Here is a 72,089-nt window from a genome sequence, read left to right on the forward strand (position 1 = left end):
AATGGCATTGTTTCCATCAGCTCTCTCATGGTTGTGAACTTCTCTATCCATGTTGAGATCTAGAGCTTCCTCAAAATTGTCCTCAGATTCTCCTTCAGATTCCTCTTCTCCCACTACTCTCTTCCCTCTTGCTTCCCTTCTAAGTCTATGAAGGGTCCTTTCCGGTTCGGTATATGGAGGAGTTGATGTCTCTCCTCTCCTACCTGTCATACAAGAACACAGCTCAAACACAAACAGGTAAAATACTCTTGGTTAATGGAAGAGTATGGTCAGCTCAATTGAGGAATTAATTCAAACAGTTAGTGAGTCAGTGAGTTAGTTGCATGAATTTAAAGGCATAAAGAAGGAAAGCATGTAACCAAGTGCAGAAATTAAAATTCAACAAGTATTTAGAACAGAATTAACAAAGCAAGAGAAAATTGCTCAATCTAGTTAGCTTCCAATTTGAGAATTGTCAATCGAAAACCAATCCCCGGCAACGGCGCCATAAACTTGATGCGCATAAACGTGTTATGCTACGATTTAGGAAATTGCACGATCGGCAAAATTCCTTCCGGCAAGTGCACCGGTTATCGTCGTCAAGTAAAAACTCACAATAGAGTGAGGTCGAATCCCACAAGGATTGGTTGAGTGAGCAATTCGGATTAGAAGTGTGTTCTAGTTGAGCGGAATCAAGATTTGAGATGAGAATTGCGGAATGTAAAATTGGCGGGAAAGGTAAATGACAAGAAAATTAAATGGCTGAATCTTAAATTGCATGAATTAAAGAGCAAAATGTAAATTGCTGAAATTAAAAGGGAATGGGGATGATTGCAAGAATTGAATTGCAGAATGTAAAGAGAAAGTGGAAATCAGAAATGGGGAATTCATTGGGTTTAGGAGATATTGAAATCTCCGAATCAAAACATGTAAATCTCTTCCTCAACCAATGCATTCATTGAATTTTGCTTGGCAATCTTATATGATTGGATCCCAATTCCTTGGCTCACCAATGCTCTCTAAAAACAAACAAATTCCCAATCCCTTGGTTTAAATGTTCATAAGAAGAGATGATACTTGATCACTGATTATACCACACAATTTCATGAACCACAATTTGGTAGGATTACATGTCACAATATCCATCCAAACCCCAATCCAATCCACTGTGAGAAAGCTTCTCTAGCATGAATCCTCCATTCCTTTCCCAAGGCTCCGAAGGATTCCAAGTATGAGTAGTCTCTTTCCCAAGACAACTACTCAATGGAATTAAATCGAGAAGCTTTCTAACAAAATTCAAGAGAAAAGATTGAAGAAGAAGATAAACTATTATTGATTCATTGAATTACAATAGAGCTCCCTAACCCAATGAAAGGGGGTTTAGTGAATCATAGCTCTGAATTCAATTACAAAGAAAAAGAAACTAGCTAAAAATGAATGTAAAAGTCCCTTCTAACTTAACTTCTATCCTATTTATACACTTTCTATATTGAGCTTCAGTTGTGCTTCTTGGGCTTTGAGGCCTCTCCTTGCTTTCCTTTTGTCTTGGGTTTATGATCCATAATCTTGATGAGGTTGTTGATCCAAATCCTGTAACATTTATTGAGCCAACTTAGTGATAATCAAATAATGGCACATGACTCAATAAATGAGATTTCAAACTCATCAATCCCTCAGGCCCAATCCCATAAACCATGATATTCAATTGGGTTTCATACCAAAGTAAGTTTAAGTTAATAATTGTGCTCAAAGACTAACTTAAATCACAATATTTTTGGCCCAGAAACCTTTTTTCAAGAGTGGCGTTTAAGTTGTAGTTTAAGCTTAAACTGCAACTTAAACGCCAGACACTTCCAGTGATGCCATTTGTAGAAGCACGTTTAAGCTTCAGTTAAGGTTAAACTGAAGCTTAAACGTGGAAATGGAAGAAGGTAGCCCTGGAGAGTCATGTAGTCGAACACGTTTAAGCTTCAGTTTAAGGTTAAACTGAAGCTTAAACGTGGAGATAGGAAGGGCAGCCCTGGAGGTCGAACACGTTTAACCTCCAGTTTGAGGTCAAACTGGAGGTTAAACGTGGAAGCTTGGAATGGTGGCCCTGGAGGTGTCGAACACGTTTAACCTCCAGTTTGGGGTCAAACTGGAGGTTAAACGTGGAGATGGAGAGAGCAACCCTGGAGTGAAAAAACTATCGAACACGTTTAAGCTCCAGTTTGAGTCAAACTGGAGCTTAAACGTGGAATGGCCCCTGGTACTCTTCCTGGTTCTGGCGTTTAACCTCCAGTTTGAGGTCAAACTGGAGGTTAAACGTGGAACTCCTCCCTGGGTGGCATACTCATTCTGGCGTTTAACCTCCAGTTTGAGGTCAAACTGGAGGTTAAACGTGGAATGCTCCTTAAGTGAGGCTTTTCATTCTGGCGTTTAACCTCCAGTTTGAGGTCAAACTGGAGGTTAAACTTCAATCCCAGCATTTCTTATCCTTCATGATTTTGGCGTTTAAGCTCCAGTTTAGGCTTAAACTGGAACTTAAACTCCACATGTGATATTCAAGCTTCCTTTATTGATTTTGTTGCTTCCTTGCTTAGCCTCTTCTTCCCTAAAATCATCCAAACAATTGCATCAAAGTCTTGCAAAATTTCATGAGAAATCTTTCATTCATAGCATTTAAGTAATATAACTAAAACTCATGGAATTTGCATCGAAATCATATTGTTTGGATGGTTCATTACTTTGTTCTTCATTTAACCATTTTTAGTTACTTTAAGCTCAAGAAAATGCATAAAACAACTAAAACTAACAGAAAAATGCTAGTGAAACTAGCCTATGATGCCTTGGCATCAGCATGCCATGAAGTTGTTAGGATCTCATATAGACTTTATATATATATATATATATATATATATATATACGAAATTGAAACTGAAACGTGGTTATATATACATGAAACGTGGCATGTATGCATGTATATGTATATAATACAAATGACACCTAATGATGCTTTGATAACCACAAAGCTTCAATTAATATTATCAATCCATACTCATCTTCCTTTTTCTTTCATTAATCACCAATTGAACTAAAAAGAAAAAGAGAGAGTAAGCCGTGAGTGAGAAGAATGAAAAACCTTCGAAACCCAATTTTTTGAGTCCGATTTTTTTGAGATCCGTAACTCTAATAAAAAATCTAATTCGATAAAAGTATTTGTATTCTCCTCCTCTACACGTTAGTATTATTTTTGTTCGATAAAAGTTGACAATAACGTGGCTCTCATTTTTATTGAGTTCGGCTAATTGGAGTTTTAGTAAAAACAGACGATTAATGACGTTTTTTTCTTCAGCAGCTCGATCAGAAAGCTTTCCCAAAATTTTTATTAATTTTGATTTCGTATAGAGGTAGGGAATTTTATTTTAAAATTAACTGTTTTAAACTGTGAATGCCATAGAAGTCTAGTAGGTATTTGTAAATAATTTATGATTGTTTTGTATGACTGAATAATGAGTTTGAGTTGTGTTTGTGACTAAATTTGATGAATATGTATTTGATTTCTTGATTGATTAAGAGTGCTGAAAATTCTAATTATTGAGTTAGAAAGTCGGTTTGATTAAATACTATGTAAAATGACTTTTCTTGGTTTTGGCATTAATTTGATATTGAAATAAATTCGCATTTGAATCGATTTGAGATATTGAGAATGAGTTTTATTGATTTATCGAAAATGATTCTGAGGGTCGGTAAAGATTTTGACATTGGAATTGGTTCGATTCATTGGTATTGAACTGAGATTTGAAAATGGTTCAGTTGGGACCCGAAAAGGGTACCTAAGCCTGAATTTTAAGGGAAGTGCTGCCGAAATTTTATAAAATCTGAAGTTTTATTTGAAAAGTTATTTTAAAAGATTTGGTTTTGGAAAATTAAATTACTTGAGATTTATTTAGTTGAGAAAAGGTGTATTCTATTTTTAAACTCGATTTATTCAGAAAAACATAATGTTTTAAATCTAATTTTGTAAGGAGAAAATTTATTTTAAGTGTTGTTTTGAGCTCGATTTTTTAAGAAAAGGAATCTCTGCCACAGGAGAGTAGAGAACAAGGATTTAAAGAATATATTAACTTAAAGGGATTGTCTGCCACAGGAGAGCAGATGTGACATTGTTTGGGTCTTAGTGCCAAATGTAAAGTGGGGACGCCCACACACTGAGAACTGTTTTCCAGATGTACGCTTATTGATTTGGAAAGTCACACTGTATGCGGCCTAGCCGTACGACTTATAAGCACACTGTATGCATCTGGAAAGCCATATGTGGGACTTGTACCCGGGAAATATCGGGAGCGAATAGGCAACTGACACATGAGCTCATGGCCTGCGTTAGGGATAGACATGCATCATGTTGTTTGCACATTTGTATTTGATTGAGCTTGCTTGTCTTATTTCTTTGTGATTGTGCCATTTGTCTTGTTGTAACTTGCTTGTACATTGAATTAAATCTCTGGTTTGTACTATTTGTTTGTGAATGTATTAAAGTGATTACGAATTGACATTTGACTGAGGATTAACTATGTGGCTGAGAGACGGGTAATGTGACTAGTTTTATATTTAAAATTTGTTTTGAGTTTAGAGATTTTAAAAAGAGGTAATTAGTTAGCTAATGTATAACCAAGAGTATTTTCAAAGGGTTTGATAAAAATATAGTTTTATTGAGGAAAATTAATTATTTGCACTTTATTTCATTACTTTTACGGCACTTCCATTCCCTAATGAGATTGCGTGGTTTGTTCTCACCCCAAAATTTTTCACCCTTTCAGTGACACAGGTTCAAAGACTCAGTTTGAAGCTGCGGGCGATTATTAGTTTTATTTGAATTAAGTTATGAGTTGCGTTGTTTTCAAAGAAATCTCTCGCCTTTGTTATTTTAGATTTTATTTTATACAGAGGGATAGGAATTATCTTCAAGTTTTATATTGAATTTATTTATATAGCGCTTATTATTATTAGTGATTTTGTGAATGTTAGTATTTGAGGATCTTTGATTTTAATTACATATAACAATTTTCTAGAATTTTCTATAAAACTGAAATGCAACATCAAACTAAAGGCTCAATATTAAATAGTTAAAAAGGAAAACGAGTTAGTAATGCGTTACTTTTGGTACGATCATGACGTGCTAAAAGTTATGGTGTTACAATTATCAGTTATCTTTTTCCCACATAATTTCATTCATGAGATGATTCGAAACATTGCTGAATTATATTCATTTATGGATTTAAAATCCTGTAGACGCAAGTGGGTCCATTAATATCGGGCTTGAGGAAGTATCACTGTCTTTTGATGATTATACCTTTCTTCAAGGTCTTTCCACAGATCTGCAGGATCTTTCAATATGAGATATTCATTTTTCAATCCTTCGTCAAGATGACGACGAATGAAAATCATGGCTTTGGCTTTATCCTTCTGCAATATATTATTTTCAGCTTTAATGGTATTTCCAAGATTCATTGAATCAAGATGGATTTTAGCATCTAGTATCCATGATAAATAGTTGTTCTCAGGTATAACAGGAGCATTAAATTCAAGATGAGAGAGTTTCGACATAATGAAAATTTGTTACCTGAGTCTTCCTAAAATTTTATCAGAGTCTCGTGTTGATAACGTGTTGTAAAATAAATAAAGAAGATATAATAAATATAAAATAAAATATAAATAGAATACTCTAATACTAGCTAATATAATAATCTCAATATAATATATATGATTTATATATTTATTTAATATAATATAAAGAGAAAAAGGAGTATTCGCAATGTATAAAGAAAAGGGTATTATAAAAGAAAGAGAAAAAAATGTTTATTTGTAAGACCCAGAACTTTTAGAAAGTCTTATTATGATCAAGTCTCAAATCATATAGTTATTTATAACCTTAATTTCGGAAATCATTTTATTAAAGAGAATTAAGGTGAGTTTTGATTTATTGAATTTGAGATAAGTTATGATTATTATCCAATTTTATAATTATTGGATTATTTTCTATATTTAAAATATAAAGTTGACAATTACGAAATGATAAGGATTTTATATGATTTGAATTAAATAATTAATATTTTAAATATAATACTGCTATTTTGAAAAAATGAAGAAATTAAGTATATTATTTCTAATTTTTAGATTTGAGAATTTTATTGAAAATAATTGGTAAAATTGATGAGCAAATAGTATTTTTCCATATACAATTAGTGTTGGATTTACATTGGGTTTCAATTACTATATTATTCCCAATTTTATGTGAAATTACCATAATACCCTTAACCCTAATTTTCAAAATGAAACCCTTCCCTAACTTAACTCCTTCAGCCGCTGAGTTCCCTTTCTCCTTCACAAGTTCAACACACGCAGTTTCCTTTGTTATCCCTGAAAGAAAGAAGCAAAGAAAACGAAAGGGGGAATGAGGGAAAAGGAGATCTGGAGGAAGAAAGAGCACCGGGAAAATAGCAGCTCGCCGGCCAGCCGCGTTCTGCCACCACGTCTAGCTCGCCGCCGATCGAGCTCCCGTTTGCGCCGTCGCTAGGGAGAACAGAACTGAGAAGGGGTTGGTTCGCGAATGTGGGTGGTCACGGGCTCGAAGCCGCCGCGCCTTCATCACCACCGCGTCCACGCTGTGCCACCGCCACTGCTAGGGTTTGCCGTCGCCACCTTATCACTGCCAGCAGGCACAGAGGGAGAGAGAAATCGGAGATTTGCATAGAAGAGAGAGAGGGAGAGCGCGATAAGGGAAGCCATCTCCGCCTGTGTCACCGTCGCCGAACCTCCTTGCCGTCGCCGAACCTCCTTGCCGTCGCCACAAAAGCTGCCTTCGTCGGTGTCGTTGGAGGCACGAATGGGAGAAGAACGCGCATGATGGATCTTACAGAGAGGGTTATTCTGCCGCCCTTGCTACCGTTAGAAGCTGTCGCCACGACCGCCGGCCTCCTAGCCGCCGCTGTGGTTGGAGTCTGCTGTGGTTGGAGAAGTCGTTGTGGCTGCTGAAACCACCGCCAAAGCTCCGGACTGAGCTTCTGCCACTTGAGACCTTGCTGCCGTCGCTGGAAAAGTATGCCGGTAAGGGTTTTATTTGAGGTTTCTGCCTTTTTGGATTTCGAGAAGGTTATAACGCTGCGCAGTTTTTATAATTGATCCACCGGAGCTTCTGGCCGCCGCCGGAGCTGTTGCCGGGCCTGTTCGAAATCGCAGCTGCTTCGTTTTCATATTACAGTAAGTATCTTATGTTTCGAAAAAGCCTTGCGTTAGTATTTTGTTGTGTTCGGTTAATGAATATGAGTTTTGATAACGTGGGGTCGAGTCCTGATTATTGTATGTTGCGATTAGTGTTGCTATGGTTATTGTGAACGTGACTGGGAGCTGAGGTTTTGGTTGCCGTCAGTTCGGGTTGAGGCGGAAAGGACTTGATGAGGCATTTGGGTTATTGATTTGTGTTGAGGTAGGGGCACTTTCCAAAAATTATATTTTGTATATTGGAATTATTACATATGGGTACTGATGTGAGGATGTGTATTTGGTGATTGTATCAGTCCTATGCATTGTTTGGTTGTTTTGTATGAATTATGGGTGTTTGTTCGACTCGACTGTTGTGTGGCTTTGTAAAACGAAATGCTTTTGAAATTGATTCTTTTAAAGCTTTGAGATCGAGTTGAATCCGTTGGAAATTGATTTGAATTGAATGAATTTTCTTGAGAATGTGTAAAATAGAATACACTCTTGATTTCAGTCTGGCTGGCTTTAAATGATCTGGTTTTTGATAAATGATTGTTGTTGAACCGTTTCTTTAAAGCTTTAGAAATGAGTTTATTCGGCTGATAATGATTTGATGTTGAAACAGTTTCCTTGAAATATGGAATTGAGATGACTGTTGGATTTTGGCTTGCCTTGGACTGATTTTGGAATTTGGGTTGTTGAAAAGGATTGTGAAACGGTTTAGTTAGGACCCGGACCGGGTGGCAAAGTCCAAGTTTTAGGGGAGGTGCTGCCGAAATTTCTATAAAATCTGAGTCTTTATTGAAATGTTGTCTGGCAAATGATGAGTTAAAGACTTCTACTATTTTATTTGAATTATCAAGAAAAGGATGATTCATGCTTTCGAAATGAGTTAGTAAAGAGGAAATTGTGATTTAATCTTGCTTCTTAAGAAAGGCATTGTATATCTTTCAGGAGGAAGTTATTTAGATGAAACTTGTGTTTTAAAGCTGTTTGAATGTGAAAAGGTTTTATGCCTTTGAATTTGACTTGGGGGTTTCAATTAAAGAAGTTTTAATGATTTTGAAAGGACCTGAATGTCTATCGACAAGTTTCATTTTGAAATGTTTTGAGAAAGGTTTTACGTACTCTTTGAATTCTGAATTCTTGCAAGACTAAGGCAATTTTGAACAGTTGAAACGCTTTAGAATTTATCATGGGAGTTGAAGTTGGTTTTGCCTAAGTAAAGGAAACGGCTTTGAAAGAAGTAAATGATTACGTGACTCGGTTTGGCTTAGATCCTATTTTATTACTCAAATCGGAAAGCCAATGTTTTAATGATTTTAAATGAATTTGGCGAAATGAGATATGTTATTCTCCCTAAAGACTTGGGACTCTGCCGAGAAACTTTTCTTATAAAATCCCATTGTTGGATGGGTGATTTTGAATATCTCAAAGAGATTTTTAACTTGCCATGATTATGAAAGTTTTGGAAAGAGGGTGCCGAGAGTGGCATTGTTTTTAAAAGGGGAATTTACCTTGAGTAAAAGTGGCTTATGAGCCTAAGATGATTTGAGAAATGAGATCTTTAAAGCCAAGGCTGAAAAGAGTTGCAATTTGATTTCAAAGTGAAATGACTTGAGAAAAGTGATTTATGGCCTAAAAGCCGGTTTTATGAATTTGATGATTTTAAATGGTGGAAGTGCTGTTTTTATTATGGGCCGGAATGGCTGTGTACGATTATGAATATTGGCTGGTTCTGGATCGAACCGTGAGCCGGAATGGCTATGTATGATTATCAATATTGGCTGGTTCTGGATTGAACCGTGAGCCGGATGGCTGAGATGGATGTTGATCCATGGCTGAGAATGAATGCATATATGCTGAGATATTGATAATTGTGAATGTTTGCACTTCTACTATCGGAGACGAGGGTTTCCCTGGGAGGAAGCAGTGGCTAGCCACCACGTGCTCCAGGTTGAGACTCGAAGCTCTTTTGACCCTATGTCGTAAGTGTGGCCGGGCACTGTGAAAGCCCGGATGAGCTCGCCCCCGTGAATATACACCAGTGAGGGTGTTGGATATGGATCATGATTATGATCAAGTTTATATTGAGTATAACTCGAGTTGGGGATGCGCGACAGAGGGACAGTCCAATGGTTAGCTACTAGGACTTGTCGGGTTGGCTCTATAACCGACAGATGATATCATCAGCCACTAGGGACAGGCATGCATCATATGCATCTATGTGACATTGTTTGGGTGTGCATATTATACTTGGTTTGCCTATGTGAATAATTGCTAATTGTTCTACTTGCAATAACTATTTGTTTGTGCTTGCATCTTCCTATTTGTGTTTGCTACTAGGACTCTGTTGGACTGTGGTGATTGGTTGATGGTTGGATTGTTTGGGCCTAGGGCCGTGGTTGAAATGAGATGAACCGATGGTTGCTTTCGGTTTTGTGTTTCTGGTTTGGAATAAAATATGAAAGGTTGTTTTGGTTCAGCATAGATAAACTGTTTTGAAAGGCTCTTGAGTTTTTGAGAATTGAACGGTTCTTCCTTCAGAAAAGATTTTTAGACTTTACTTTTACTGTAAACCGTTGTTTTTGAAAAGGAGGCATAAGACGGTTATTAATCACTAGTACGATTTATCTTCACGTATCCTATTACAGTAATTCCCAAAAACCCTCTATTGAGAACCCTTTCGAGGATAATGTTCTCACCCCCTTACATTTTTTCCCTTTCAGGATATGGGCGCAGAAGTCACGAAGAGTTTATTTAGTTGTTGAAATGCTCTGTATTGCTTTAGATTATTACTTATTATACCCTCGCCTTTATCTTGATATATTCTGTAAGAGGGATAGAAATTGTATTGGTTAATTCTTGTAATGTTATTTATATATATATATATATATATATATATATATATATATATATGGATGTACTCTTTATGAGTTTTAGTAAGTTGTATGGTATCTATGGATGTATGTTATCGGATGAAAGTATTTTTGGGAGCGGTTTCACGGTTTAAAGTTTTAAACAGGCTCATATTTTAATATTAAATAGTATAAGTGTCATCGTAATGTTCGAGCTATCAGAGTTGCGCAGCCGGAAGCGTGAGCTTTGGTAGTTAGGGTGTTACATTATTACTGTTGTTGTGTAATCAAGGAGGCTTAACCTCCTATTTATATATGTACAAAAGATTACTTTTCAAACTCTTATTAAATATATTCTTTTTTGAGAATTGTGGACTGTCCATCATAAATGAGCATCCACCTTGCTATCCATATCACAACAGTGTCAACTCGATTTGTTAATTACTTATCTCCTTACTTTGAAGGTTTTATTATTGGTGGAGAGGATAAATATTGTCCACGTAAACAGTAATTTTTTGAGTGAATTACAATTTTTATTAATAAAGTTTAAAATATTAATTGTACTGGATGCCTCCGGTACGGGTTGAGAGATGGATCGAAAACTTGCAGATCGAGGCGGATGCCGGATTATTTGACTGGAGCAATGGGGGTGGTACCTGCAAAGGCACTTTGATGCTCAAGTCAGAATGGTTCTAAGAGGTAGAAGGTGTGAGGAATGAATGAATACCTAGAGGGACCTAGGTCCTCTATTTATAGGTGATGGTAGGTATCTTATCTTATCTTGTTTAGCTAAGATAAGGGAGACGTTTGAATTCGAAAGTTAGTTAGGAGCTCTAGTGGGCTGGTTCCGGGCCTTCTGGGTAACCGGGTTCAGGGACCATTCCGAGCGTAGGATCTGTGGGCTGGATCCGTAACAGTTCCCCCAGAGCGACAGAGTAAGGGTGCTCGGTCTCATCACTGGAGGAACCTTTTCTTCGCTGTTTGTGGTTTGGCAAGGAGATCGTTATTTGGTTTTTCCAATCAAGGTCGAGGATTTGGGGAGTTCCTGGCCATTTCATGGTCAGGCGAGGAGCACGTTGTTTGGGCATCTCATCACATGCCGGGTTTGATGACCGTTCCGAAGAAGGGCCCGGAGATCGAGTCTGGAATAGTTGCCCCCGGAGCATGAGAGTATGCTTTCTTGGTCTCAATGCTAAGTCGTTGGGGAGTCCGATTCTCTGTAGTTTGGGAGACTGTGAGGGGCCTGGAAAGGACGTGACGTCATCCTGCATCAATTGGTAGGATGTTGGTCAGTCTGGCTTTCCGCAAGTTGGAAGACCGTCAGCTCATGCTTGTTTTGTGTGGCTTTTTTGGACCGTTATTGTGAACTTATTTTAGGCCTCTTGGTGGGCCGATTTCAAGACTTTGTTTATTTAGCTTATTTGGATTTCTGTTTTGTTGGCTTTGCGGGTGATCGATTCACGAGTCACTATTTTTGTTATTTGGATATCCATTTTGTTATTTGGATATCCGTTTTATTGGCTTCAGGGTGATCGATTCCTGGGTAGCCATTCACTTATTTGGATATCCATTTTTTTATTTGGATATCCGTTTTGTTGTCCTCGGGGTAATCGATTCCCGTTAGCCGTTTACTTATTTGGATATGCGTTTTCTTATTTGGATATCCGTTTTATTGGCTTCGGGGTGATCGATTCCCCAGTAGCCGTTTACCTATTTGGATATCCGTTTTGTTATTTGGATATCCGTTTTGTTAGCCTCGGGGTGATCGATTCCCGTGTAGCCATTTACTTATTTGGATATTCGTTTTGTTATTTGGATATCCGCTTTATTGGCTTCGAGGTGATCGATTCCTGGGTAGCCGTTCACTTATTTGGATATTCGTTTTGTTGTTTAGATATCCGTTTTATTGGCTTTGAGGTGATCGATTCCTGGGTAGCTGTTTACTTATTTGGATATCTGATGAGCAGATAATTTATACGCTTTTTGGCATTATTTTTAGTATGTTTTTAGTATATTTTAATTAGTTTTTATTATATTTTTATTTAAAATTCACTTTTCTGGACTTTACTATGAGTTTGTGTGTTTTTCTATGATTTCAGGTATTTTCTGGCTGAAATTGAGGGACCTGAGCAAAAATCTGATTCAGAGGCTGAAAAAGGACTGCAGATGCTGTTGGATTCTGACCTCCCTACACTCAAAGTGGATTTTCTGGAGCTACAGAAGCTCAATTGATGCATTCTCAATTGCGTTGGAAAGTAAACATTCTGGGCTTTCTAGCAATATATAATAGTCTATACTTTGCCCGAGATTTGATGGCCCAAACAGGCGTTCCAAGTCAGCTCAAGAATTCTGGCGTTTAACGCCAGAAGTGGCATAAAAACTGGAGTTAAACGCCCAAACTGGCACAAAAGCTGGCGTTTAACTCCAAGAAAAGTCTCTACACATGAAAGCTCAGCCCAAGCACACACCAAGTGGGCCTCGGAAGTGGATTTTTACACTAAACACCCTAGCTTACTCATTTTTTGTAACCCTAGGTCACTAGTTTACTATAAAAACTACTTTTAGTGATTTGTACCTCATGACACTTTACACGTTTCCTATTATATTTTCTACGGCATGAGTCTCTAAACCCCATTGTTGGGGGTGAGGAGCTCTGCTGTTCTTCATGAATTAATGCTATTACTACTGTTTTCCATTCTATCACGCTTGCTTCTACTCTAAGATATTCATTCGCACTTCAACTTGATGAATGTGATGATCCGTGACAATCATCATCATTCTCACCTATGAACGAGTGCCTGACAACCACCTCCATTTTACATGCAATCAAGCTTGAATGTGTATCTCTTGGGTTTCTAATCTAAGATTGGAACCTTCGTGGTATAGGCTAGAATTATTGGCGGCCATTCCTGAGATCCGGAACGTCTAAACATTGTCTGTGGTATTCTGAGTAGGATCTGGGAAGGGATGGCTGTGACGAGCTTCAAACTCGCGAGTGTTGGGCGTAGTGACAGACGCAAAAGGATCAATGGATCCTATTCCAACATGATCGAGAACCAACAACTGATTAGCCGTGCGGTGACAGCGCATTTGAAACATTTTCACTGAGAGGACGGGAAGTAGTCATTGAGAACGGTGATGCCCAACATAAAGCTTGCCATGGAAGGAGCCTTGCGTGCATGAAGAAGAAGATAGTAGGAAAGCAGAGATTCAGAAGACAAAGCATCTCCAAAGCCTCAACCTGTTCTTCATTACTGCATAACAAGTATTTATTTCATGTTCTTTTAATTTTTACAATTAAATCTGAGAATTATTGATATCCTGACTAAGAGTTACAAGATAACCATAGCTTGCTTCAAGCCGACAATCTCCGTGGGATCGACCCTTACTCACGTAAGGTATTACTTGGACGACCCAGTGCACTTGCTGGTTAGTAGTGCGGAGTTGCAAAAGTGTGATTGTAATTTCGTGCACCAAGTTTTTGGCGCCGTTGCCGGGGATTGTTCGAGTTTGGACAACTGACGGTTTATCTTGTTGCTTAGATTAGGAATATTTTATTTTTGTTGGTTTAGAGTCTTTTATTTGAGTTTAGTTTCATATTTTAAGTTTGGTGTCAATTGCATGCTTTTATTTTCTTTTAATTTTTCGAAATTGCATGTCCTTAGTTCTTTCTTGATTTTTAAAAATTCTAAGTTTGGTGTCTTCTTTGTGTTTTCCTTTAATTTTTCGAAAATTTGTATTTGATTCTCTAAAAATTTTAAGTTTGGTGTGTTTTTGTGCTTGTATTTACTTAAAAAATTTTCAAAAATTTGTTCTTGGTGTTCATCTTGATCTTCAAAGTGTTCTTGGTGTTCATCTTGACATTCAAAGTTTTCTTATTTGTTCTCTGTGTTTTGATCTAAAATTTCTAAGTTTAGTGTCATTTTGTTGTTTTTCTCTTTCCGCATTAAAATTCAAAAATAAAAAAATATCCTTTCCTTATTTTACTCATAAATTTCGAAATTTTGCATTAATTTAGTCAAAGATTTTCAAAATCATATCTTTTTTTAGTCAAGTCAAAATTCTAATTTCAAAAATTGATCTTTTCAAATCTTTTTCAAAAATCAAATCTTTTTAATTTCTTCAATCATATCTTTTCAATCATATCTTTTTTTTTATTGCAATCATATCTTCTAAATCATATCTTTTTCAAAATAATTTTCAATCATATATTTTTTATTGCTAATTTCAAAATCTTTTTAATTAATTAATTAATTTAGTTTTTAATTTGCTTTTATTTTATTTTCTTTTTGTTTTAGAAATTTTATTTTATTTTATTTTCCATTTATTTTACTTATTATTTTCGGTTACTTTTAATTAAAAAAATAATAAATATATAATTGCAATTCATATCAATTCTCTTTTCTCCATCATGGACATAAGTGGAAATGAACAGTCCAGAAGGACTCTGGGGTCATATGCTAACCCCATTACAGCTGCATATGGGAGTAGCATCTGTATACCTCCCATCAAAGTAAGCAGCTTTGAGCTAAATCCTCAGCTCATTATCATGGTGCAGCAAAATTGTCAGTATTCCGGTCTTCCACAGGAAGAACCTACTGAGTTTCTGGCACAGTTCTTACAAATTACTGACACAGTACGTGATAAAGAAGTGGATTAAGATGTCTACAGATTATTATTATTTCCATTTGCTGTAAAAGATCAAGCTAAGAGGTGGTTAAATAACCAACCCACAGCAAGCATAAAAACATGGAGACAATTAACAGACAAATTCCTGAATCAATTTTACCCTCCAAAAAGGATGACATAGCTAAGGCTGGACATCCAAGACTTTAAACAAGAGGATCATGAATCTCTTTACAATGCTTGGGAAAGGTACAGAGGGATGCTAAGAAAATGCCCCTCTGAAATGTTTTCAGAGTGGGTATAGTTAGACATCTTCTACTATGGACTTATAGAAAAAGCTCAGATGTCTCTAGACCACTCAGCTGGTGGATCTATACACATGAGAAAAATAATTGAAGAGGCTCAAGAACTCATAGATACAGTTGCTAGAAATCAACATCTGTACTCAAACAGTGAGTCCTCCATAAAAGAAGAGGCTATGGCAGTAACTACTGATCCTAATCCTCAAGAACAGATTGTTGAACTTAATCAGCAATTACTCCTTATGACAAAATAATTAGCAAAATTTAAAGAGATGCTCCAAGACACTAAAAATCCTAACAAGAATATAGAAGCACAATTGAATCAGACAAGACAGCAGCTATCTAAACAGATAACAGAAGAATGCCAAGCTGTCCAACTAAGGAGCGGGAAGACATTGAATAACTCAGCTCAAAATAGCAAAAAGTAAAGAAAGGAACAAATGACAGAGGATGACCAAACCACTACCCAAGATCCCTCTGAGGACATCAAGAGCCCAGAGAGGAATAACTCTGGCGTTCAAACACCAGAAAAGGGGGAAAAGTTGGCGTTAAACGCCCATTCCTTGCCCAGTTCCGGCGTTCAAACGCCAGAAAAGGGTGGGAAGCTGGCGTTAAACGCCCATCCAGCACCCAATCCTGGCGTTCAAACGCCAATGAGGAATCAGACACCTGCAAGTGCTGATAGTAACCCCTCTAAGAAGGCTTCTCCAACCACTTCTGTAGGGAATAAACCTGCAGCAACTAAGGTTGAAGAATATAAAGCCAAGATGCCTTATCCTCAGAAGCTCCGCCAAGCGGAACAGGATAAACAATTTGCCTATTTTGCAGACTATCTCAGGACTCTTGAAATAAAGATCCCGTTTGCAGAGGCACTTGAGCAAATATCCTCTTATGCTAAGTTTATGAAAGAGATCTTAAGTCATAAGAAGAATTGGAGAGAAACTGAAAGAGTGTTTCTCACTGAAGAATGCAGTACAATCATTCTAAAAAGCTTACCAGAAAAGCTTCAAGATCCAGGAAGCTTTATGATACCATGCACACTAGAGGGTGCTTGCACCAAGACAGCTCTATGTGACCTTGGAACAAGTATCAACCTAATACCTGCATCCACTATCAGAAAGCTTGGGTTGACTGAAGAAGTCAAACCAATCCGGATATGTCTTCAACTTGCTGATGGCTCCATTAAATATTCATCAGGCATCATTGAGGACATGATTGTCAAGGTTGGGCCATTTTCCTTTCCCACTGACTTTGTAGTACTGGAAATGAAGGAGCACAAGAGTGCAACTCTCATTCTAGGAAGACCTTTCCTAGTAACTGGACGAACTCTTATTGATGTACAAAAAGGGGAAGTGACCCTGAGAGTCAATGAGGATGAGTTCAAGTTAAATGCTGTCAAAGCTATGCAGCATCCAGACACAGCAAATGACTGCATGAGCACTGATATTATTGACTCTTTGGTGGAAGAGATCAATATGACTGAGAGTCTTGAGTCAGAGCTAGAGGACATCTTTAAAGATGTTCAGCCTAATTTGGAGGAACCAGAGGAAATAAAAGAACCTCTAAAAATCCCTCAGGAAGAGGAAAAACCTCCTAAACCAAAGCTCAAACCACTACCACCATCCCTGAAATATGCATTTCTGGGAGAGGGTGACACTTTTCCAGTGATCATAAGCTCTGCTTTAAATCCACAGGAAGAGAAAGCACTAATTCAAGTGCTAAGGACACACAAGACAGCTCTTGGGTGGTCCATAAGTGACCTTAAGGGCATTAGCCCAGCAAGATGCATGCACAAAATCCTATTAGAGGATGATGCCAAGCCAGTGATTCAACCACAGAGGCGGCTAAATCTAGCCATGAAGGAAGTGGTGCCGAAAGAGGTCACTAAGTTACTAGTGGTTGGGATTATTTATCCTATTTCTAATAGCCCCTGGGTGATCCCTGTCCAAGTTGTCCCCAAGAAAGGAGGCATGACAGTGGTTCATAATGAAAAGAATGAACTGGTTCCCACAAGAATAATTACAGGGTGGCGTATGTGTATTGACTACAGAAGGCTCAATACAGCCACCAGAAAGGATCATTTTCCTTTACCATTCATAGACCAGATGCTAGAGAGACTAGCAGGACATGAATACTACTACTTTTTGGATGGCTATTCAGGCTACAACCAAATTGTAGTGGATCCTCAAGACCAAGAGAAAACAGCATTCACATGACCATCTGGAGTATTTGCTTACAGAAGAATGCCTTTTGGTCTGTGCAATGCACCTGCAACCTTTCAGAGGTGCATGCTCTCTATCTTCTCTGATATGGTAGAGAAGTTCCTGAAAGTCTTCATGGATGACTTCTCAGTATTTGGAGACTCATTCAGCTCCTGTCTTGATCATCTAGCACTTGTCTTGAAAATGTGCCAAGAGACTAACTTGGTCTTAAACTGGGAAAAATGTCACTTTATGGTGACTAAAGAAATTGTCCTTGGGCAAAAAATTTCAAGCAATGGAATAGATGTGGATCAAGCCAAGGTAGAGGTAATTGAGAAATTACCACCACCTGCCAATGTTAAGGCAATCAGAAGCTTTCTGGGGCATGCAGGATTCTATAGGAGGTTCATAAAAGATTTTTCAAAAATTGCAAAACCTCTAAGCAACCTGCTAGCTGCTGACACTCCATTTGTGTTTGACACAGAGTGTCTGCAGGCGTTTGAGACCCTGAAAGCCAAGCTGGTCACAGCACCAGTCATCTCTGCACCAGACTGGATATTACCATTCGAATTAATGTGTGATGCCAGTGACCATGCCATTGGTGCAGTGTTGGGACAAAGGCACAACAAGCTTTTGCACGTCATTTACTATGCCAGTCGTGTTCTAAATGATGCACAAAAGAATTACACAACCACAGAAAAGGAGTTCAGTGGTTTATGCCATTGACAAATTTAGATCCTATTTAGTAGGATCAAAAGTGATTGTGTACACTGACCATGCTGCTCTTAAATATCTACTCACAAAGCAGGATTCAAAACCCAGGCTCATAAGATGGGTGTTGCTTCTGCAAGAGTTTGATATAAAAATAAGAGACAGAAAAGGGACAGAGAACCAGGTAGCTGATCACCTGTCCCGGATAGAACCAGTAGCTGGGGCGTCCCTCCCTTCTACTGAGATCTCTGAAACCTTTCCGAATGAGCAACTCTTTGCCATCCAGGAAGCACCATGGTTTGCAGACATTGCAAATTATAAAGCTGTGAGGTTCATACCCCAGGAGTACAGCAGGGTGCAAAAGAAAAAACTAATTTCTGATGCAAAGTACTACTTATGGGATGAACCATATCTCTTTAAGAGATGCGTAGACAGAATGATCCACAGATGCGTTCCTAGAGAGGAGGCACAGAAGATTCTGTGACATTCCCATGGATCACAATATGGAGGACATTTCGGAAGTGAGCGAACAACCACTAAAGTCCTCCAATGTGGCTTCTATTGGCCTATTCTCTATAGAGATGCCCGAGAGTTTGCACGTACCTGTGACAGTTGCCAAAGAGCTGGTAACTTGCCTCATGGTTATGTCATGCCTCAACAAGGGATCTTAGAGATTGAGTTGTTTGATGTATGGGGTATTGACTTCATGGGTCCTTTCCCACCATCATACTCAAACACTTACATTCTGGTGGTAGTAGACTACATATCTAAATGGGTGGAGGCAATTGCCACACCCACTAATGATACCAAGACTGTGCTGAAGTTCCTCCAGAAACATATTTTCAGCAGATTTGGTGTTCCCAGAGTACTAACCAGTGATGGGGGCACCCATTTCTGCAATAAACAACTTTACTCTGCTATGGTTCGATATGGAATTAGCCACAAAGTAGTAACTCCGTATCATCCACAGATAAATGGGCAGGCTGAAGTCTCTAACAGAGAACTAAAGAGAATCCTGGAACGGACTGTAATTGCTCGTAGAAAGGATTGGGCAAAGAGCTTGGATGATGCTCTGTGGGCATACAGAACAGCATTCAAGACTCCTATAGGAACCTCTCCATACCAGCTTGTGTATGGCAAGGCCTGTCATCTGCCCGTGGAACTGGAACATAAAGCCTACTGGGCAACCAGATTCCTAAACATGGATGCTAAGTTAGCTGGTGAGAAAAGATTGCTCCAGCTAAATGAGATAGAGGAGTTCAGACTCAATGCTTTTGAAAATGCAAAAATTTATAAGGAAAAAGCAAAAAAGTGGCATGACAAGAAATTGTCATCCAGAGTCTTTGAGCCAGGACAAAAAGTTTTGCTGTTCAACTCTAGGCTCATATTATTCCCTGGGAAATTAAAATCCCGGTGGAGGGGACCATATGTGATCACAGGAGTGTCACCATATGGTTATGTTGAGCTTCAAGATATTGATTCTGACAAAAAGTTCATTGTTAATGGACAAAGAATCAAACATTATCTTGAAAGCAATTTTGAGCAAGAATGCTCAAAACTGAGGCTTGAATGAAGCTCAGTAAAGGTCCAGCTAAAGACAATAAAGAAGCGCTTGCTGGGAGGCAACCCAGCCATTAGCAAGTTATTTGTTTTAATTAATACTTGTAGAAGTTTGATATACATTTTTCTTCAAAGGTTAATCACCAAAACTGAAGGAATTCACAGAGTTACAGAAGGATTCAGTGCAAAAAGCAGAGAAAATGAGCTTGCTGACAAGAAAATGCCAGTAAAGGGCATTTTGGGCGTTAAACACCAGAATGGGTACCATTTTGGGCGTTTAACGCCAGAATTGCAGCATCCTGGGCGTTCAGCAAAACGCCCAGTGATAAAGGGATTTCTGGCATTTAACGCCAGGTAGGGTACCTGGCTGGGCGTTAAACGCCCATAATGGCCAACAATTGGGCGTTAAACGCCAGAAAGGCAGGGGGAGGAGATTTTGTTTCCAACTTCAAATTTTTTCAAATTTTCATGTTTTGATTCATACTTTTCTGCATAAACATGTTTCAAACTTTCATCATTCACCCTCAATTTTCAAAAATTCAAACATTTTCTAAATCTCTTTTCAATTTTCTTTCAAATCCTTCCCAAATCTTCTTCAAAAACTCAATTATCTTCTTAATTTCTTTCCAAATCTTTTTCAACTCATCATATCATCTCTTAATTCTTAGATGCATAACCAAATTTTCAGATTTAACATCTTTATATCTTTTTCAATTACAAATCTCATATTTTTCATATCATGATTTTATTTTCTTCCATCAATCATATCTCTATGTCATATCTCTTTCAAATTTTTCGAAATCCCTCCCCTCCTCCTATAAATATACATTCGGCCATCCCCTCCTCTCCACTATTCGAATTTGCCTCTTCTCCTCTCTCTCCCATTTCCTTTCTTTTGCTTGAGGGCAAGCAAACCTCTAAGTTTGGTGTGTTTTTTCGTGATCACTAAGCTAAGACTCATCAAGATCATGGCACCTAAGGGAAAATAAACCAAATCAAGAGACAAGAAAAAGAATACTCCAAAGAGTCTTTGGAATCAAGAGAGGTTCCTAACCAAAGAACATGCAGACCATTACCACAAAATAATGGGTCTGAGGTCAGTGATCCCGGAAGTTAAATTCAATCTAAAAGAAGATGAATATCCGGAGATCCAAGAGCAAATTCGAAACAGAGGATGGAAAATTCTAGCTAATCCTAAAACAAAGGTTGGAAGAAACATGGTTCAGAAATTCTACTCATATCTGTGGCTAACGGATAAGCAGAGAATAACTGGAACCGCCTTTCATACCTACCAAACCATGGTCAGAGGGAGGCTCATTTACTTCCATCTGGACAAAATAAGAGAGGTCTTCAAATTGTCTCAACTACAAGATGACCCAGAATCCTTTAATAGGAGAATGGTGAGAGTAGATAGGGGGTTGGATCAAGTTTTAGAGGACATGTGCCTCCCTGGAACTAAGTGGATAACCAATTCAAAAGGTGTCCCAAACCAACTCAAGCGGGGAGATCTCAAACCAGTTGCAAGAGGCTGGTTGGACTTCATTGGGCGTTCTATATTGCCTACTAGCAACCGCTCTGAGGTCACTGTTAAAAGAGCAGTGATGATTCATTGTATTATGCTTGAAAAAGAAGTGGAGATTCATCATCTGATTTCTTGTGAGATTTACACAATTACAAATAAGAACTCCACTAAAGCCAAACTGGCCTACCCAAGCTTAATTTCTCTGCTATGTAAAGATGTTGGGGTAAGGATGGGAGTAGATGAATTCATCCCAATCGAACACCCAATCACCAAGAAGTCAATGGAAGGACAAGTTCAAGACAACTCCATAAAAAGGAGGGCGCAGGAGTTCCTCCCAGAAATTTCCGAAATTGACTACTGGACCCGCCTAGAAGCATCTGTTACCAAGCTGCAAGAAGCTATGGAACAACTTAAGGAAGAACAGCAGAATCAAAACTGCATGCTCTGCAAACTGCTGAAGGAACAGGAGAAGTAGGGGCATGAGCTAAAGAAACTGAAGCGCCAGAAGCTCTCCCTTGAAGGACCAAGCACCCCACAGATTGAGGGAGCATCCACTTCTCAAAATCAAGGTTGTTGAATCCTAACTCTGTGATAACCTTTATTATTAAGAGTCTATTTTAAGAGTCATTTATTTTTTTGTATTTTTGTTTTCTGCCTTCTATTATTATTGGTTTGCTCCTATATTTATTTTTGAGTCTTATTGTCATTCCATGATTAATAAAATTTAAAGTTTATGTCTTAAAGCTATGAATGTCCCATGAATCCATCACCTTCTTAAATAAAAAGTGTTTTTAATTGAAAAAAGAAAAAGAAGTACATGAATTTCAAATTTTAAAACAGTTTAATTATTTTGATGTGGTGGCAATACTCATATTTTCTGAATGAATGCTTGAACAGTGCATATGTTTGAATTTGATGTTTATGAATGTTAAAATTATTGGCTCTTGAAAGAATGATGGAAAAGGAGAAATGTTATTGATAATCTGAAAAATCATAAAATTGATTCTTGAAGCAAGAAAAAGCAGTGAATAGAAAAAAAGAGAGGATGATATGCAAAAAAAAAAAAAGCAAGCAGAAAAAGCCAATAGCCCTTTAAACCAAAAGGCAAGGGTAATAAAAAGGCTTTGAGCATCAGTGGATAGGAGGGCCCACAGGAATAAAATCCTGGCCTAAGCGGCTAAACCCAGCTGTCCCTAACCATGTGCTTGTGGCGTGAAGGTGTCAAGTGAAGACTTGAGACTGAGCGGTTAAAGTCGTGGTCCAAAAGCAAAAAGACTATACTTAAGAGCTCTGGACACCTCTAATTGGGGACTCTAGCAAAGCTGAGTCACAATCTGAAAAGGTTCACCCAGTTATGTGTCTGTGGCATTTATGTATCCGGCGGTAATACTGGAAAACAAAATGCTTTGGGTCACGGCCAAGACTCATAAAGTAGCTGTGTTCAAGAATCAACACACTTAACTAGGAGAATCAATAACACTATCTGGATTCTGAGTTCCTATAGAAGCCAATCATTCTGAACTTCAAAGGATAAAGGGGGATGCCAAAACTGTTCAGAAGCAAAAAGCTAAAAGCCCCACTCATCTAATTAATACTGATTTTCATATATGTTTTTGGAATTCATTGTATATTATATTCTTTTTATCCTATATGATTTTCAGTTGCTTGGGGACAAGCAACAATTTAAGTTTGGTGTTGTGATGAGCGGATAATTTATACGCTTTTTGGCATTATTTTTAGTATGTTTTTAGTATATTTTAATTAGTTTTTATTATATTTTTATTAGTTTTTATTTAAAATTCACTTTTCTGAACTTTACTATGATTTTGTGTATTTTTCTGGGATTTCATGTATTTTCTGGCTGAAATTGAGGGGCCTGAGCAAAAATCTTATTCAAAGGCTGAAAAAGGACTGCAGATGCTGTTGGATTCTGACCATCCTGCACTCAAAGTGGATTTTCTGGAGCTACAGAAGCCCAATTGACGCGCTCTCAATTGCGTTGGAAAGTATACATCCTGGTCTTTCCAGCAATATATAATAGTTTATAATTTGCTCGATATTTGATGGCCCAAACAGGGGTTCCAAGTCAGCTTAAGAATTCTGGCGTTTAACGCCAGAACTAGCATAAAAACTGGAGTTAAACGCCCAAACTGGCACAAAAGCTGGCGTTTAACTCCAAGAAAAGTCTCTACACATAAAAGCTTCAATGCTCAGCCCAAGCACACACCAAGTGGGCCCAGGAAGTGGATTTTTATACTAAACACCCTAGCTTACTCATTTTCTGTAACCCTAGGTCACTAGTTTACTATAAAAACTACTTTTAGTGATTCATTTTGTACCTCATGACACTTTACACGTTTCCTATTGTATTTTCTACGGCATGAGTCTCTAAACCCCATTGTTGGGGGTGAGGAGCTCTGCTGTTCTTCATGAATTAATGCAATTACTACTGTTTTCCATTCTATCATGCTTGCTTCTACTCTAAGATATTCATTCGCACTTCAACCTGATGAATGTGATGATTCGTGACAATCATCATCATTCTTACCTATGAACATGTGCCTGACAACCACCTCTGTTCTACATGCAATCAAGCTTGAATGTGTATCTCTTGGATTTCTAATATAAGATTGGAACCTTCGTGGTATAGACTAGAATTATTGGCGGCCATTCCTGAGATCCGGAACGTCTAAACCTTGTCTGTGGTATTCTGAGTAGGATCCAGGAAGGGATGACTGTGACGAGCTTCAAACTCGCGAGTGTTGGGCGTAGTGACAGACGCAAAAGGATCAATGGATCCTATTCCAACATGATCGAGAACCAACAGCTGATTAGCCGTGCGGTGACAGCGCATTTGGAACATTTTCACTGAGAGGACGGGAAGTAGCCATTGACAATGGTGATGCCCAACATAAAGCTTGCCATGGAAGGAGCCTTGCATGCATGAAGAAGAATATAGTAGGAAGCAGAGATTCAGAAGACAAAGCATCTCCAAAGCCTCAACCTGTTCTTCATTACTGCATTACAAGATAACCATAGCTTGCTTCAAGCCGACAATCTCCGTGGGATCGACCCTTACTCACGTAAGGTATTACTTGGACGACCCAGTGCACTTGCTGGTTAGTAGTGCAGAGTTGCAAAAGTGTGATTGTAATTTCGTGCACCAATATCCATTTTCTTATTTGGATATCCATTTTGTTGGCCTCGGGGTAATTGATTCCCGTGTAGATAAACCATTATTTTATGATTTATATTGTGTTTAATTAAGCGGTTTTATCAAGTCTTTACCTACTTATTCATATAGATTGCATGAATTTTATAATTCCTTCCTAGTATTGTTTATGGTTGAAAACTTGCTTCCTAGAAACCTTTAATTAGTACATTTTAACTATTCTTTATACCACACGATACCGTGATCCGTGTGTTAAGTGTTTCAGACTTCATAGGGCAGGAATGGCTTGGAGAATGGAGAGGAAGCTTGCAAAAATGGAAGGAACACAAGAAACTAAGGGGATGACCAGCGAACACTGACGCGATCGCATGGCTCACGCGAGCGCGCGAAATAAAGAAACCGCAGCGATGCGAACGCGTGCCTGATGCAAACGCGTGGAGTGGAGTCTGCACGAATGACGCGAACGCGTGGATGACGCGAACGCGTGACAAGGAAAATTGCCGAATGACACGAACGCGTAAATGACGCGTACGCGTGACCTGCGCGCTCTGTAGATATAACAGAATACGCTGGGGGCGATTTTGGGCCGCGTTTTGACCTAGTTTTCGGCCTAAAAACACAGATTAAAGCTAGGGAACATGAAGAGACTCAATACGCATCCATATACATTCAGATATATCGATATTAGGATTACTTTCAGTTTCAGATCTGAATCTAGATTAGCTTTTCATTAGTAGTTTATGATTTTCTTTGTATTTTGGATGCTGAAGAGTCATTACCTCCGTGAAGACATTACTTTAGTTTGTTTCCTTATTCCTTTACTCTTATTAGTTGCTCATTGACCCTATTCAATTAAGTATGTTGCATTTTGAATTTATTAATATACAGAGTTACTTTTATTTTTAATTAATTATTAATTCTATATTTTATTTTTTTTAATTTATTATGTCTTCTTATATTTTTATGAGTATTAATTCCATGTCAATGGAGTAGATTTCCTACTTGACATGGGGGTTGATTAAGAGGAGACACTTGAGTTGGAATGCTCAAGTGCTTAGTTAAATTGGACGTTGGCTAATTCTGTACCTACTAACGCTAGACCTTCCCAAGGAAGAGGACTAGGATTTACGGGTAAGAGTTAGCTCAATCACTTGACTTTCCTTTATTTAGTAAGGGTTAACTAAGTGAAAACAATAACCTCTTTACACTACACTTGAGAAGATTCCAACAAGGATAGAACTTCCAATTAATCGTTCCCCCAGTCAAGACCTTTTAATATTAATAATAATTCTTAGTTCTATTGCTTTAATTTACAATTATCTTTACTCATTATCAAAACTCAACTTTTCTGGAAAACTTCTAGTTAATAAAATAGCACCCTTTCCTGCAACTCGTTGGGAGACGACCTGGGACTCATACTCCCAGTATTTTTATTTCTAGAATTTGTGACAACCCCTTTTTAAATTGGTGAGGCAGACTTTAGCTGGTTGAGAGCTATACTTGCAACGTATCTCTCTTATTAAGACTCTCTTAATTGGTTTAACCTCTGCCCTCGCACCAATTTTTGGCGCCATTGCCGGAGAGTTACAATAGTGTGCTAGATTATTAATTAGTCTACATATTTTATTTTATTTGCATATTTTATTTTTATTTCTGTTACCATGAGCTATATGTCTTTCTCATTGAATGACGCGTTCATTGCCTGATCCGAGCTTAGCCGCTTTTGATCCTGAAATTGAAAGAACTCTTTCACGTATTAGGCGAGCACGACATCGGTTAGCCTCTGAGGGTGGTGAAGTGATTGTTATCAATTCACCAGTCTCATCTGAGGGCGAATCTGAACCGCCATCTGAGGACGAGACAAGCTCCTTTACTACTGATCCAGTTGATTCACATGCAGGTGACATGGCAGAACCTAGGAGAATTACTCTCCAGGAAGTTGGAGCCCCAGATTTTACACTGCAACCTTATCAAGTGCATCATCCAAATCTGGTTGCAGATTTTGAATTGAAGACTGCACTAATCAACTTGATGCCCAAGTTTCATGGCTTACCTGCTCAAGAGCCTATTAAGTACCTTAGGGATTTCCAGACAGCCTGTTCTACTGTTAGGCATAATGGTACAGATGAAACTTCTATTCTGTTAACTGTCTTCCCATTTTCTCTTGAGGGAAAGGCAAGGGAGTGGTACTACTCCCAACCTGAAGCAACTGTTACCAACTGGGATACACTCAGGATAGAATTTTTGGAAAAATACTTTCCAGTAGAAGTCACAGATAGACTGAAAAAAGAGATCTCCTGCATTGTTCAAGCTGACTCAGAGACTCTCTATGAGTACTAGGAGTGTTTTAAGAACCTTCTAGACGCATGCCCCCATCACATGATTGACAGACTAGTGTTGATCAACTACTTCACTCAAGGCATGAATTCCCAGGATAAGACTACACTGGATGGTGCGAGTAATGGTTCTATGAAAAAGTATAGAACCGCAGATGAAGCATGGCAACTGATCAGCGACTTAGCTGAGTCCACTAGGAATCACAGGCCGAGGTGTAGCCACTCAAAAGCTATTGCAGAGGTTTCCTCTAGCATTGAGACTACTGCTCTTACACAGAGTATATGTGAAATGACTAACCTACTGAAACAGATGCAATTGAACGAACAACAACAAGCTCAGCCTCACCCACCACAACAGAGCCAACAGTTAGTTCCCCAAAGAGTATGTGGAATCTATGCTGATTATAGTCATTACACTGATGAATGTCAGCAGCTCCAACAGGAAGACAATACTGTGGCAGCTACTCATAACTTCTATGACCGCCCGAATTAAGGATACAACCAACAAGGTAGTAATTACAACCAAGGTGGAAACCATAACCAAGGATGGCAGGATAACTCCAACCAAGGTTGGAGAGATAATTCTAACCATAATTAGAGGGACAACTATAACAGGGGAGGCAGAGATAACAATGGAAATCACAGGTGGAATAACAACATTAACAACAGATAGCAGAATCAGAACCAGCCTTACAGAGCACCTCACCTAAGACAATCTCAAGGATTCCAGCAAAACCAACAGCAGGTTCCTCATATCACTTACTCTAATTCTTCATCAAATGACGAGATGCTCCGTTCTCTTGCACAAGGGCAACAAGACATGCAGACGTAGCTGAACTCTACTTTAAATGGTATGACTGCCATTTTACAAGCTCTCGTCTCCCGGTTAGATTCATCAACTAATCCCACAAATCAACCTTCAAGCTCCAGTGGAATTCCTTCTCAACCCCTACCTAATCCCAAAGGTGGCATCAATGCTATCACTTTAAGGTCTGGAACTACATTTCAGGAGAGGAATCAGGATGAGCCAAGCCTACCAGAACATGCCCCAACTGAGGATGTAGTAGAAGTGGAAGATGCTGAAGAGGAAGAGGACGTACAAGACATAGTTTAAGAAGAAGCAGCTCAACCACAGAACGAAACCCCAAAGGATGCAGAGGCTGTACAGGACGCCATTCCTATCCTATTTTCACACCTGGCAAAGAAATCCAGGAAGCAGATGGAACTTGATCCCAAAATGGTAGAAATATTCAAAAAGGTTGAGGTAACTGTTCCCCTTTTTGATGTTATTTAGCAGGTACCTAAATACGCAAAGTTTCTAAAAGATTTATGCATACATAAGGATAAGATTAATGAATTAGAAACTATTCCTTTAGGTAGTTCTATATCTGCTTTAATGGGAGGTATACCTGAAAAATGTAGTGACCCAGGTCCATGTATGGTTAACTGTACCATTGGAGGTGTAATTTTTTCTGACTGCATGTGTGATTTAGGAGCATGTGTTAGTATAATGCCATTGTCTATATATGATACCTTGAGGCTTCCTCCCTTAAAAAGGTCGGCAGCTCGTTTTGTGTTAGCAGATAAAAGCATTTTTACAGTAGTTGGAATTGCTGAAGATGTAAGTGAGCATTAAGGGGCTCACATTTCCTATTAACTTTTATATCCTGGAAATGTCCCCTAATGACTCAGGAAGACCATCATCAATCCTTCTTGGAAGACCATTCCTGAAGACTTCAAAGTTCAAGCTGGATGCATTCTTAGGAACTTACTCCTTTGAGATAGATGGCAGAATAGTGAAATTCAGTTTAAATGAAGCTATGAAGCACCCTTCAAAAGATCATTCTATCTTCCAGTGCGACATTATTGATGAAACTGTAGCTGAAGTTCACCAAGAAGAAATGGAAGAGAAGCACATGGAGCAAGGTCCAAGTGTGGGGACACTTTCTGAAAACAATAAAGACCCTTTACCATTATCACCAGTCCCATATGATCCAGAGCCTAGCTACGAGCAGAAATCAGAATTAAAGCCTCTTCCTCCACACCTCAAGTATGCTTACCTTAAGGATAAGCAGAAGTTTCCAGTTATCATTGCAAGGGAACTCACTTCTCAACAAGAAGAGCAACTGCTTAATGTGCTGAGAAAGCATAAGAAAGCAATTGGATGGAGCTTGGCGGATATAGTAGGCATCAGTCCCCAAGTTTGTGAACACAGAATATTCTTAGAAGAGGGAGCAAAGCCTGTCCGTCAACCTCAAAGAAGATTGAATCCTACCATCTTAGAAGTTGTCAAGAAAGAAGTAACTAGACTACTTGAAGCAGATATCATTTACCCCATCTCAGATAATGAATGGGTAAGTCCAGTACAAGTGGTGCCCAAGAAGTCTAGAGTCACAACAATAAGAAATGAGCATGGAGAGCTCCTGACAACTAGAGTACAGAATTCATGGAGAGTTTACATTGACTATAGGCGTCTCAACTAAGCCACTTGCAAGGATCATTACCCCTTGCAATTCATTGATCAAATGCTTGATCGCCTGTCAGGTAAATCTCATTATTGTTTTTTAGATGGTTATACAGGATATTTTCAGATTCATATAGCTCCTGAAGATCAGGAAAAGACTACTTTTACATGTCCCTTTGGAACATATGCTTATAAAAGAATGCCTTTTGGTTTATGCAATGCACTAGCTACTTTCCAAAGATGCATGATGAGTCTTTTCTCTGATCTCATTGAGAACTGTATGGAGGTTTTTATGAATGATTTTAGTGTATATGGTGATTCATTTAGCCTTTTTCTTGGATAGTTTATCTAAAGTATTAGACAGGTGTCTTAGTACCAACCTTGTATTAAATTTTAAAAAATGTCACTTTATGGTAAAACAAGAAATTGTACTAGGACATGTTGTGTCCAATACTGGCATTTCTATAGATCTAGTAAAGGTGGATGTTATTTCTAGTTTACCTTACCCCTCCTCCGTGAGGGAAGTCCGTTCGTTCCTTGGCCACGCAGGTTTTTACAGGAGATTCATTAAGGACTTCAGTAAGGTAGCGCTACCTTTATCCAGATTGCTGCACAAAGATATTGAGTTTGAGTTCAGTGAGGATTGTATGCGAGCGTTTGATTAGCTGAAGATCACCCTGACTCAAGCCCCAATTATGAGAGGACCATACTGGAGCCAGTCATTTGAAATTATGTATGATGCTTCCAATCATGCAGTAGGAGCAGCGCTGGCTCAGCGCGAAGGTAAAAATCCTTTTGTAATTGCTCATGCATCTAAGACTTTAGATGCTGCTCAATCTAATTATACTACTACTGAAAAAGAGCTTCTAGCTATTGTTTTTGCTCTGGATAAATTTCGAGCCTATTTACTTGGTACTAAGGTAGTAATGTACTCGGACCATGCAGCTCTAAAATATTTATTAGCAAAAAAGGAGTCCAAACCAAGGCTAATACGTTGGATACTACTGCTGCAAGAATTTAATTTAGAAATTAAGGATAGGAGTGGTAACTAAAATTTACTTGAGTCGCCTTAAGCACATTAAGGATAACTCCACTCCTATAAATGATAATTTTCCTTTTGATAGCTACATGCAGTATTTGAAGTAGCTCCTTGGTATGCACCTGTAGCTAATTATCTAGTTGGCCACACTTTTTCTCCAAATTTTACTAAGCATCAAAGAGACAAGCTAAAAAGTGAGTCTAAATATTTTATAGGGGATGATCCATATTTATGGAGGTGTGGTGCTGACCAGGTAATTAGACAGTGTGTGCCTCAATCAGAATTACAGTCCATTTTAGAGGCCTGCCACTCATCTGAGAGTGGAGGACATTTTGGCCCTCAAAGAACAGCTAGAAAAATTCTAGACTGTGGATTCTGGTGGCCTACTCTTTTTAAAGACGCTGCTGAATTTTGTAAATCCTGTTCCCCATGCCAAAGGTTTGGTAATATATCTAAGAGGGATGAGATGCCTCAACAGATTATGCTTTTCTGTGAAATTTTTTATGTTTGGGGCATTGACTTCATGGGTCCCTTTCCAAATTCTAATGGTTACTTTTATATACTGTTAGCCGTAGATTATGTTTCTAAATGGGTGGAAGCAATTCCCACCCATACTGATGATGCTAACACGGTTGTTTCCTTTTTTAGAAACCATATTATTTGTCGCTTTGGATCACCACGAGCAATCGTGAGCAATCAAGGCACTCACTTTTGTAACAGGAGACTAATAGGATTACTGAAAAGGCATGGGATAGTTCATAAAGTATCAACAGCTTACCATCCCCAGACCAATGGGCAAGCAGAAGTCTCTAACAGAGAAATAAAGCGTATTCTAGAAAAGAAAGTAAAACCTCATAGGAAGGACTGGAGTGCCAGGCTACAAGATGCACTCTGGGCATATAGAACAGCGTACAAGACACCCATTGGGATGAGCCCCTTTCGCTTGGTATACGGAAAGGCTTGCCACCTCCCAGTAGAGGTGGAACACAAGGCTTTCTGGGCTGTGAGGGAGTGCAACATGAACTATGAAGAAGCTGGTGCTGAAAGGAAGCTGCAACTAGCAGAACTGGAGAACCTTCGCCTAGAAGCATATGACAACTCCAGAAGATACAAAGAAAAGATGAAGGCCGTCCATGACAAGCACATAAAAAGGAGAGAATTCAGACCAGGGGAGTTAGTTCTTCTTTATAACTCCAGACTGAGGCTTATGTCAGGTAAACTGAGATCAAGATGGGAAGGTCCATACAGAGTAGAAAAGGCAGAGCCATATGGAGTTTTCCACCTGCGTCATCCTTCTAGCTCCAAATTTCTAAAGGTGAATGGACATCGCCTGAAGCTTTATCATGGTGAAAAGACAAAGGATCAAAAGGAACTAGAGGTCTTCCTTTTGGAAGACCCACCAACAGAAGCAGAATGAGTCTGAAGAGCGTCCAACTTAAGGACGTAAAAGCAAAGTGCTAGGTGAGAGACAACCCACCATGGTATGATCGTTCCGTTTCAGTCTTATATTTATCTTACTTTATTTTTATTTTTATTTTTATGGTGTTAAGGACTCTTCTTATAATTTCTGCATATAGCATGCATTTACATTTGCATATTGCATATATTAAAAAAAAAAACACGCACGCGACGCGTCAGCGTTGCTGAGGCGCCCGTGTCATATGTGCATTCTGAAGAAAAGATAATTAAACAGAAAGTCACGCGAAAGCGTGGCTGGAGGCGTGCCTTAGGCACAAACATGCCCACGCGACCTCGTCATCCACGCGTCCGCGTCATTTTTAGAAATAGCCTTCCACGCGAACGCGTGCCCCTAAAAATCGACGTAAAAGAGGTGTATGGCAGCAAGTCACGCGTCTGCGTCACTTGACAAAAATCACACACCACGCGACCGTGTGACCCACGCGTCTGCGTCACATACGACGCACATATTCCACATCAGCCAAAATATCTTATCTTTTCTTCCCCAAATCCTAATTTTTCTTTTTCATTCTTATTTCTTTCTTCTCCCTTCTTCCTTCTCTATTCATTCTCATTTTTTTACCTTCTCCTCCCTTATTTTTCACATCCATTATCAAGGTTCTTTTCTTTCTTTCTTTACTTTTTACTTTTCCTTTATTATTTTTATTTATGTTTTCTTTTTCTTCTCACTTTTACTATCTATATTTTCTTTTCTTTCTTTTTATTCCTTTGATTGGTGTTAGAAATTTAATTAGGTGATTATTTACTCCTATAGTTTGCTTGTGAGTTATTGTGGAATTGTTTGATAATTATATATTACTTTTCATAAGGGTTTCTTGCATGTTCGATTTCCTACTTCCAGTAACATATTTACCATGCATGCTATGTGTTTGTGAAAAAGCCCGTATGGCATTACGCATTATTTTACATCTTTCTATTCTACTTTTTTTTCTAATGCCTGTTTTCACAAAACCCCTTTTATATTTTATTAATTAAATATAATTGTCAATACAAAGAGATTATTAGTTTGAAAGGCTTGGTAATCTAACTTGGACACTGAATGCTTGATCTATGCTACTCATGCCTTTGCCGGCATGCCAATAAACATCTTGCATTTAATTGCCATCACATGCACTTGCTATATTACCTTTGATGAACTTTTCACATGTAGTCTAGACCATGTGTTAATGACATCCTTCTTTATCGTGCACTGATTATCACCCTTACTGTTCGCTCCCTTGCTCGAACCCTTAGCTTTACATATTACTTTCTTTATTCTTTTTCAGGATGGCCACCAAGAAAAGTAAAGAGAAAGCTACTCCCAAACCACCAGCAAGGAGAGGAACAAAAAGAACATTAATGGCAGAACCATCTTCAACAGCGGTGAAACCTTCAACAAAACGAATCAAGAGGATCCTCAAGGTCGATGATAAAGAAAAAGCCTTCCCAGCAAAGGACACTGCGCGGTTCACTAACCGCTACTGTGAGCATATGTTCCCCATCCTGGCAGCAAGGAGCTATAACAATGAGCACCTTCTCATCCTCCCAACCATCATTGCCGAAATTGTTGAGCCCCGCATTGAGCGAAGACAATGGGGATTCCTACGGAGACAGCCATGGCAGGTTAATCTATCATAGGTAGTTGAATTCTACTCCAATTTTCACATGCCAACCATGTAGTCTGTCTATGTCCGTCAGAAGCAAGTTCCCATAACTGAAGAGGCCATTCAACAAGCTTTAGATCTTCCCCCTGCTCCAGAGGAATTGGACGCATTCCAAGAAGCCTCGTTCAAGCGCCAGACATACCAATTTGACTGGGACGCCGTTCTTAGAGTTATCGCACAACCTGGCAGCAGATGGATCTACGGATACCATCGTTCCCGACCTAAGGGCATATTGGCTTCCGCACTCACCTTAGAGGCTCGAGTATGGGCACAGATCATGTCCCATTACGTCTTTCCGAGCACTTATGAGTCCTCCTTCACTACAGACATGGCTGTTTTACTCTGGTGTATCCTTACTGACCAGCACCTCAATTTACCAAGACACATTCGGCATGCTATGGGACACGTACAAATTGCGGGCAACATACCTTTCCCCGCCTTGGTTTCAGATCTAGTCTCAGCAGTCGGAGTCTCCTACAGAGCTGGGGACACCAAGGCCATGATTCCACGAGATGATCAATGCGTCCCTAACGGGAAGTATATCAGACCTCCAGCAGCAACTATCAACCGGAGCACGGAACCAGCAGAAGATATTCCTTCTTCTTCCACACCACAAGCACCTTCTACAAACCAACTGCTCAATCAGATACTTGAGAGGCTAGAACGGCTTGAACAGAAAGGAAAGCAAAGAGAGCACCGTAACAAGCACATATTTACATACCTCAAAGAGCTACTTGTTGGTAACCACCCACCTAGAGAAGACCCAGACACCCTGGACTCTACCTCATTTACCAGCACAGGGAGCCATGACAGTCTTGATGATGGAGATGTTGCTACCAGCCTCCCTTTGTTTCTGACAGATGGCACCGAGGACGATGCAAAGCTTTAAGTGTGGGGAGGTCGGTCAGTACCTGACTTCCGGAGGTAATTTCTTTTTCCTTAAACACCAATCAATAGGATATTTTGTTAGTTTTTCTTTTATTCAGAATAGGATAAATTGCATAGTAATAGGTTAATTGCATGCATGTTCTAGTTGATTGAAAAATAATGAGTTTCTTTTTAAGACCCTATTTTTGAAAAATTTCACTAATTTAAATCAAAACTTTTGTGTTAAATTTGTTTGAAGTTGTAATTGGAACATAGTTAAAAAGCTAAGAACACACAACCCGTGAGATTTTGAGCCTAATTACATGGTTACATTATTTAACCATAAATTTTATTCTTGTGTGTTTACTTCTTTATGATTGTAATCTTTATTTTGTTTCATCCTGTATGTCCAATGTTTAATGTATCTATATGCATGTATATGATTGAGGCCATTACTTGTTTAGCTCACGTATCCCAATTAAGCCTACCCTTTAAATCACCCTTGTCAACCACTTTGAGCCTTTTAAATCCCATTTGTTCTATACTTTACCACATCACTAGCCTTAAGAAGAAAAATAATTAAATATCCCAAAATGAATCTTTGGTTAGCTTAAGATAGAAAGTGTGTTAATTGAGTATGGGAAAATTGAGGAAACATGGGTTAATAAGGGAATGTATCATGATGGAAATTTGGATACCTACTCATGTAAAATAGAAAAAATTAAAATTCCATGTGCATTGGTATGTTATTTCTAAAAAAAAATCCAAAAATATTCAATAAATATTTAAATAAATAAGGGGACAAAATTACCCCAATTCTAAGTTAAGTAAAGCTCCAATGCATATGTGATAAGAAAATTAAAAGAAAAAGTTAATGCATGAGTATGTAAGGTAAAAGTGGGAAATTATGGGTAGCTAGGCATAAATTAGAATTATATAGAGTATATGTATGTTAGATAAGAGCTTAGGTTAGTCAAAGATTCATATTCTAGCTCACTTAGCCATATATATACCCTTACCCTTACCTTAGCCCCATTACAACTTTGAAAAGACCTCATGATGTTTGCATTAGTACATTAAATATTGTTGATTGGTTAGGTGAAGAACAAAATTTAGAAAGCATGATTAGAGAAGAATAGAGTGATAACCCTATACACTTGAGAGATTAGAGTGCATATACAACATCAGTGACGGTTCAATGCTTGACTCTATGTTCCCTGCTTTCATGAGCTATCTTCTTACATGTTACCTGTTTTTACTATATAAATTGAATTAGTGGAATTTTATTTACATTTGTCTTGAAGAGCTTATTTAATTTTTAACCAAGTAAACAAGAATCATATAGTTGCATTCATATATATAGGTTGCATTGCATTGCATGAGTCTTTATATTTTTCTACTCATTTATTTTATCTCCTTAAGCTAAGCATGAGGACATGCTAATGTTTAAGTATGGGGAGGTTGATAAAACATTATTTTATGATTTATATTGTGTTTAATTGAGTGGTTTATCAAGTCTTTACCTACTTATTCATATAGATTGCATGAATTTTATAATTCCTTCCTAGTATTGTTTATGGTTGAAAACTTGCTTCCTAGAAACCTTTAATTAGTACATTTTAACTATTCTTTATACCACTCGATGCCGTGATCCGTGTGTTAAGTGTTTCAGACTTCATAGGGCAGGAATGGCTTGGAGAATGGAGAGGAAGCTTGCAAAAATGGAAGGAACACAAGAAACTAAGGAGATGACCAGCGAACACTGACGCGATCGCATGGCTCACGCGAGCGCGCGAAATAAAGAAACCGCAGCGACGCGAACGCGTGCCTGATGCAAACGCGTGGAGTGGAGTCTGCACGAATGACGCGAATGCATGGATGACGCGAACGCGTGACAAGGAAAATTGCCGAATGACGCGAACGCGTAAATGACGCGTACGCGTGACCTGCGCGCTCTGTAGATATAACAGAATACGCTGGGGGCGATTTTGGGCCGCGTTTTGACCTAGTTTTCGGCCTAGAAACACAGATTAAAGCTAGGGAACATGAAGAGACTCAATACGCATCCATATACATTCAGATATATCGATATTAGGATTGCTTTCAGTTTCAGATCTGAATCTAGATTAGCTTCACATTAGTAGTTTATGATTTGCTTTGTATTTTGGATGCTGAAGAGTCATTACCTCCGTGAAGACATTACTTTAGTTTGTTTCCTTATTCCTTTACTCTTATTAGTTGCTCATTGACCCTATTCAATTAAGTATGTTGCATTTTGAATTTATTAATATACAGAGTTACTTTTATTTTTAATTAATTATTAATTCTCTATTTTATTTTGTTTTAATTTATTATGTCTTCTTATATTTTTATGAGTATTAATTCCATGTCAATGGAGTAGATTTCCTACTTGACATGGGGGTTGATTAAGAGGAGACACTTGAGTTGGAATGCTCAAGTGCTTAGTTAAATTGGACGTTGTTGGCTGATTCTGTACCTACTAACGCTAGACCTTCCCAAGGGAGAGGACTAGGATTTGCGGGTAAGAGTTAGCTCAATCACTTGACTTTCCTTTATTTAGTAAGGGTTAACTAAGTGAAAACAATAACCTCTTTACACTACACTTGAGAAGATTCCAACAAGGATAGAACTTCCAATTAATCATTCTCCCAGTCAAGACCTTTTAATATTAATAATAATTCTTAGTTCTATTGCTTTAATTTACAATTATCTTTACTCATATCAAAACTCAACTTTTCTGGAAAACTTCTAGTTAATAAAATAGCACCCTTTCCTGCAACTCGTTGGGAGACGACCTGGGGCTCATACTCCTAGTATTTTTATTTCTAGAATTTGTGACAAACCCTTTTTAAATTGGTGAGGCAGACTTTAGCTGGTTGAGAGATATACTTGCAACACATCTCTCTTATTAAGACTCTCTTAATTGGTCTAACATCTGCCCTCGCACCAGTCGGCGAGGAAGATGCATGTGGCGTCTTGGGATCTCTTGCGGAGGGCCGAGCCAGTGTTCTCACACTCTACTGCGACTTCCCGGTCCCCGTGTATTGTTTCGATAGTGCCATTATCGGCCTGAGACTTCATGATTAGGATCTTGGTGAAGATAACGGCGGATAGGTTGTTGATCATCTTTTTTCCGAGGATGATGTTGTAGGCAATGAAATCGTTGAGGACCATAGACTCGGAGAGGATGGTCTTCCTCTGGCTTCTGGTTCCGATGTTTAGTGGTAACACTATGGAATCATCCGGTTTGAGAAACTTGTCTCCGAGTCCGGTAACCCGGTTGTGGTGGGTTTGCAAATTTTCGTTTCAGAGACCCACCTTGTCGAAGGCTACTCTAAAGAGGATGTTGGAATCAGCTTTGGTGTCGACCAGTATTCTTTTCACAAGTCTGGTTCTGACTTTTGCCGAGATGACGAATGGGGTGTCTTTCGCCGAAGTGCCGTGTTGGCAGTCATCGGGAAAAAATGTGATTGCTGCTAGAACGAAGGAGATTGGTGCTTGGTTTCTTACGGCTAGGACTTTGAGATCCTTTTTTATTGCTAATTTTGACTTTTTCAGTGCGTCCTTTCCAATGATGACATTTACGATTATGGTGGGGTCGGTTTTCGGACTTTCTTGGGATGCCTATCGTATCGTCTTCGAGTTGCGTCCTTCACGTTCTTGTGATCTTTCTCTTTCAGTTCTCCGAGGTTCTCAAATAATTTTGACAAACTCAGGGAGTTTGCCGTTCGATTTTCTTATTCGAGGGTGTCTTTTAGGTTGAAGCAATCTTAGATTTTATGCACATATTATCAGTGGTAGTTGCAGCTTGTTGCCACCTGTCCGTTACTTTAGCTGTCGCACTTTTGTAAGGATGCCTCGTTCTGCTATTTGGTGGCAAATGTCAGTGATGGGCGCGGGTAGGGGGTGTAGTTCAAGAACTTTCCAACCCTGGGTGATCGGTTGGTGTTCACGGGTTTGAGGTGCTCTTTTGGTGTATCTCTTGGTGGTGGGTTACTACGAGGTGCTGTGTTATCATGCTGCCATTTGTTGGCGGCCACGACTTGGCTTACGTCTTCGTCATTTATGTATTCCCTTGTGATGCTTTGAATTTCGTGCGTGGTCCAAACTGATTTGGTGGTGAGGTATTTCTGGAAGTCTTCATTTATGAGGCCGTTGGTTAGACAGAGACTGACGACTGAGTCCATGAGTTTGTCGGCCGTTAGGCACTCATCGTTAAACCTATCGAGGTATTTTCTTGTGGATTCCACTTCTGTTTGGGTGATTTCGAGCAACATGATGGGGTGTTTTTCTTTGGTGATCCTGGTGGTGCACTAGGCCATGAATTTTCTGGAGATGTCATGAAAGCTGGCTATGGAGCCGTTTAGAAGGGCATTGAACCATTTGATTGTGGGGCTGGCTAAGGTTATCGAGAAGGCCTTACACCGAACCATGTCGGTGGCTCCTTCCAAGGTCATCCTGCCCTCGAAGGCCGTTAGGTGTTCTTGGGGATCTTAGGTCCCGTTGTATTTTATGTCAGTGGGCTTGTTGAAGTCCTTCAAGAGTTTGGCTCCCAAGGATTTTTCTGTGAACGGGATGGCTTCCATTATCACGTGCATGTTTCCTGCTTGTTTGGCCTCCCGATGGTGCCGTCGGTCATCTTCTCTGCGTCGGTGTTTCGGGTCTAGAAAAACACTGCGGTCGTGCTGTTTGCTGTGTCGTTGCTCAAGCGGCCTGGTGTTCTTGGTATTGCAGTGAGATCAGGTCCTGGAGGTCGCTTGGCTTGCGTGCTCCGGGTGGTACCATTCTTTGGGTGTAACTCGGCCTTTGAGGTTTTGCACCCTAAGGTACAGCTCTTAGATTATCTAGATCGCCTTCTCTCCCAGGCCGTCGGGTGGCCAGGCTTTAGTGGGAGAACGGTTGTCTTCTCTTGGTTATTGCTAGGTTGGGGTTGGTTGGCGATGTGCCCCGCTTGTTATCCTCCCGTGGGTGGGAGGAGTGTTATCTTGGAGTTCGAAAGTTGGGCTTCATGGGTTTGAGTTGGGGTGTTGGCTAGAGGATTGCTCCTCAAGGTTCTCCGTCATGCCGCAACGATTTGGCAATCCCCCGCATCTCTGCAAGAACCTTGAGAACTTTCTTGATCTCTTGGCTCCTGAGAGGTCTGAGCTTGGCCACGGTGGTGGCGTTAAGGAGGTCGTTCACAATGAGCTTCCTTATGAATTTTCAGCAAGGTCCGATGGGGGGATCATGGCGACAGAGTTGTCAAAGGTGAGGTGGCGGATGGCACAGGTTTGGAACCTGGTGTTGAAGGAGGTGACCTCGTGGGTTTGGAGGGAGAGCTTGAAGAGTTCAAAAGAAGAAGCAACCATGGTGGGCATGGAGTCGAAGTAGAGGAAAAAAATGGGGCCATGACGCTTGGAGAGACGGATGAGGGAGTGGTGAATGAGAGGGTCCAAGAGGTGGAGGTGTCCCACTAAAGGGAGGCGAGACTTTGGGCTCAGAGGATTTGGAATTTCACCGTTGGAGAAGGGCGAAGGTGCATAAAGAGTGTTATCACTAAGAAGGTGATTGCAAGTAACATTGTTCCTTTGGGATTTCACCGTTGGAATAGGGCGAAGGTGTGTTATCACTGCAAAGGTGATGAAACATTATTCTTTTTGCTCTCAGTTACAAACAAGAAATCAAGTGAGTGAATTTGAGGATTGCTCTTTTAGGTTATCCGCCATGCCGCCACGACGTTGCAAATTTCCCACAGACGGTGCCAATATACTGGATGCCACCGATACAGGTTGAGAGATGGATCGCGAACTTGCAGGTCGAGGCGGATGCCGAATTATTTGACTGGAGCAATGGGGGTGGTACCTGCAAAGACACTCCGACGCTCAAGTCAGAATGGATCTAAGAGGTAGAAGGTGTGAGGAATGAATGAATACCTGGAGGGATCTGGGTCTTCTATTTATAGGTGATGGTAGCTATCTTATCTTATCTCGTTTCGCTAAGATAAGAGAGACGTTTGAATTCGAAAGTTGGTTAGGAGTTCTAATAGGCCGGTTCCGGACTTTCTAGAAGGGCGAAGCGGGTCGGAGCCGAGTAACCAGGTTCGGGGACCATTCCAGGCGTAAGATCCGTAACATTAATGAATAAAAATAATTTTCACTTACGAAAAGTAGCTCTAGTGGCTAGTGCGAAAGAAATATATCCAAATATTAATTTTACGGATAATAATTTATTCATTTTTATTGTATACAAACTAATTTCATTTATTTATAAATAAATTTATGAGTATTATTTTTCAAAAATATTTAGTAAGCAAAGAAAATCAACTAAAAATAACCATAACTTATCTTATTTAACATTTATTAATTATTACGATAATTAATTAATGCTAAATAAAATAAGTTTTTTTTTTTTTTTTTTTTTTTTTGCATTACCCATTATTTTTACCGTAAAATCACGTGAAGACAAACCTCGGAGAGGGGGAAGCGTGGTCGACTGGTCGTTGCATTGTCCTGTCTTTTTTTCTTGCTTGCTGTCCCTCTCACTCCATCTCTTCCTATCCAGTCGCAACAACGAGTCACAACCAGTTCACCTCCACCATGCAATGCTCTTCCTTCTCTCTCCTCAACCCCAAAACCCACATTAGCTCTTCGATTTGACCATGGACGACTCAGCTAGAAAGAGGCTCGCCATCTTGTGCTCCCATCTTAGCCCCTCCCCCTTTTCTCCCGATCCCACTCTGACCGCCGTTTCGGGCTTGGTCTGTGCTTTTTCTTCTTCTGATGCCGAGACGCAAGTGGCTCATACCGAAAATCAGAATTTGCAAAATGATTGCGTTTTCTGCAAGATTGTCCATGGGGAATCACCTGCTTGGAAGGTATGCATGCTTCTCATCAGTTAGGGATATTAATGAATAAAAGAATATTATTATATAGAGGATATTAGTTGTCATATGATTACTATGTTTTAAACTGGGGACTTAAGAATAGAATGTTCTAGAGTCTTTTATATTCCTATATAATATAATGAAATAGAGAATGAAAGTACTTCGAGCTAGTAGTTCGTATGGTTTTAGAGCAATTTTAGTTCAAGGAAGTACCTTCCTTGGAAGATGGATTGTTCATAATTTTTTTTGTAACAACTTCTTTTCTTTGGCTTTTGTTACTGAATTTGTGATGTTTATTAGTTGTTGAAGGGTGATTTATATCTATTTGTCCTGTTTCAAACTGAAATTTTTCCAAAAAGTTGAAGCATGGAGAAACTGATGTAGTTTGATAGAACTTGCTGGGTCATTTGGTTTTAAGGGTAAACTCTTGAATATTGAAGCCAAGACCAAATGTTGAACTTGAACTTGAGGAAAACTGCTTAATGTTGAGCAGTTAGTCAGTCATACAACTTATCGGTCAGCAATTGCCGTTACATGTCCTGGTTCATCAAACTATCATTGCCCAACTGCCCGTGATTCTGATAGCTTTTGTTCATTTTACCTTTGGAATTCTCCCCTAATTTGCAAAATAATGGAGCTTTTAACAAGAATTCTCCTCTAATTCTCCCGATTTTACCTCGTCTCACTAAGTTGGTTGACATACATTAACAGTCACTAAATGAGTGTGCAGGTTGATTTGGTTGTCAAAAGACTCAAGTTAAATAGTTTCTGCTATATCTTGCTGGACTAGGTAATAATGACTTCTGGATAAAGTAAGCCTATAAAGTAATAATTAAGAATCGACCTGTTTGATGGGGTCGGCTACATAGTTAAAATAGATGCTGAGAAATCAGACTGTGCTGCTCCCATGAAATGAAATAGTCTGCTTCTAAATTGGAAGAATGTGTATTTAATTATTTATATAGAAGGGGGTTATTGAAAATGTTCTTTGGTTTGAACTGATCATTCTACCCAGGACTATATTTAGGATTAGTTTTGAGTAGGGAAATTATTGAAGTGTAGGTGGTTAGGTGTGAGGGATAAAAGCAGTTGTGTGGGACAACTTCACTGGAATCTAATAAATTCACGAATTTTGATCTCTCAACTTTTATTCTCAATATACTATATTACATTGACTTAAATAAAAGTCTGGAACCATAATTACAATATTATTTAATATGAAAACCATAACCATTAGCAGTTCTAGACTTCTAGACCTTAGCAATTTATTTATGTGCATTGTTGAAGTTTCACCATGGATATAACAATAGAGCATTTATTAAAATGTTTTGCTAAGGTAAGTTATTAAGGTTTCAAAAGTGATAAGTTTTCATGGGAGAAAGTACACTTTGGAAACTCTCGATGCTTTCAATAAACTGAAAATTTATCACTTTGGATGGAACTTATTCGAAATTTAGAGATGGAATGGGTGAGTGAATGAGTTAGGAGATGATTTAGAGGTGGAACTTTTTATTTGTAAACTACAAACAGGCACAATATTGATGTTCAGGTATGTATTTTACTATTTTATGAATTGTGAGCACTAAATATTCAACTAGATTTTCCCGTTGTTAGCTTTGTTGGTTTTATGTGAGCTTCTCATGCCACCATGTGATCCATCCACAGGGTTGAGTAGTGGAATTGGTCTCATGCAAATGCAAACTAAGGTTGCTTCCTATAGATTTGAATAATGAGTCCAAGTGTCCAACCATTCTGCAGTGATAGTAGATCTTAGCACTAAATTGCCCTTAATAACATTTAGAGTTTAGACATAAGGTAGTTTCTGAAATTGTGAATCATGTCCTTTGAAATTCTTCCAAATATTTGTATATTTTCAATCATTAGATGTAACAACTGTTTTTATCATTTCCAACTTTTTATATATAGTCTAATCATGTTCTCTCATTACCCTATCGTGACTTTCGTTTTTGTTTTTTTACCCTTTTTTTGGTGTCAATTAACAGCTATATGAAGATGACATGTGCCTTTGCATATTGGATATATATCCATTGAGTCATGGGTAAGGTATCATATGTCCATGGTGCAATTTTATATTTTTCATAGGTATATAGTTGTGAGGTGCAGCTGTGTTTTGCGTTATTTCATACCTTTATGCACATTCACATATTGTCATAAGTATATTAAAATTGAAGAATTTTTTTAAGCACCTAATTAAAGTGGAGAACCACACCTTAAAAGTTAGCTATTAAGGGGAAGAATCACTTTTCCTAAATATAACATCAAGCATTCCATACTACTCTTTTTGGGACTTTGGGCACCACATAATACCCAAGTTCCTTACACATTCTATGCAGTTTTGTATATCGTGATCCTGAAATTGTACCCTTCGTGATGATAAAATATGATTGCTTCCCCTTTTACTTCCTTCGAGACAAGATGTTCTCAAAGTTTATTCGTAATAGTTAAAATGCTAATTTGGATGTGAACAGAAAAGAAAGTGATGAGAATTTTGTTCCGAGAAGAATTCTAATTCTGAAAAATCTTTATTTTTTTAATGCCTTAGTTAATTATTATGAATGTTTAAAAATTTCATAAATTTTCAATAGCTTATTGTTGGATTCGGTAATCATTTGTACGTGAAATTCATGATCCAATAAATTTACCTTTTCAACTATTCTGCATATCATTGTTTTGTCAACTTCTAACATGCACTTTGTTTACCAGGCACTCTCTTATTATCCCAAAATCTCATTTTCCTTCACTGGATGCTACTCCTCCATCAGTGAGTAACTACTCATAAGATTGAAATTATGACAATTTTTCTGTCTTCACCCTGTTTAATTTTAGGTTGATGATAAATCGTCTCTCCATAAGGGAAAAAAAATAGTATTTAGGATTCTTATTATATATGATACTGCTATTGTTAACATTTAAAGATAATGTGTCTACTGCTTAGTTTCAACCTAGCATTTTACCCAGCATGAAAAGTTGCTAAGTAACATGCAACCGAAATATAGAATAAATGGCGTGCTTGTGTTTAATAAGTTTATGTATTCTGTACTTCTGTAATGTGAGACAATTATCCTAATTGGCTTATGGTACAGGTGATAGCTGCAATGTGTTCGAAAGTACCGTTTATTAGCAATGCAATCATGAAGGCTACTGGCAGTGGTATGTAGTTGAACACTTGTATTTCTATTTGAGCTTTTGTTTCCTTTAGTTATGCATTTCAATACATTTTGCTCATTTTAAGCAATTCTGTTTATGGATAGCAGTAGATACATCGCTATTACTCATCCGGAAACAATGAGGGAAAGTCATTAACTTCTGTAAATATCTCGGTTCTTGTTGAGTGATGTGGTCTTTATGAATCTTTCATACTTCAAACGTTTTTTCATAGTGGTTGCTTGTGTACGAAAATTATAAATTGTCTTGCAACTGTCAATTTCAAATCAGCTTCAAAGAAGTCCAGTGGCACACCAGGTCTATATTTAGCACTGAGATAAGGGAGTCTGGTCCTGCTTAAGCCTCGGCTCGGATTGTACCTGAATAATAAATCACAAAACTGTTACAAGAGTACTAGGAAGGCTAAGTGAAGGGAAAAGCAGTCGGATTTGAAAAGAGAGAATGAAAACCTGAATATAATTGCTCTGGTAAATGGTAAATGGATATCTAAACATATCTCAGTAATCCCTATTAGACTGGTAAATGAATATCTTTCCCAGCTTGGTTATAAGTTCTTAAAAAGTGTTTGAAATGAAACTTATCCCTGGTAGGATAGATGGGGCAATTCAGGTGAGATCCAACGTAGATCGAACTTCTAGGTCACCTGTGGGATCCAGGGTATGGCTTTAGTTAACAGATTTGCGAACCGCAGTCCTAAAGAAACATGTTTTGTGGCTGTTTATCCCCTGTCCAAATTTTACTTGAAATGTGAATCAATCTCAATTTACTTAATCATGCCATGTTGAATAGGATTATGAGCCGTGCTAGCTATTGTATATTAGCTTATGAATAAGGTTACTGGAGAATTGGGGAGCATGATGCACATTTCATATGGGAAGTAGAATCTCAATTCTGATCTCTCTTCTCAAAGAGAACTTGATGGGAATACCCATCCTTCAGAAGAGATGCTTCGAGATATTTTGTGATTTTGAATTGACTATGCAAATGGAGTTTAGGTAAAAGAAATGATGGAGGGAAATAGTTCCAAAACCTGCAGTTGTGATACAGGAGCAATTAGCTATCGTTATATGTTTACTTGAGAGGAACAAGAGGGAATATGTCCGGATTTAAAGGGCATATGGTTGGTCGCATCAAGTACAATACTATATGAGTTAAATGATTGAGAACATTAGTTCTTACCAAACAAAATCAGAGCTAGGTTGCATAGGTTGCTTGCAAAGAAGGAAATCCTCTCCTATGCCCCAACCATCTACCAATGTCTTTTCAGCCGCACTTTTGATTCAAGTAGTCATGCCAACACCTAGGAGTCACAGATCAATTTTGCTCATGTGTCTCACAAACGTGGGACATTGATGCATGGCTGACATGAATAACATGATTAAAACACGGAAAATATTGAACCCTTTGCTTGATAGACCAAGACTAATGAACTCTTTAACCCAAAACATAAAGTAAAAGGAAGATACCCATTTTCTCAGAAACTTTCTTTTTCCCATTTTTTCCTTTTCTTTGAGATGTCACATGATTTATGAAATGCTTAAATAGGAAATGCATAGGACAACATAAAGCACGAGTACTCTGTTTTCTGGGATGGGTTTAGTAGTAATGAACATTGGTTGTTTGACGTTCGCCAACATATGGAAGTACTGTGAATCTTATATCTATTTTGTGTCTCCTTGGCCCAGCCAATGTCTTTGCTTATGCACATGCAGAATAGCTTGGTTTATTGCCTGCAGATTGGAGCAGGCCAATTCCAAGTTTGTTTGACAAACCAAAGTGACATGACACACCTCAAGTCCTATTCTTTATCTTGTGCAAACACTTTGCATGGTAAGATCAATCCTTGCTCCATGATGACCTATGAGACTGTTAAACATCCACAACGCTCATGATGCAATAGCTTAACCAAAAAAGTTCTGACCCACGGTGACCACAGAGGCTTAACCCTTGGAGGTCCCAACAAAGCAAAACCAGAACTGTCAACATGAGGCCATTGAGGCCTTTTTCAATGGCAAGCAACATCTGGGTGGTTAGTAATGTGCTGCAGGGGAATGTCAGATTAATTGACCACCCAATTCTTGCTTGCATAGGGTTCTTCTTGAGGATTTGAGCTGGCCAAAGGCCCCTACATACAGTTGTTTTGGAGTCTTGCACCTGAAGTGGCCTATTTGAGGCTGCAAGGAGTTCTCATCTATGGGGTCTTTGTTTGTGCTGCGTCCACCATGGCTGTGGGGTGTTCTTCTGTGATACCCTTACTAAGGCCTAGAGTTCCTTGTCTGTGGATAGCGTATATGGAAGCAGAGCAGTAATGGAATACATAAGAAAATTGAGTGGAGGGAAAAGCAATGGTAATCTTCTGTGATTTTCAAGTAGTTTGACATGTATTAGTCAACTTATGAGTAAACTTGTAAGGCGTAAGGATGCTAATTGGTGGAATCTCCAGAGGTTGCTCCGTCGACCGACCCAGATCTTCTGTTAAGCGTTCAAGTGAGAGCATGCCCGTAAGGACTCGAAAGATGGTGAACTATACCTAAACAGCGCAAAGCCAGAGGGAACTCTGGTGGAGGCCTGTGGCGATACTGACATGCAAATCGTTTGTCTCACCTATGTATAAGGGTGAAGACTAATCGAACTGTTTAATAGCTGGTGCCTGCTAAAGTTTCCCTCAGGATAGCTGGAGCTTGAGTATGAGTTCTATTAAGTGAAGACAATGATTAGAGGCATCAGGGGCACACCACTGCTGACTTATTAGGTAGGATGACGCGGATACTTTGTTGAGCGGTGCCACAGAATTGAGAGCTCTAAGTAGGCAACTTTTGGCAAGCAGAATTGACGATGCGGGATGAACCGAAAGTCGGGTTACAGGGCTCAACTACTTACTAACCGAGACCCCAAAGGGGTGTTGGGTGATTAAGACAATAAGATGATGGTCATCGTGGTCGAAATTTGCTGTGTGTGATAACTCACTTGTTGAATCAAATAGCTCCAAAAATAGATGATACTAAAGCGCTTGACCTATACTCGGCCCTTGAGACAAGGGCCATGCTGCGATGAGTAGGGGAATGGCGGTTGCTGCAAAATCTAGGGCTTGAGCGGCCATTGGTGCAGATGTAGGACCTCCATATTAATAACAAGATTCTTGATGGTTTTTTGTGTCTTTGTCCAATATCCACACTTGTTTCTTCAGTCTGTTGATCATCGTTTGACCTTACATATCACCCCATAGAGTTTTGTTTAATGCTTGGAATTCTGCAGATTCATTCAATCTGTTGATTAACAATGGAGAAGCTGCTGGGCAAGTAATATTTCATGTAAGATACTACATCTACGTAGTTACTCGTAATTTTGTGGAATCAGTCATATTCTTTGCTCTCTACATGTTTGAATTTATGAAAGGTCGTTAATTTTACTATATATCGTGCATTGCAGACACATATCCACATAATTCCTCGGAAAGCATATGATTGTTTATGGGCTTCTGAGGTAATGTCATCATATACTTTTTATGGGACAAAAGTCTTATTGCTATAATGCTATTCATGTTAGGTGTCATGTTTTGATAACTAAATTTTCTTCAAAAATGTATTTTTTTTCATCAAAGATAGAGAGACTCGAACCCGCAACCTCGGGAGACTATGCCATTTGAATTATAGCTCATTGGCTTTCAAAATATGTATTTGCTTATTGAAATTTATTATTAAATATATTATCGAGTCTATTATTTTAATAGTATATTCTATAAATAATAGAGCCAAGGTATTGATATTATTACGTATGCTAGGTGTCAATATTTTTCAAAAAAAAATTTATTAAAATATTTGAGTACTATAAAGTTACAAAACATATTTGAAATAACTTGATATTTTGCAAGCACAACATATAATATATATAAATAAGGATTAAATACAAAATCAATGTTTAAGATTGTTTTAAAATGACAAAAATATCTCTTTAGATTTAAGGTTATTTAATTAAATTAGAAATTAAAATTTGAATTTGATTCTAAAAGGCTAAAATAGTTAGAGTTTATTTTAAGAGACTAAAATGCTCTTTTAATAGTAATTTCAAAATGGCAGAAATATCTTTATCAAATTAATGAAGAGCATTTATTGTATTAGAAGTTAATTTTTTTTTTTAAAAAAAAATCTGAAATACCAGTGGAGTATATTTTAAGAGATAAAAATACCTTTTTAGCATTAATTTTAAATGATAACAATACCCTCATAGAACAGTACATGCATAATTCTACAAATAAATGTTGTATAAAACTAAGTATTCCTGGATATTTGATGTCACTAAAATTTTAATAGAAAACCAATACATCAATGTATGTTACTTATGTATTTTTTTATTTATAATTCTACATATTTCATTCTATACAATTTCAAACATTGGATAATTATCACTTTTAATATATTCATTTAGATTAACGTTAGGGAGTTAATTTTTTTCAGTTAACATCACTATTTTTTTTTCTTAAATTATTTTGTTTATCTTAAATTCTAGATCCTAGATTATAAACTTTAAAGAAAAGTTGGTTAACGTTGGCTAATTAAAAATTAATTTCCTTTACTTTCTCATTCTTTTATTCACAAATTTAATGATGATAATATCTTAATTTTGCACTATCCTTTTATATTATATCTCGTGCAACGTACGGGCATGTACCCTAGTTATTCTTTCAAGTTTGATACGTTATGGCCATAATGATTATGTGGCAAGAGCTCAAAAGAGTAATAAAACTTCATGTTTATAGAGTTTGCGAAGGCGTCCCCTTAAACTAGATGACAAAGTATCGCAGCTTGCAGCTCGTATTCAGGAACAGTTGCCATCAGAAGTTTTGCCAAGACAGCAAGAATGAAGATTTTCGTTCAAGTAAAAGTTAGATGTGTTATGAATCTGTCATAATTTGGTACTTCATATTTTCATGTACAGAATGAATGATACGTGCACAAAATAATTTTCATAAGCAACCATCATTTTCAGTGAATGAGTGGTTGAGTTTTATAATCATTGCTTATTTGCATTTCAACTCAACCCAGAACATCTCAATTATTCATTCAGTGAACACCAGCATTATATAAGATTCTATATGTGTGCATAATTTTTCTTCATTTTATGTGCCAATGTGTAAACTACTAAACTGTAGTACTGTTTAGTCAAATTTTATGTTTATTGAATTTGGTCAAGAGCAATTCGGCGGCCCTTCCCATACACACGCCATAAACGTCCTTTTTAACCAATATTCTGAAGATTGGACTAGTTGGTTCAACCGGATTAATTGAGAACCGGTCCCTTAGCCAATTCTGTTGAAGTGAAAAACTGTCTTGACAAAAAATTGGTGAAAAAACCGATCAAACCAACTGTTAATTAGTGAACCGCATGAATTAGATGATTTTTTTTCTGATTTTCAATTTAAAAAAATAAAATAAAAAATACATAAACCCTCTCTCTTCTCTCTCACACACGACCTAGCTTCTCTCTCTCTCTCTCTCTCTGAGCTTCACAGAAAACGAAACCCTAGCATCCCCTCTCTCCTAGACATCCACCAGCAGCAGCTAGCGGCCGGTGTCGCCGTCTGACGAACTCTTCTCTGCCAGTGTTGAGTCCCACTGTCGCGATCCTCTTCTCCTGGATCCCTTCACTTTACGTTGCCAGGTATGCTTGGAGCTGCTGTTGGCGTCGCCGCCTGTTCTCGTCGTCGTCGGCCACCCTGAAATCGTCTTTGTCCTCTTCGTCGATCTGTCTCTGTCACGTGCTTCAAGCTTCTGTCTTCAATTCCCTCTGTGCCCAAGCTTACTTCCCCTCTTCCGTCGCCGTCACTTGGCTTCCTCCTTCGCCGCTGGTCTTCAATATAATTTTGCTTGTTTTGTACTTTTATTTGGTTTTCTGATTTCTGATTCTAAGTTTGTTAATTTTTGCTTAATTTGAGTTACTAAATTTCTAAGTTTGTAAGCCTTAATCCCTGCACGGTTTCAGTTTTATTTTTGGGAGTTAATTGCTGTTTTTTTGGATTTAATTATGTTGATTGTTGCTTTTTTTTGGGGTTAATTGTTCTTTTCTTATTGTTGTCTTCTGGATTTAATTTCTATTGATTGTTGCCTTCTACTTTTTAGTTTTTTTTTTATTTTGTTAATTATATGAATTAATTAGATTTTGTAATTTTATTTTTGTAAGTTTTAAATTATGTTTTTGTTCTGTTATTAATTTGTTACTGTAGTTTGATTTTCATAGTCTGTTTGTTTGTAAATTCAATAGTTAGCATTGTGATTCTGTTTGCAAATTCAGCGGTTAGCGATTATTACTAATTTGTTTGTTAGTTTTGATTATTAGATTATAAATTCTAAGTTGCTATTTTGTGAGTTGCTACTGTGATTCTGAGTTTTTGTTAGTTTTGATTATTAGTGGTTATTACTGTGATTCTAAGTTGCTATTTTTTGCCATAATGTTGTTGCTGATTTTTTGATTTTTTGATCAAGTTAATTTGGGTTCTATCCCTAATTTCGGTGGATAAGTTTGAGCAGTGGTGCTGCTTGGAGTTGTCTTGGCTATTTGAAAGAATTTGGATTGGAATTGGTGGCTTGATTTTGGTTGAAAGCTTATTTGGACTCAAATTTGGGTATTGTACATATTGTGAATCGGCCAAGGTGTGGTTTCGATTTCCTCTATGTAATATGTAATATTTCTAGACACTTGCACTAGTGGACCTTAGGATAGGATTGAATTGGTTGTTGAAATTTGTTGAAATGACAATGTATGATGAATTGATGAATTTTGATAAATTTTGATGAACTATGTTTTTGTTATTGGTAAATGGTGTTGAATATTGAGATTGAGATTGAATGATGCTAATTATGATGATTGGTAATGATAGAATGTTATTTGATGAGTGTGTTGGTTGAGAAATAGTTTTAGTATGAGAAATTTGATGCTTGGGGTTGAGAATTATGAGGATAGTGTATTATTGTAAGTGAAAATTTGGTAAGAGTGGTGATTTGAGACAAAATGGTAAGTTCTAATGTGAATTGATGTGTGTTGTGGCTTGGAGTTGGTTTGGTTCAAAGTTTTGAAAATTAGAGAACTTTTTTGAATTTTGTGAAACTTGATTTTTACCGAACTTTGGCGGATCATAACTTGAGTCTCAGTTTTCGAAATTGATTGAAATTTGTCTTAATTTGAAGTTCATTTAAAGATATTTAAATTGATATAAAGTTTGTGAAAATAGAGTTTTGTAGAAAAAGTTATGAATGTTTAAAGTTTGGTGTTTAAAACTGAAATTCTGCAGATTTGAAAATTTTCAAAGTCTGGTGAGAGTTGTGTACACGACACAGTACACGCGACGCGAGCATTCTATTCGGGTTGGACATCTCGCGTACACGGGCACTGCATGTGTACGCGAACTACCAAAATTTTGACCCTTGTGTATGCGAGCTACAACACGTGGCGCGAGCATCCCATTCGAGTTGGGCATCTCACATACGTGAACAGGGGGTTGCGTACGCGAGCACCCATTTTTAGCAGCTGCGTACACGAGACATGGGCTTACATACACGAGACCCCCTGTTTTGCTAAAAAATCGTTTTTCTTCGTTTTCAAAGGTTCTCTAACTTTTCAAACATTCTTTAAGTGCCGTTTAAGAATACCATCTAGTGCTTAGGTCTTAATACTACTAAAGATGAGTGAGTAACTTAATTTAGAGAAATTCTATATGAATTTAGAAGACGGAGACTTAGGTTTCTGGAGTGTTGAGGATGGATCAGTTGAGTGAAATGGCAGAGTACTATAACAATGATTAATATGATGAGTTGTGGAGTTACGGGCTGATGATGTTTGAGACGAGTCTAGGACTCGAGATTGAATAATGACTTTTCTGAGTAATAAGAATGATTTCTGAAAAGGTACTGATATTGTTGAGACGCCATGAACCTAGCAAGAACGGTGGTTAATACCGCTTGTCGTGGTAGCGGCGGCGGCATAAGGACGGTGGTTAATCCCGTTTACGTTGAGATGTGAGGTCTATGGCTAAGTATCCCGCTCGCTTCCTTTCGAGTCATAAGTGTGAGTCGGGCACTATATTCCTAGGAAAGTGAGTCGGGCACTATATCCCTGGGGGGTTTCCATTTATATTCGTGACCGAAAGACGACATTTCCATGGGAATGTGTTGGGTTGGCAGTTGAACCAACAATGTGATATCACAGCCAAATAGGACAGACATTCATCATGTGCATATTCTATATGTTTGCTTGCTTTGCTGACTTGCATTGTTTGCCTAATTGTATAACATGCTTAATTGCTTCTTGAATTACTTGATATACATGATTATACTTGTGTTTTACTTGTATTGCTATTACTTGTGTTTTCTACTGGGATTGTGGAGGTTCTGAAGGCGGTGGCGATGAAATCGCATGGCGGTTAGGTTGGCAAAAGCTGTGGGACAGCAGTGTAAGTGTCAGATTAGAATTCTCTAAGTTAGATGACCTATTTAAGGATTTATTTATCTGTTTTATAAGCTTGAATATTGATGCCAGGGCATCTTGGCTAGTTTCACAAGCCATTTTGAGCATGTTTTAGGTTAGTTTCATACAATTTCTTAGACAATAAACAAGTATTTAGTTGAGTATGCATTCATATCTTGATTCAATCAAACATTGTGAATTCTAAACATTTTCATGAGAATAAGGCAAGGATTGATTGATGTAATGAGTGATGCATTATCTCATGATTAGAGCAAGGCTTTGATGCAATTTCTTTGATTGATTTCAGGTAAGAAGAAGCAGAGAAGAGCCACATTAGTACCACTAAATTGGCTATTAACGTGGAAGAAAGGATAGCTTGGAACGTTAATGGTGAAGTTAACAGCATTAACGTGTTCGATGGCCAAAGAAGCCCACGTTAGTCACTAACGTGGAAGAAGGAAGAGCTTGGGAAGTTAATGGTGAAGTTAACACCATTAATGTGAGCAATGGCCAAGGAAGCCCACGTTAGTGGCCACGTTAGTGCCACTAACGTGGGCATTAACGTGGAGTTTGGAGAGCATGGGAAGTTAGTGGTGAAGTTAACACCACTAACTTGATCAAAGGCCAAGGAAGCCCTGATGAATCCATATTTTACGATATATTTTGGTTTGATTTGAGTGGATTTCATCACTTAAACCCACATTTATTCATCCAAATAGCATACTTTTGTGTTCTCCCCCTTAATTAAGCCTAATTGTGAAAACATGCTCTTTTGTGCTTAATTTAATCAATTTTATTCCATTTACATTCCATTCGATACCTTGATGTTGTTTGTGAGTGGTTTTAGATGTAAAAGGTAGGAATGGCTTAGTAAAGATGGCAGCAGAGCATGCAAGAGGGAGAAAACATGAAGAAAACAAAGGGGAAGCACACATTAGAGTGTGCGTGCGCACAAACCAATGTGCGTATGCACAAGAACCACAAAGCCATGTGTGCGTATGCACATCCTCTTGTGCGTGCGCACAAGAAAATCAGCATGTGTACGCACACGTCCCAGCACGTGACCTCATTAATGCAAATCGTTGGGGGCGATTTCTGGGCCTCTAGAGCCCAATTTTGAGACTCTCTGAAGCCGATTCTTGCTTTGTCAAAGGAGGCCTCATTCCATGTGAAGGGGGGGAATTAGGGTTAGTTTAGCATCATGTAGGTTATTTTCTAGAGAGAGAAGCTCCCCCTTCTCTCTAGAACCTAGGGTTTTTAGTTTAATTTCTTTGTAATTTCTACTTTTAATTCTTGTTTTCATTAAGTTTCTTCTACATTTCTTTGTTCTCTTGTCTTAATTTCCTTAGTTTATCTTCTTAGTTTCCCTATTTTGTCACTTTTATGTTTATGCACACTCTTGTTATTTTAATTCACATTTAATGCAATTTATGTTTTTAGGTTCTTCTTGTTTAATTGAGTTGTTATTATGATTTTCTTACTTTTGGTAGTTGTAGAATTATTATTTCTTGTTATTTTATCATGCTTTCTTTTCATGCCTTCGATGCCAGGGCATCTAGGCTAGTTTCACCTGCCATTTTTAGTTTGTTTTAGGGTAATTTCATGCATTTCTTAGGTAATAAGTATTTGGATGAGAATTTTATGCATGCATTGATTCAATCAAACATTGTTAATTTTGTACATTTTCAAGAGATTTATGCAACAATTATCTAATGCTATGAATGATGCAAAATCTTGAGATTATGGCAAGGCTTTGATGTATTTGTTTAATTGATGATAGGTAAGAAGAAGCAAAGGAAGGACAGAGAAGAAGCAGAGCAAGAAACGTTGGTGGCCAAAGTTGGCTCACCAACGTTGCCTCAAACGTTGCTCCTGACAGCCTGACTGTGCCTTCTTCAAACAAGAATAACTTGAGCTACAAGGCTCTAAATGAGGTAATTCCAAAGGCATTCGAAAGTAGGGATCTAGAGCTTTCGAAGCATAAATGGCACTGCATGGTGGACACTAAATTTGAGGGAGAAAAATTGCCTCGAAAGTGCAAAGATGAACATAGTATCAACCTGTAGTAAGGCCAGCTAACCTCTTCACCTTCCATGGAGTATAACTCGAACTGTAGAGCTCCAAATGATGCGCTTCCAACGGCGTTGGAAAGTAGACATTCGGAGATTTTCAACAATATATAATAGTATGGGGTGGACAATAAGTTTGAGCTTCAGAATCTGGCATTGTTACCAACGACAGCGACCTGTCCCTTTCAAAGGAGCATAACTTGAGTTACAGATAGTCAATTGAGATGCTTTCAGTTGGGTTAGAAAGTTGACATTCAGAGCTTTCCAACCATGTATAATAGTCTATAGTGGGGCACGAAATTGGTAATGTTGACAAGAAGAGAAAGGAAGCAACGTTGGTGGCCCAAGTTGGCTCACCAACATTGCCCATCAATGTGCCAAGCAACAAAGCAACATTGGTGGCCAAAGTTGGCTCACCAACATTGCTGGCAACATTCCAAGCTACAAGGGTGCCAACATTGGAGGGAACGTTGGTGATCCAACATTACCCCCAACGTTCTCGATAACTTTCAATTTTTGGAGTTGAAAAATTTGCAGTGACGCGTACGCGTCGATGACGGGTACGCGTCGATGACGGGTACGCGTGAACGAGCACTTTTAGCCAGTTTCGCACACGCATGAGCAACGCGCACGCGAAAAACGCTGTTTTGACGCGTACGCGTGGGCGAACAAACGTTGGTGCACCAACGTTTGGTCAAACGCTAGCCCAAGTATTATTTTGCAACGTTTGACCCAACATTTCCAGACAAACGTAGATCAGCAACGTTAAGGCCAACTTCAATACAAATTGGCACCCATGCAAGTATGAATGTTAGCTAGCCAACATCCTTGTCAACGTTACTAACAGCCACTCCAAGCTTGCTTCAACCAAGGCCAAGGCCCACATCCAAGTACTTGAAGATCCATTTTGAAGATGAGAAGTAGAGTATAGATAGAAGAATTTTTGAAGATGAAAAGGGAGCTCTCTGGAGGCCCTGAGGGGGGCTCTGGGAGTTTAGAAGGGTGGGAAGCCAGGGACCCAAATTGGGAACTCTGTAATCATCTTCTTTTATACTTTTTTTATTTTTTCTGCACTTTCTTTCTTTTTGATTTGAATTGAGCTATGATGAAATAAACCCCATTTCATTGGGTTAGGGAGCTCTGTTGCAATTCAATGGATCAATTGTAGTTTTCATTCTTCTTCTTCTTTCTTTTCTCTTGATTTTGCTTGAAAGCTTTCAGTCTTCATCCAATTGAACAATTGTCTTAGAAGAGAAATTGTTTATACTTGGATTTCCTCTAAACCTTGGAAAAGGAATGAGAAAATCATGCTAGAAATGCTTTCTCACATCGGATTAGGTTGGGGGTTGGATGGATATAGTGACATGTAATCCTACCAATACTTTGATCTATGAAAGTGTGTGGTATAATCAGTGACCAAACTTCATCTCTTCCCATGAGCAATTAGATCAAGGAATTGGACAATTGTTCATGCTTAGGGGGATTGAATTGCCAAAAAATTGGGATTCAATCACCTAAAATTGCCAAGAAGATCAATGAATGCATTGATTGAGGAAGAGATGAAAATGAACTTGATCTGGAGAATCTAACATCTCTTAAGCCCAATAAACTTCCCCATTCTGATCTTTCCCTTTCTTTAACTTTCTGCTGTTTACATTTATGCTCAACAACCCCCTCCCATTTAATTTTCTGTAATTTACTTTCTGCAATTTAATTTCTGCCATTTACATTCTGCTATTTACATTCTTGTTATTTACTTTTCCCGCCAATTTAAATTATGCAATTCTCAATCCAAATTTTGCTCAGTTCAACTAGAACACCCCTCTAATTAAAGTTGCTCAACCAATCAATCCCTGTGGGATTCGACCTCACTCTATTGTGAGTTTTTACTTGACGACAATTCGGTATACTTGCCGAGGAAAATTTGTTGAGAGACAGATTTTTGGAGCATCAAGTTTATGGCGCCGTTGCCGGGGATTGATTTTGCATTGACAATGATTAAATTAGAGGATATCTAGATTGAACACTTTTCTTTTCTTTTGTTGATTAGTTTTATTTCAGTTGTTTATTTTTATTCTCTGTAATTTGAGTGGTTTTTCCTTGTTTATCTATCCACTAATTGTTTGTGATATTGCCTCACTAAGAATCCCTCATTTATGAGAATGGAGATTCTAATTTCATTTGGTGATTATTATTTGAGACATAACTTTTTGCAAGAAAGAAAGGAGTATCCATCATATTTTGGTCAATCAAATTTCATGAAAAACTTTTCACCACCACAAAATGATTCACGTTATTATGCTCATGGTGGGTGGGAGTATCAAGAACATGAAATGGGGTACTTTCCAGAGCCACAAAATGGTCCATATTTTGATGAAATTGATCACTACTCAAGTTGTGGTTGGGAAGATCAAAATCAAAGAGATTTCACTCATTCATACCCCATTCATCAAGAGCCATCACCTCTTAATTATTCAACTTCACCTCAAAGTTTTTCATGTCCAAATTCTTCATTACTTGAGTATGTCTCAGCACAAAATTCCTTCCCAAATCCATATAATTCACTTCACCATTCACAAAATTCATTCCACTAAACACAAAATTCTCTTCACATTCCACAAAACTCATTCCATTACCCACAAGAATCATACCACTCTCAGAACACACAACCACAAAACAACCAATTCCATTCACAAGCCAACCCCAACCAACCATCCCAACCTTCACAACCTCCCTTAGATAGACTTTCTAGGATAGAACTCCTCCTTGAAAAAATGATAAAGATAAATGAAGAAGAGAAAATAGAAAAACAGAAGCATGAAAAAAAATTGAGACAGAAAGCACAACCCTATTCTGAAGAACAATTCATTGAAGAGTTGAGATCATCTAGAGAGACCACTTCACTCTCTCCGAAAACTGAGGAGTTCATTCAATGGTCCAGAGCATGGAGGGAAGAACAAGACATCACCTTTAGAAACATTGAAGTACATTTAAACCATATAGCAAAATACTTTGGAGTGGTGCTTAGCAAGGAGGATGAGGACCAAATGGTGGGTACAAGGGAAGAATCAGAAGAACAAGAAAAAGAGGCACCCATACCAAGTGAGATTCATATGAAGAAGGAGGAGGTTGTGAGAGTATATAAGCCTAGGGCTCCATACCCACAGAGGCTACTAGGGGTGACAAAGGAACATGCAAACTCACTCCCAAAAGACTGAATGCAACATCATGTAGAAGAAAGGGAGGAAGTCAATTAAGGGTGTCCACACTCAATTGAAACAGAGAGTTGCATAGAGGGTGAGTTCATTGAACCATCAATTCAAGAAGCTCTTGATGAAGATGATACTCCAATCATCCCACAACACCCAAATCTTGACATCAAAGATGTGAAGACAGTAAAGACAAGCACCAAAAGGAGTATTGTAACCGAGAAATAAAGGACCATATCCATAAAAAAGAGAAGGTCAAAGAACAATCCAACCCCTGATCCAACAAGCAAGTTCACTCAAGCCAATTATAAAAGAAAGCTTGCTGGAAAGAGACACTCAAAACAAGGGGCAATAACTGGTCCCTCTTTCCACTTGAGGTCATTCCTCTTAACAAACTGGAACAAGAGGAAGAAATTCATGAACAAAATGTCAAGCTAATGACATTAAAAGAGCGCTTGTTAGGAGGTAACCCAACCAGAGGTAACTTTCTTTTCTTAGTTATTTCAATAAAAGAGTTAAGTAGATTTCTCTGTATTGCAAGGAGCTAAGTTTGGTGTTGCACACCAAGGTAATTCAAAGGTGAATGTGTGATGCTAAATTTGGTGTTTCACCATAGATTTCATTTAAAAAAATATTGCAACCCTTCAATGACTAGTCACTGACTCCAAACAATCAGAGAAGCTACTTAATATTTCTTTAGCTTCTAGTTTATAGTTTGTATTCTTAATAAAAGCACATGAGGATTTCTGCATATATTCAAATTGCTGCATAAGGCAAGGAACTAAGTTTGGTATTCACACACCAATCTAAGTTTAGAAGCCTACAAACATACATGCATGCTAACCATCTCTCAAGTACTTGGGGAACAAGTGACTTTCAATAACTTTGCAGGAATTCAATCAATCTCTTGGAAGAACTATGCACCATCATCCAAGGATACAAAGAAGGATACAAAAGCTATGGATGATGATGACAAGGAAGAAACAAGAAGACACCAAGAGGTTGTATTGTTACTCAACTGTTTTTGGTTTGTAGTACTTTAATTGGAAGTATGATTGTGCCCTGTTTGCATGAACCTTTGCATTCTGTGTGTCTTTCATTATTGTCATTTTGGGCTGCTAGTCTAAGTGCCTGCTTCATTTTCATCTTGCTTGAATTGTATGCTGTGTCCTTGAGCTCAATAAAAGAATTTATGAGAGCTTGTTGTGAAAGACAAGAGTGAAATCCAATGTGCAGAATATAGTCCTAGTGTTGTGGTGGTATTTGCTAGCTAAGTTGGTTTATCAATAAGGTACAAGGCTAAGCTACCTCTTGAATTATGAGCTTGAAGTGCATTCTATGAGACTTAAATGAATTAATAAGATCCTAAAAAGAGAAAAAGAGAATGAAAAAGAAAGAAAATAGCAAAAAATAAAGCTAGGCACCAATAGTTTAAACCTTGAGCCATGTGTCTATGGTGTTTTTGTGCAAGGATCTGCTTGGATGAGTTCTTAGAAGTGCTTCATCACTTAACAACTTGGGTTAACTAATCCGGGACTGTCAACTGAAAGTCCACTATCAAGAGCAACCTTGTCACAAAACATTTAGCAACCCAAAGAGGTGCTAGACACCAAGGTCTCCAGAATGAATAATAAACCATGTGCCTGTGGTGTGTATGTGATGAGGAGAGACTTGGGTGATTAAGTCTTTAGGGGTGTTTCAACACCTAGCACCTTGAACCAACTGGTTCGGGAGTGTTGACTGAAAGCCTATCCTAAAGAGTTGTCTCAACACAGAACACTTAGCTACAGAAAGCAATAAACTCTAAAGAGGGAAAGAAATCAAAAACAGAACTAAGTTAAGGATCAAGAATAAGAGTCTCATAGAAGACAATAGAGTGAGAATTCAAGAGTATATGAGAGCCTAGAAACCAACAAGAACATGAACCTAAATTCCCATGCATGAAACTCCATGAACCAGGGATTTGAATTCTCTGAATAAGGACTTGTATCTCTTGTATTTTCATTTCATTTTTCTTATGTTCTATCACTTGCTTGAGGATAAGCAAGATTTAAGTTTGGTATTGTGATTCCAGGGCATCTTGGCTAGTTTCACAAGCCATTTTTATTTTTTTAGGGTAGTTTCATGCATTTCTTAGGTAATAAGTAAGTATTTGGATGAGAATTTCATGCATGCCTTGATTCAATCAAACATTGTTAATTTTGTGGATTTTCATGAGATTTATGCAAGAATTTTCTAATGCTATGAATGATGCAAAATCTTGTGATTATGGCAAGGATTTGATGTATTTGTTTGATTGATGATAGGTAAGAAGAAGCAAAGGAAGGACAGAGAAGAAGTAGAGCAAGCAACGTTGGTGGCCAAAGTTAGCTCACCAATGTTGCCTCAAATGTTGCTCCTGGCAGCTTGACTGTGCCTTCTCCAAACAAGAATAACTTGAGCTACAAAGCTCCAAATGAGGTAATTTCAAAGGCAATGGAAAGTAGGAATCTATAGCTTTCGAAGCATACATGGCATTGCATGATGGATACTAAATTTGAGGGAGAAAACTTGCCCCGAAAGTGCAAAGATGAACATAGTATCAAACTATAGTAAGGCCAGCTGACCTCTTCACATTCCATGGAGAATAACGCAAGCTGTAGAGCTCCAAAAGATGCGCTTCCAATAGTGGTGGAAAGTAGAAATTCAGGACTTTCCAACAATATATAATAGTATGGGGTGCACAATAAATTTGAGCTTCAGAATCTGGCGTTGTTACAAACGGTGTAAACATTGGTGTGCCAACGTTGCCTCAAACGTTGCACACCAACGCCAGTGACGCTCTCCCTTTCAAAGGAGCCTAACTTGAGTTACAGATAGCCAATTGAGGTGCTTCTAGTTGAGTTAGAAAGCTGACATTCAGAGCTTAATAACCATGTATAATAGTCTATAGTGGGGCACGAAATTAGCAACGTTGACAAGAAGAGAAAGAAAGCAACATTGGTGGCCAAAGTTGGCTCACCAACGTTGCTGGCAACATTCCAAGCTACAAGGGTGCCAACATTGGAGGGAACGTTGGTGATCCAACGTTACCCCCAACGTTCTTGATAACTTTCAATTTTTGGAGTTGGAAAATTTGTAGTGACGCGTACGCGTCGATGACATGTACGGGTGAACGAGCAATTTTAACCCGTTTCGCACACGCATGAGCGACGCGCACGCGTAAAACGCTGTTTTGACGCGTACGCGTGGGCTACGCCCACGCGTGGCGAACAAATGTTGGTGCACCAATGTTGGGTCAAACGCTAGCCCAAGTGTTATTTGGCAACGTTTGACCCAACATTTCCATACAAATGTAGACCACCAACGTTAAGGCCAACTTCAATACAAATTGGCTCCCATGCAAGTTTGAACATTAGCTAGCCAACGTCCTTGTTAATTTGACTAACAGCCACTCCACGCTTGCTTCAACCAAGGTCAAGGCCCACATCCAAGTACTTGATGATCCATTTTGAAGATGAGAAGTAGAGTATAAATAGAAGAATTTTTGAAGATGAAAATAGAGCTCTCTGGAGGCCTTGAGGGAGGCTCTGGGAGTTCAAATGGGTGGGAAGCCAGGGACCCAAATTGGGAACTCTGTAATCATCTTCTTTTGTACTTTCTTTATTTTTCCTGCACTTTCTTTCTTTTTGATTTGAATTGAGCTATGATGAACTAATCCCCATTTCATTGGGTTAGGGAGCTCTGTTGCAATTCAATGGATCAATTGTAGTTTTCATTCTTCTTCTTCTTTTTTTTCTCTTGATTTTGCTTGAAAGCTTTCGGTCTTCATCCAATTGAACAATTTTCTTGGAAGAGAAATTGTTCATCATTGGATTTCCTTTGAACCTTGGAAGAGGAATGAGAAAATCATGCTAGAAATGCATTTTCACATCGGATTAGGTTGGGGTTGGATGGATATAGTGACATGTAATCCTACCAATACTTTGATTTATGAAAGTGTGTGGTATAATCAGTGACCAAACTTCATCTCTTCCCATGAGCAATTAGATCAAGGAATTGGGTAATTGTTCATGCTTAGAGAGATTGGATTCACAAGGAATTAGGATTCAATCACCTAAGATTGCCAAGAAGATCAATGAATGCATTGATTGAGGAAGAGATGAAAATGAACTTGATCCGGAAAATGTAACATCTCCTAAGCCCAATGAACTTCCCCATTCTGATCTTTCCCTTTCTTTAACTTTCTGCTGTTTACAATTATGCTCAACCAACCCCACTCCCATTTAATTTCCTGCAATTTACTTTCTGCAATTTAATTTCTGTCATTTATATTCTGCTATTTACATTCCTGTTATTTACTTTTCCCGCCAATTTAAATTATGCAATTCTCAATCCAAATTTTGCTCAGTTCAACTAGAACACTCCTCTAATTAAAGTTTCTCAACCAATCAATCCCTGTGGGATTCGACCTCACTTTATTGTGAGTTTTTACTTGACGACAATTTGGTATACTTGTCGAGGGAAATTTGTTGAGAGACAGATTTTCATGCATAAGCCTTCCAAGTGTTTGATAAAATGCTTGGTTGGATTTTTGCCTAATTTTTCACACTCTTGGTTGGGAATTTGGTTGACTGGGTGAACTTGAGTGGTGGATGTCCATTCCACATTGTGTGAGGATTGTTAATTGATTTGGTTTCCACTAACACTAAGCCTTCCATTAATAGAGTTGGTAAGAACTTGTGGATTGGGATCAATTATGCCCTTTTGACTAATTCTCGATGTTAGGATTGACTAATTTGGATTAATTCCACACAATTACCATGTTTGTGGTCCATAACTAGGATAGGAATCCTCAATTTCTCAATTCCCACCAAGAGTCCTTTTTGCCATTTAATTTCCATTTTTGTTACTTTAATTGCTTTTCATTTAATTCCTTGCATGCTTGTTTCATTCCTTGCTATTTACATTCCTTGTCTCATGCAATCAAACCCCCATTTTCCCATAGCCAATAATTGATCACCTAATTGTAACTCCTAGGGAAGACGACCCAGGAGTCTAAGTACTCTCGGTTTATATTTTGTGTGCATTATGACATATCTTTTGAATTAAACTTTGAATGAGAGTTAATTTTTGGTCTAGACTATGCTTACAATGAAGAGATTATATTTTTGTGAAATTATAGATCAACAATAATTCTTATTATCATGTTTTTGGCGCCATTGCCGGGGAGTTGCAATGGTGTTATATTGTTGGCTATTGTGCATATTGTGAATATTGTGAATATTGTGAATATTGTTAGATAGGTTAATTTTGGTTTGGATCATGAATTTATGGATTTTTGCATGTTTTGAGGTTGAATTTTGGTTGAGTTAAGGCTTAAAGCCTTAGATTTTGAAGAAATTTTTTTGGAAAAAATAGAGCATGTGCGTGCGCACACCCTTGTGTGCACGCACGCAACAACAAAATTTAGCGTCTTGTGCGTATGCACCCAGCTGTGCGTACGCACACCAGCCTTTGCAGCCTCTGTTGGGAGCGCTGGCATGCCCTGTACACATGAACCCCTGCCCAATTTTGTTCCTGTGCGTGTGCATGGACCTATGTGCGCACGCACACATCATCTTTCATTAAGAAAAAAAAGTGTTCTGTGCACATGCACACCCTTGTGCGCATGCACACATCTCAACTCCCTCTCTGTCCAGAGCGTTCGCACATCTTGTGCAAGTGCACACCTTCCCTGTTTCACCTAGTGTGCGTACGCACACATGCCTGTGCGTACGCACAAGTGCTGTTTTGGACGAAATATTTATTGCACTTTGAGTGAAGCCTTAACACACTTCCACCCCCTCCACCCCTCTCTTCTCTTGCTTTTGCTTTATTTTCTCTACTTATCCTAGCTAGTTTTAATTGCATTTCATTTTTATTTTAGTAGTTATATTAGATTTGGTTTAGTTGTTTGTTAATTAAATAAGTTGCAAGTGTTTGCTTGATGTTAATTGGGTTGCTTCTTGCTTAAATTTTGGTTTAATTTTTTATGAATATGAGCACTAAGAATTGAGTCTTTGTTTGATTGCCTAAATGAATTGTGGGTTTGATTCATATATTGTAGCTACAATATTGATAAACCGCTATTTTACGGTTTATCTTGTACTTAATTTAGTGGATTTTATCAATGATTCTCACACTTATTCATTGAATTCGCATGTTTTACATTTTTCTTCCTAATTTTGTGCTATGATTGAAAACATGCTTCTTTGGCCTTAAATTTGCTATGTTTAATTTCTCTCTTATTACCATTCGATGCTGTGATATGTGTGTTAAGTATTTTCAAGCTTTATAGGGCAGGAATGGCTTAAAGGATGGAAAGGAAACATGCAAAAGTGGAAGGAACGCGAGAAAATGAAGTTTAGAGAAGCTGGCAGCGACGCGTATGTGATGCCAGGGCATTTTGGCCAGTTTCACTGATCTTTTCTTTATTGTTTTTAGGGTAGTTTCATGCATTTTCCTAGGGAATAAGCAAGTTTTGGCTAGAATTTCACTTACATCTTGATTCAAGCATACATTGTGCACTTTACATGATTTCATGAGGATTTTGCATGAATTGAATGACAAATTGGATGATGCATTTCCCATGACTTGGATTAGAGCTTTGATGCACTTTATTGCTTGATTTCAGGACAAAGGAAGCAAGGAAGAATCACGTTAGCAGCCATGTTAGTGTAACTAACGTGACCTCTAACGTGGAATGGGAGATAACTTGCAAAGTTAATGAGAAAAGTAATCGCCAATAACGCCCTCGAAGCCATAATAGCCCACGTTAAGAGTCACGTTAACTAAGTTAACGTGAACTCTAACGTGGAAGAAAGAAATGAAGCCAACGTTAGTGACACTTACCTTTGTCACTAACGTTAGACCAAGCTCATAATTGGCCACGTTAACTCAGTTAACGTGGACACTAACGTTGAGAAGCAAAAGAGAAACCAACGTTAGTGACACTTACCTTTGTCACTAACGTTGAGCTAAGCCACAATGAGCCACGTTAACTCCCACGCTAACTTAGTTAACGTCCAAGCTAACGTGGAGGGAGCAAAAATTGCCAACGTTAGTGACACTTACCTTTGTCACTAACATTGGAATGAGCCAATGTGAGCAATGTTAACTCCCACGTTAACTTAGTTAACGTGGAAGCTAACGTGGATAAGGGAATAATGAGCCAACATTAGTGACACTCACCTTTGTCACTAACGTTGGAAATGGCTATCATTGCTACGTTAGAAGCCATGTTAACCTAGTTAACGTGGACTCTAACGTGGGAAGTAGGGGCACATTGGAACGTTAGTGACAAAGGTAAGTGTCACTAACGTTCTCGAAGGATTGGCAAGCTTACGTTAAGAGCCACGTTAACCTAGTTAACATGGACTCTAACGTAGGGGGAAGGGAAGACTCTCAACGTTATTGGAAAAGGTGAGTCCCAATAACGTGTGCGAAGGACCAAGAGGCAACGTTAGTGGTCATGTTAGTGCCACTAACGTTGAAGTTAACGTGGATCATCCCTGGGTGAGGAACGTTAGTGAAAAAGGTGATTGTCACTAACGTTCTCGAACCCACACTCTCACTTAACGTTAACGCCACTAAAGTCCTGAGCTAAACACCCTGCCTACTTCACACTTTCTCTCCGCAAGTAAAGCTAAGCCCACTGAAGAGTATAACTGCTTCAAACTCAAGATCCAAAGGGCCCATATCCAAGACTTGAAGAACCAACTAGAAGATCAGAAGAGTAGTATATATAGGGGTAGTTTTGAATTAGGAAGGAGCTTTTTGGGGGATTGGAAATTGAGAACTACTCTCTGTATAATTTACTTTCTCTGCACTTCTAGTTCTAGTTTTCATGATGTATTCTCCATCTTTGTTTTCTATTTCCAGAGCTATAAACAACTAAACCCCTTTCATTGGGTTAGGGAGCTCTGTTGTAATTTGATGGATCAATACTAGTTTTCATTACTCTTCTTCTATCTTTTCTCTTGATTTTACTAGAAAGCTTTCGATCTTCATCCAATTGGGTAGTTATCTTGGAAAAGAAGCTATTCATACTTGGATCTCTTCTGAACCTTGGAAGAGGAATGAAGAGATCATGCTAGAAATGCTTTCTCATATTGGACCAAATTGGGTTTGGTTGGATATGGTGACTATAATCCTACCAACACTTGATTTGGGAATGCATGTGGTATAATCAGTGACCATACTTCATCTCTTCTCATGAGCAATTGACCAAGGAATTGGCTATTGATCAAGATTTGAGAGATTGAATTGCCAAGGAATTGGAATTCGATCACTTAAGATTGCCAAGGAGATCAATGAATGCATTGATTGAGGAAGAGATGGAAATGAACTTGATCCGGAGAATGCAACATCTCCTATGCCCAATGAATCCCCATTTCTGATCTTACCCATTCTCTTTAATTTCTGCAATTTACTTTTATGAGCATCTTCCCCATTCCCATTTACAATTTTGCAATTTACTTTCTGTCATTTACTTTGAGCTCTTTACTTTCTGCATTTAGATTTTCTGCTATTTACTTTCCCGCCATTTAATTTCCTGCAACACTCAAATCAAATTCTGCTACGCTCAACTAGAACATTCCTCTAATTAAAGTTGTTTGACCAATCAATCCCTGTGGGATTCGACCTCACTCTATTGTGAGTTTTTACTTGACGATAATTCGGTACACTTGCCGAGAGAGATTTGTTGAGAGACAAGTTTCCGTGTGCATCAAGTTTATGGCGCCGTTGTCGGGGATTGATTTTGTATCAACAATGATTAAATTGGAGGATAACTAGATTGAGCATTTTTCTTTTGTTTGATTTAAGTTCATTTGAGTAATTTACTTTCTGTTCAGTTATTTTCTTCCCTTCCCACTACCTATTTTCTTAGTTGTTTACGATTCAGTCCACTAACCCACTAACTGTTTGATATATTGCATCACTCACACTAACAGCATTTCTAACAAGAATAGTCTCTGCCTATAGTTCCTTGCTTGTGCCTTGTTGGCTGTATGACAGGGAGAAGAAGCGGGGCTTCAACTTCCTTAGATTAAGGAGGGAAGCAAGAGGAAAGAGAGTAGTTGGTGCTGAGGAAGAGGAAGAGTATTTTGAACCAGACATGGATGAAAACATTGAGAACCATCATGAAGAAGAGGCTCACAACCAGGGCAGAGAGGGTCTAGCAAATCATGCTGGGCAAGAGAGAAGAGTTCTGGGTTCTTACATCAACCCAAACCCAGGAAACTGTGGGAGTAGCATCCAAAGGCCAACCATACATGCCAACAACTTTGAACTAAAGCCACAGCTCATCACCCTTGTTCAGAACAACTGTTCATTCGGAGGGAGTGTCCAAGAAGACCCCAATCAACATCTAACCACCTTCCTGAGGATATGTGATACTGTGAAGTCTAATGGTGTTCATCCTGACACCTATAGACTACTTCTGTTCCCTTTCTCACTCAAGGACAAGGCATCTAAATGGCTGGAATCCTTCCCAAAGGAGAGTTTAGCAACCTGAGAAGATGTGGTAAATAAATTCTTGGCAAGATTCTATCCTCCTCAACAGATTAACAGGCTGAGAGCTGAGGTGCAAACACTCAGGCAGCAAGATAGTGAGACTCTATATGAAGCATGGGAGAGGTTTAAGGACCTGACAAGAAGGTGTCTACCAGATATGTTCAATGAATGGGTGCAGCTACATATTTTCTATGAAGGCCTTTCTTATGAATCAAAGAAGGCAGTAGACCATTCATCCGGGGGATCTCTGAACAAGAAGAAGACCATTGAAGAAGCCATAGATGTCATTGAAACTGTAGCTGAGAATGACTACTTCTATGCTTTAGAAAGAGGCAACACTAGAGGAGTGATGGAGCTGAACAATGTGGATGCACTGCTGGCCCAAAACAAGCTTATTACCAAGCAGCTGGCTGACCTCACCAAGAAGATGGAGAGGAACCAAGTGGCAGCAATCACCACCTCATCAGCAACCCAAGAGGGAGTGAATGCTGAGGCAGAGGAGGAGCAAGAACAAGCCAACTACATTGGAAACTCACCCAGACAAACCCATGATCCATACTCCAAAACCTACAACCCTGGATGGAGGAATCACCCAAACTTTGGGTGGGGAAATCAACAAGATCAAAACTAAGATCAGAGACGTCACAACCCCAACAACCATGCAGCTCACCAATATTCCACACAAAGATCATATCAACACCACCCTAACAACACCTCTCCACATCCATACCAAAACCAGAATAACCCAACTCACCCCTCCACTCTCAACTCACCCTCATCTGAAGATAGACTCTCCAAAATTGAGACTATGCTTGAGGGCATATGCAAAGAGATTCAAGATAATAAGGTATTCAAAGAGGAGGTGCGAGCTAGCATCAAGAACCAGGGAGACACCATCAAGAGGCTGGAATTTCAAGTGGGATACTTATCTGAAAAGATTTCCAAACCTACTGATAGCTTTCCAAGTGACACAGAAAAATCCGAGAGGTGAAGCAAAGAAAGTCAGATGGGAAGATTGCAAGATGGTTACTACAAGTAATAAGGAGACTGAGGAAAAGCAAAACAAGACATTAGAGCAACTTGGAGAGACATCAGCAGAGAAACAGGAAAAAGATTGCCAAGAACCCAAAACTTCACAAAAGGAGCTGACACAGAAGGAGCTGCTGAAACTCTATGCACCTTTTCCCTAATTACTCAATAGTGCTGTAGAGAAGAGAATATACTCAAGGTTTCTTGACCTGTTTACATCCCTCCATGTAAACATACCATTCATCAAGGCCCTCCAACAAATGCCCTCATACATCAAGTATATGAAGGAGATGCTGACCAGGAAAAGCTCACTCAAGGGAGGGCAAACAATAGTGATGAATAAGGAATGCAGTGCTCTCATTCAACCAGAGTTGCCTATAAAAAGGAAGGACCCAGGGAGTTTTCACATCCCCTGTGCCATAGGAGAAACAATATTTGATAAAGCACTCTACGATTTGGGAGCAAGCATCAACTTAATGCCTTTATCCCTTATGAAGAGGCTGCAGATCAATGAGATAATGCCCACAGATGTAGTCATCAGGCTAGCTGATAAAACTCAAAAACAAGCAATAGGAGTGGTGGAAAACGTGTTAATAAAGGTTGGGAAATACTTTCTTCCCACAGACTTTGTCATCTTAGACATGGAAGAGAGTCACACTCACCCAATCATATTGGAAAGACCATTCCTAGCAACAGCCAGAGCACTCATAGATGTGGAGTGAGGGGAGCTAATTTTGAGGATCCATAATGAACAACTCAGCTTCAATGTCTTCAAACTCTCACAAGAAATAGACCAAGAGAACAAGAAACCAAGCAAAGATTATAATGAGATACAGAAAGAGGAAGCAAGCACTGAAGCACAACCAACACCTCTGGGAAACCCTTTAGTTGATGAACAAGGCAATCAGCAGCTGCCACAGCTCAAGGAAAATAAGGAGGAACCTAAACCACCAGAGTCATATGAGACCAGTAACAAAATTTCCTTAGAAGAAGAGGTCACAAAGAGCAAGGCAACATCAAATGGGACAAAGAAGAAGGCACCAAGGGGGTGGAGGAACATGAAGATCCCTACAGAGGACTTCTCTCCAGGGGATAAAGTAATCTCAGCCTACTTCCCAGCTATTCCCCCCGATCTCCCCACTATCCCATCTCAGTTACCTAAGGTCTTCACCATCAACAGAGTTCTTTCCTTAGAACATGTAGAGATCCTTGATGAAGCCAATGGATATAGGTCTACTGCAAGAGGGGAAGATCTGAAGCATTACCAACCACCATGACAAAGGCAAAACGTCAAGCTAGTGACGCTAAAGAAGCGCTTCATGGGAGGCAACCCATGTTTTACATGCTTTTAAAAGTAGTTAATAATGCAAGGTTCAGGGATTTCAAATCAACTTGACATGGACTTGAATGAATCATTGTGTGCAAGATATAGTGAAGAACAAGTTTGGTGTTCAAGGCGCACTAAGAGAACATCAATGAAACCCATATCATGTCACTCTTAGGGGCCTTGAACAAATTTTTTTACACCACACGGCACTAAACTAAGTTTGGTGTTGCAAATGTTGCACACATGGATGTTGAGTTAGTCAGTTGGTTTGCACTAATGAACGGCACTTAGTTAGATAAAACAAAAACTTTAAAAAGGTAGTAAGCATTTTTATTGTTGCCGCCACTTTCTACAAGATTAATTTTAACCACTTTTTCTTTTGTTTTGTAGGATTATGGATGAACAATTGAAAGAAAGATTCGGCCACTTCATGAAGGGAGAATACACATTTGTCTTCAAAAGGCATACATTGGAAAATGTGGCCATGCAACATTGGAAGGGGGATATTCTTGGAGACCGAACCAATCCTCTTCACAAAGTTGATGATCCTTGTCCTCTTCCATTGATAAACCCCATCCGTCCATCACACAACAACTCCATCAATCCACACCTTCTATTCACTCACCACCTTTCTATATAAGTAACCCTTATTCCGTACCCCACCTTCACATTTCACTCCCACTCTTCACACTTCTCTTTTTCGGAACCAAGCATTTCCTACCCGTTACAAACACTCTCACTAACTCCCTTCATTCCACCGAATCCTAATCAACTGAAGCCCATTCTCCACACCCTTTCTTTTCAAAAGTCACTCATGGCATCATCAAGCTCTAAAAGAAGAAAGGGAAAGGAGCCTATGGAGCAATGTCCTTTTGATGAAAAGAAGTTTAGAACTTATTATCATGCATTACAGTATGGATGGATGGCTGATAAGGAGATTGTCTACGAGCTGGGCTTTCAAGTCAGAAAGACTGAGTGTCCCGAAATCACAAAGAAGGTGGAAAAGAGAAGATGAGAGCTCCTCACTGATCCGGTCACTAGAGTAAACACAAATCTTGTAAGAAAATTTTATGCAAATGCTGTTCGGTATGATAAGGCAGATGAGTCTTATACAAGTTTCGTAAGAGGAAAGACCATAGATTTCAGTCCCATGAGTGTCATGAGAGCATTAAAATTACGGTCTATACCATTTGAGGAGGAGATCTATCATTCAAGAATTGATAACAACCCCAATTATGACCAGATTGTGCAAGATATATGTGTACCAGGTGCTGACTGGGTGCGAGATTCCAAACGGAAACCCAAGTTCATTAAGAGAGGGGACCTCACTCCTGAAGCAAAGGGGTGGTTTGAAATTGTAAGGAGATCCATCCTCCCCGCAGGGAACAATGATGCCAAGGCATCATAGGCTAGTTTCACTAGCATTTTTCTGTTAGTTTTAGTTGTTTTATGCATTTTCTTGAGCTTAAAGTAACCAAAAATGGTTAAATGAAGAACAAAGTAATGAACCATCCAAACAATATGATTTCGATGCAAATTCCATGAGTTTTAGTTATATTACTTAAATGCTATGAATGAAAGATTTCTCATGAAGTTTTGCAAGACTTTGATGCAATTGTTTGGATGATTTCAGGGAAGAAGAGGCTAAGCAAGGAAGCAACAAAATCAATAAAGGAAGCTTGAATATCACATGTGGAGTTTAAGTTCCAGTTTAAGCCTAAACTGGAGCTTAAACGCCAAAATCATGAAGGATAAGAAATGCTGGGATTGAAGTTTAACCTCCAGTTTGACCTCAAACTGGAGGTTAAACGCCAGAATGAAAAGCCTCACTTAAGGAGCATTCCACGTTTAACCTCCAGTTTGACCTCAAACTGGAGGTTAAACGCCAGAATGAGTATGCCACCCAGGGAGGAGTTCCACGTTTAACCTCCAGTTTGACCTCAAACTGGAGGTTAAACGCCAGAACCAGGAAGAGTACCAGGGGCCATTCCACGTTTAAGCTCCAGTTTGACTCAAACTGGAGCTTAAACGTGTTCGATAGTTTTTTCACTCCAGGGTTGCTCTCTCCATCTCCACGTTTAACCTCCAGTTTGACCCCAAACTGGAGGTTAAACGTGTTCGACACCTCCAGGGCCACCATTCCAAGCTTCCACGTTTAACCTCCAGTTTGACCTCAAACTGGAGGTTAAACGTGTTCGACCTCCAGTATGCCTCCACCCTTTTCCACGTTTAACCTCCAGTTTGACCTCAAACTGGAGGTTAAACGTGTTCGACCTCCAGGGCTGCCCTTCCTATCTCCACGTTTAAGCTTCAGTTTAACCTTAAACTGAAGCTTAAACGTGTTCGACTACATGACTCTCCAGGGCTACCTTCTTCCATTTCCACGTTTAAGCT

At 38.7% G+C, this 72,089-nt stretch overlaps 1 pseudogene; it reads left to right on the forward strand.

The window, feature by feature from the left end:
- The first annotated feature begins 40,468 nt into the window (after window positions 1-40,468).
- LOC112742427 (adenylylsulfatase HINT3-like) lies at window positions 40,469-49,181 on the forward strand (annotated as a pseudogene).
- The last annotated feature ends 22,908 nt before the right edge of the window (window positions 49,182-72,089 follow it).

This window comes from Arachis hypogaea, chromosome 14 (assembly GCF_003086295.3).
Source record: "Arachis hypogaea cultivar Tifrunner chromosome 14, arahy.Tifrunner.gnm2.J5K5, whole genome shotgun sequence".
Taxonomy (NCBI): domain Eukaryota; kingdom Viridiplantae; phylum Streptophyta; class Magnoliopsida; order Fabales; family Fabaceae; genus Arachis; species Arachis hypogaea.